Source organism: Silene latifolia, chromosome 7 (assembly GCF_048544455.1).
Source record: "Silene latifolia isolate original U9 population chromosome 7, ASM4854445v1, whole genome shotgun sequence".
NCBI classification, from domain to species: Eukaryota; Viridiplantae; Streptophyta; class Magnoliopsida; order Caryophyllales; family Caryophyllaceae; genus Silene; species Silene latifolia.
Genome location: NC_133532.1, coordinates 8,085,504 through 8,151,462, shown reverse-complemented (window position 1 = coordinate 8,151,462; position 65,959 = coordinate 8,085,504). Strand labels below are relative to the sequence as shown.

Below are 65,959 nucleotides of genomic sequence, written 5' to 3'. Positions count from 1 at the left end.
AAAAAAAAAGAGCAATTATAAGCTTGATGAAAAACCCATTTATTTAAAATCGCATTATAATAATAAGGTTTCTTACAAAAGCATATATGCTAATTAATTAATTATTAATTATTCATTGATAATTAATCTTCATTCTATTCTATCCCACAGAAAATCATAAAATCTCCAGGAATACAACTCGAGCTGAGGGCCCTTCTCGAAAATACGCCATAGACAAAAATCTTTACAATTAAAAATACCACCCCAAGTATCTCTATCTTGATCGTAAATATCGAACCAATGTAATTTATTATTAAATGTAAAACCGCAAAAATATAAAGTTCTATCAAACGGCCAAGTTTTTTCAGCTTGAAATTCGTAAGATTGGCCATGAGGTATTACATGTGTACCAAGATCATTATTTTTATCTTTGCAATGAACAATTATTTTCTGAGGTCTTTCTAATGCGTTTATCATTTTAACCGTCACCTTCGAATGACCTAGCTCCGCGACTAGTGCCATGACGAAGATGAAAATAATAATAGTATATTTCGACATTTTTTGAGTTATTTTTGTGAAATATATAGATAGTTTTGAATTATATAAAAGAAATTGTTAGCTTTATATATAGTTCGAGTTATGTTCGTCGTCTTTAATGTAGTATGATGAAACTCCTTAATTAATTTATGGCGGAGTAATGCAACTTAAGATGAAATTAAATATTATAGTAACTTGCATGCAATTGATGCGTGCAACTCATATATATCAAGACTAACGCATTTTCTAATTACTTTTTCATGCATTGTATATAATACTCTACATATATACTCCCTTCGTCCTAGTTAATAGTTTATATTTATTTTATTTTTTCTTCACAAAATAAAGCAAATATAAATTATTATTCACTTGGATTAACTCGAATACTCCTCTCTTTTATGTTCTACTTCTGTCTCCTCTCTCTTTCGTTGATGACAAACTGTCGTATACTTAAAGTATATAGTACTCACTCTGTTCCGGTTATTTGTTGTCCCTTTTCATTTTGGGTGTCTCAGTCATTTGTTGCCCTTTCTATTTTAAGAATGAATTTGATGAGTAATTTGATCATTCACACTCAATTTATTCCACTTGTCATTTAGTAATTGGTCACCTCCCATTTCCTTGTTCTTTGTACCAAAACCAAAGGATAACAAATAATCGGGCGGACGGAGTAGTATTATTCCGGTATTAACATGTTAAAAATTTAAAATAACTTTGATACTTTTATTTTCACGTTGGTATAAGATTTCAATAGTAAGAATACATTAGTAAAACTACCCATTAGGAGTATGTCTTAGTCATTTGTTTACCTATTTTATTTTTCAGTTCGGTTATTTATCTTTTTATATTAGGATTGCTTCTAATGAGTAATTTAATTGTCCACGTTCATTATTATCCAATTATCATCTATAAAATATTATTAAAAGGCTAGCTTAAAAATGTCACGTAGACAATGCCACATAGGATGAAAAAAAGTCACGTACACAATAACAATGTGACTTGGTAGAACTAATATGACATGGGATTATCCAATTTATTATTATATTGCAATAATTTAATTCACTTATTTCCTTTAAAAATCCATCCATATTCCATAGCTTTAAATTTAATTAACTAAAAAAAAACTATAGTAAAAAAATAAGCATTAACTATAAGTTAATAATTTCAAGATATTTCATATGGAGTAGTATTATATGTATTGAAAAAAAAAAAACTGAATACATAAGAAATTAAGAACGAAGAAGAATAAATGAAATTGAAAACAAAAAAAAAATTGTATTGTCACTAATTCACTACTCTTTTTTTTTTTAAAGCATTAATTCACTATTGTTGTTACTATAATTTTTTTGTATATAGAAGATGTTTTACAGAACTAATTAATTGACAAATGAGTATTAAAGATCATTAAAAATATTTTCTTAGGAAAATATAAAATATATGGAAAAGAAAATATTTATTTAATTTAAGTAATTTAGAAACAAATTTTGTAAATACTTAAGTGAAATTAAACACTAATAATATAATTTTAAAAGTGTAGTAATACCGTGTATTTAGTTCACGAAATTATTTCACGTAAAGTATAAGGTTTTGAAAAATATAAAATATATGGAAAAGAAAATACTTATTTAATTTAAGTAATTTAAAAATTATTATTAGATTATTGGTTATTTGATATAATTCTTAAAAAAAATGAATGATTACTAAAAGTCCTTACAAAAAACGTCCTTACATGTTGTGTAACATACAAATAAAGAAAATCAAAAAATATCATTAATATTATTAAATTAATATATTAAAGATTTGATGAGCTTAAAAAAACCAAAAAAAGATGTAACTTACCAAAATTCACATAAAAGTTTCATAATTTACAATTATATTTCACATTTTAATTGAAGTTTTTGGAAGAGAACATAGATGTTAGTAAATCGGTTAAATTTTTTCATATTAACACGGCTCATAAAATTAAAGTATACATTTATTTATTTCTTTAAAATCTGTATAATAAATAGTATAAAAAGGCTAATATTGAGTACCTTTTTAAATGACATGTGATATAACCACATGATTTCAAGAAGCCATATTACAAGTCTCATCATATCATAATTATTTTTTTTTATGTCCCCTAATATTTATTCTTACAATTACAATATTAGAAATAATTAATGAAGACAATAAACTTTTTATCTTCTTCCACTTCGATACTTTATTCAATTCACCACAAGCATTTAACCATACTTTTCATCTTCTTTCTCCATAACTCATTTCTCAAGTTTCTTTATAATGATTCATATTTTTATTTTACCTTAAAACTTTTGATGATGTTATGACTTCTTAATTACTACTTTTTTTTTTCTTGAGATAATGTTTATTCCATGAGCACAACAATAAACATGCATTTTTATTATAATTTTTTATCACCTACAGCTCATTCGTTTTTCTCATGTTCTCTTTTCCATTATAAGAGTTTACTATATTGGTCAAACTCATTTGATAATATTTTAAATATACTCGGTATATCTTATGCAATTTTTTTTTTATTTCGTGTACAATTGATTTTGGCATAATACTAATTTGTACAATTGATTGAATTTTCAGGAGCATGCCATACTTGGAGATCAAATACGTGCAAATGACAATCGACAAGTACGTGGATTTTTTAAGAGGTAGCATGATGTTTCTCATTTTTTTTCTTGGAATTTCTTTTTTTGGGGAGATTTTTCTATTTTAATTATTAATACAAAACTCATTTGATAATATTTTACATATGTATATCTTATGCAATTTTGTATTTCGTGTACAATTGATTTTGGCATAAGACTATTTTGTACAATTGATTGAATTTTCAGGAGCATGACATACTTGGAGATCAATACGTGCAAATGCCAATCGAGAAGTATGTGAATTTTTTAAGAGGTAGAATGATATTTCTCATTTTTTTCTTGGAATTTCTTTTTTTTTGGGAGATTTTCCTATTTTAATTATTAATACATGACAACCGGTGAGTACAGAACACATTTTAAGAATTATCAATTTTTTTTTTTTTTTCAGATATTAGTTCAATATCAGTTAACACGATATTTGATATTGGAGGATGTGTTCATATGGATGATCAAATATGAAGCTCTTGAATGGAGTAATCACCATATTGAGGATGTAGTTTTATGTCGTTGATCATTTTAATTGATATTAGCATATCTATTTTTGTTCCAATAATTATGCTAAAGTTTTTAGTCTATTAGTTATTCTTGGCTTTTCAGTTATAGTAATAGTACCGACACAACATTGACGGATAATTCTTACAAGAGAAAAAAAATCATTAAATGATAATTAAATTTGAAATGGAGTGACACGTATTCAATGTATTCAATTACTATATTAGTCTTACTTCATTCAATTTGTTAGGCTATTTTTCTTTTACCTATTGAAGGGTAAAAACTTGACCGCCTTTGGTAAATTGGCGGTTAAGATACTCCTCAATCTCCGGAGCACCAATATCTTGAAGTTACATAATACATGACCCATGTATAAGTATTAATCATTGATTTCTATATAAACAACTTATATCTATATACATGTAATTAGACTATTTAATTTGAGTATGATGATTTGAGAATATAAATCATTACTGAATTTACGAGTTAGCATAAATTATGAATCATCAGAGCAATGAGCAACGTCATTCGTTCAACATATACATTCAAAAAAACTCTTTATTAAATACCTAAATCCCATTAATTGACTAGGTTGTTAATAGAGGAGAAGAAGAGTTACTCATGATTAATTTTTTTTTTTTTTTATCTTAACCCACATTTTAACGACAAATAAAATGTCTCTATTTCCCACTAATCTCATAATATTATTATTATTATTATTATTATTATTATTATTATTATTATTATTATTATTATTATTATTATTATTATTGTTTGTTATTATTATTATTATTATTACTACTATTAATATTAATATTATTATTATTACTATTATTATTATTATTATTATTATCATTATTATCATTATCATTATTATTATTATTATTATTTATATTATTTATATTACCGTGTTATTATGTTCAATCTCATAATTTCCATCCTATTTTATCGTTTGCATTGTTTCCAAATCAAAATATGTTTTATACAAGTAGTATTAATAAAAAAAGGAAATTTGTATAGGACCCGTGATTTTTCACGGGTTTCAAGACTAGTTTAATAATAATAACCACAAATGATTCCCTCCTTTCTACTTAGCCTTTGTGCCAAAAAGAAAGATAAACAAATGATTATAACGGAGGGACTAAAACACTCTCTCCCTATACAGATCACTCATAAACCGCCTATGAGCACTACTTAGATTAACTGGTAAGGAGTTGTTGCTTAATTAGATATTTTAAGTACAACCCTAGGAATGCAGCTGTGTTAAAACTTAAAACTCATGATTGATAGTTTTATTGTCCTAGTGGTTCTACTCGACTCGAATTCGCACTAAACCAGATAATATACAAAAAAAATCGCTTCTAAATTAGCACATTTAGCGGCTTTTTGTTCAATTTCTCGTGAAGTCAAATTTTTAAAGGAATGTCCCCCAGCTTCTTATTTCCAAATGAAGGACACGACGAATTTAGATATCTTCTTTAAATTCTATTTTAATAGACTGGATATCTTTTATGAGAAATCGAAGACAGGTACGACTATTTTTTCAAACATGAGCATGCACTTAGTGGCTAGTGGAAGATTAAAAATTGAAAATTAAGTGACAATTCACGGGTGTGGGCATAAAGCCATAAAGCAATGTGTCGATTTAACCTTTTTTACAAGACAATCTAAAGTCAAGATTGGCTTATGATTTACTAAGAAACTACCATAAATGTGTGTTAATGGTGCAAATGGAGGTAGAAAGAGACTTGTGGGGGTCCAATTTTGAGAAACAAACAAAGATGGTAGACTTCAAAATCAAGAGTATTTTAGAGGAGACTACTAGTATCAATTATCAAAGGTAGATATTGCCAAACCAATATCATACCTTCACGTCAATTAGGACACAACAACAAACCCGCATTCGACTAGAGCAAACCGATATAAAAAACACAAATTCTCATTTTTTACTGACATTTTTCTTTACAAGCTTGTAACCTCTTACAAGATACAAGTGAGAGCGCCAGGTGGAAAAACAAGTGGGAGAGGGAATCAACCAAAGTAATCTATTAAGTATTAACCATATCTATTTTGGTACAACCCAACCAAAAATTCAATAGCCTACAAACCCGCATACAATTTGAGCAAACTAATAATATTTTTTTTTTTTACAAGCCTAAACCATCCAGAATCCAACCACACGCCGACTAATGGGATTATCAAAAGGAATCTACTATCCTTATCGATTTCGGTACTACCTAGTCGAAAATCCGATAGCCTACAAACCCGCATACGATTTGGGCAAACTAATATCAAAAGGAATCAACCAAGGTAATCAATCTACTATCCATATCTATTTCGGTATTACCTAACTGAAAATCCGGTAGACTACAAACCCGCATACGATTTGAGCAAACTAATATAAAAACGAATCAACCAAGGTAATCTACTATTCATATCTATTTCGGTATTACCTAACTGAAAACCCAGTAGTCTACAAACACGCATAAGGTTGGAACAAACTAATATCAATAGGGGAATCAATTAGAGTAATTTCCTATCCATATCTATTTCGGTACAACCAAACTAATAACAAAAGGAATCAATTAAAGCAATCTACTATCCATATTGATATCAACTTTATAAATTTAATACAAAAGAGGAGTATATCATTAAAGAGAAAAAGACCTTCAATCTCATGATCTCTTATACTATAACCTTTTTCTTTCCGACATTTACTTTCCACACCAATGCACCAACCAACCCCTGTCTATAAACAAAGTCTACTAAGTTTACTAAATTTCTTCCTTTTATAAATTAATGATATTGGTCAAGAATGGTCTGCTTACAAACACTAGAAGTGGAAGTCCATATGATTGAGCTCAGCTATATCTTGTTCATGACTTCTTCCTCTATTTTCTTCACTCCCTGCAAAAATATCAGCTAAAAACAATATAATTTGATTAATATAAAAATTAGCATAATTATTGAAGCTATGTTTGTAAAGTTTCAACCTTCGTGTTTCGATACTAGCCATCATCTTCTTTTCATGTTACTGTTATATTCTGTTTCCTGCTCATACCAGCAAGCTTGCAACCCACAGGATGCGCAAGCTCTGATAAAATTTGCTGAGTCTCTGTCGTCGACTTTGAGTCCTTTGAATTGGAATTCTACCTTGGATTGTTGCACTTCTTGGGAAGGGATTGTTTGTGATAAGGGTAAGGTGAAGAGTTTGCTTCTTCCGTCCCGGAGATTGAAGGGAAGTATACCATATTCACTTGGGAACATAACAAGTCTTGTTCAGCTCAATCTTTCGAATAATTCCATTCATGGGTCACTCCCAAATGGGATTTTCAGTTCACTGAGTAGCCTTGAGATCATTGACTTAAGTTCCAACAAATTGTCTGGTAATCTCTCAGCATGCTTTGTTTCAAAGGGTAGTTTCATTCTTGGGTCGAAACTGACGAGTTTGAATGTCAGCAATAATGGCTTCACTGGTCAAATTCCTTCATTCATATGTAAAACTAATCCTTTTGTCAAAACCCTTGATTTCTCCACAAATAGTTTTGATGATCAAATACCTGTTGGCCTCGGAAAATGCTCCGAACTTGAAAGATTCAGAGCAGGTTTCAACAATCTGTCAGGAATGTTTCCTACTGATGTTTACAGCTTGAAGTCTCTGGTTGAGTTATCAGTTCCTGTAAATAACATATCAGGAACTTTTGCAGAAGAAATGCTCGGTCTCACCAATCTCGAAATCCTGGAATTATACTCAAATAATTTCTCGGGTGTGATCCCTCAGGACATTGGGACGCTTTCCAAGTTAAAGCATTTGGAACTCCACATAAATCGGCTTACTGGGTTTATACCAACATCCTTGCTGATCAACTGTACAAATCTGGTAAAGCTTATTTTAAGGTTGAATTCCTTACAAGGTAACATTTCCAATCTTGATTTCTCGAGACTTTTCCAGTTGCAAACGCTTGACCTTGGCAATAATAACTTCACTGGAAACTTACCTGAAAGCATATTGCAATGCAAGTCATTAACCGCAATTAGAGTAGCTTCAAACAGACTAACAGGAAGTTTATCACTCAATATGGTAGAATTAACATCATTGACCTTTTTTTCTATCTCGGGCAATAACTTCACCAATATATCAAAGACCCTCAAAATCTTGGCTGGTTGTAAGAGCCTCAATAACCTCATAATGTCAAAGAATTTCTACCAAGAATCTTTACCGAGTGAAAATAATTTCATACAAAACGGGCAATTCCTGAACTTGCAAATTCTTGCTCTAGGAGGATGTCGACTCACGGGGCAAGTACCGGCATGGCTAGTCAATATCAAAACTCTTGAAGCCTTAGATTTGTCATATAATAAAATCACAGGTGAAATTCCTGATTGGTTGGGAAATATGCCTAGCTTCTTTTACTTGGACTTGTCGATGAATAGTCTATCAGGGGAATTACCATTGCAACTCAGTAAACTGCCAGCATTGATTTCCGATAGAGTGATTGATAAACTGAACCGAACTTATCTTGATCTCCCTCTTTTTGTGACGCCCAACAATGCAACTAAGCAGCAATATAGTCAGCTTGCTAACCTGCCTCCAGCTATCTACATCAAGGGAAACCGAATCACTGGTAAAATCCCAGTCGAGATATGTCAATTACAGAATCTTTATGTACTAGATCTTAGTGACAATCATTTCTCAGGGAGTATCCCGCCAGAGCTTTCGAATCTCACAAGCTTAGAAACACTAGACCTTTCCCAGAACAACTTGACCAATGAAATTCCCACATCGCTAAAAACCCTCTCCTTCTTATCGAAATTCAACGTTTCCTATAACAATCTCCAGGGGCCAATTCTGACGGGAGGTCAATTTGACACTTTCACAGAATCGAGCTATGTAGGAAATCCTGGTTTATGTGGTCAAATCCTACAGCATCATTGTTCATCTGAATCAGTCAACTCAACATCTCCCCGCGTCAAAATTCGAAACAAGAGATTATTTTTAGGTATTACCCTTGGTGTCTTCTTAGGCATTTCCCTCATTCTTCTCGTATTAACCCGACTGATGATACGCAGCAGAAAGGTCCTCAAAAGGGGCATCACTAACAAGTTTGAATCAGAAACAAACTCATATGGCTCTAACTCCCACCTCCCAGGCGATAATACCAGCCTTGTTGTAGTCTTTCCTGGGTCTTTCAGTGAAATCAAGGATCTGTCATTCAACGACATACTGAAAAGTACCAATAACTTCAACCGAGAGAACATTGTTGGTTGTGGAGGGTTTGGTTTGGTTTACAGAGCAAACTTAGACAACGGAATCAAACTTGCTATAAAAAAGCTTTCAGGAGATATGTGCGTCATAGACCGAGAATTTGAAGCAGAGCTGGAAGCCCTATCAGTGGCTCAACATGAAAATGTGGTTTCTTTGCTGGGCTACTGTGTTCATGATGAATTTAGGCTTCTAATCTACTCCTTCATGGAAAATGGAAGCCTTGACTACTGGTTGCATGAAAACCCAGACGGGCCATCTTTACTTGACTGGCCGTCGACTGAAAATTGCTCTTGGAGCAAGTCATGGGATAGCGTACATGCACCACGTTTGTGAGCCACATATTGTGCACCGTGATATAAAGTCTAGCAACATTCTGCTTGACGAGAATTTCAAAGCTTATGTGGCAGATTTCGGATTATCTAGACTCATTCTCCCACATCGCACTCATGTCACTACTGACCTGGTCGGAACGCTAGGGTACATTCCACCGGAATATGGGCAGTCTTGGGGAGCAACCTTAAGGGGTGACGTGTACAGTTTCGGGATTGTTTTGCTGGAGCTACTGACAGGAAAGAGGCCAGTGGAATTATGCAATCCGAAAACAACAGAGGAGTTAGTTGTGTGGGTACAACGGCTTAAAAGTGAAGGAAAACATGAAGAAATCTTTGATCCTGAACTGGTAGTCAAAGGACATGAACAGGAAATGCTGGAGGTGCTTGAAGTCGCTTGCAAGTGTATAAAGCATAATCCTCTTGAAAGGCCAGCTATTAAAGATGTCGTAGATCAGCTCAAGATTATGCAGTGCCACTCAGAGACAGCCAGCGCCAAGCAAGATTCACCTGTGGAAGATACATAACTGTTTATATTAGGCCATTAAAAACATTGTAGAAAAATAGAGATACACATAGAGAAGTAGAAACAAGTTTGTTTGGGGAGAGTCATTAAAGGTATACAAAATATGATCATAGAGACCTTACTTTTGACACTTTACTATGGCCAATTGGCCACATGTACAGGTCCGACACTCCTTACATTTTGACATTTCATTTTATACCAACAATATGAAAATGTTTTTTTAATAAAATAGTCGTTTCTGACTCTCCAAAACGCACTTGCATCCAGTGGTGGAGCTAGGGGGGGCTAGCAGGGGCGGTCGCCCCCCCTGGCGGATGAAATTTTCGAAGTTTTTAGTTAAATTTTTCGAAATTTTTTTGGGGTGCCTTATGAAATTAGTCGTTCGCCCCCCTAAAATTTTCCGCCCCCCCTAAGTTCAAATCCTGGCTCCGCCACTGCTTGCATCTGACAATTGCAGCAGAGTCCGATTAACATTACCTACAGATCAACAGATGCCCGGTACTTCCACAGTGATAAGACTCCACAATAACAAAAATGTGCAATATCACCACGTCGATCATAATTAAACATAGCTCTATCATGTCCAAACTCCAGAGAGTAGCTTGAAGCTAAGAAATTATTTTAGGGAACTTCTAATGACTTGAAAGTTGATACTAATTTATGGTGAGTTGTGACTTAAGTTTGCAGGGACAGATATGCAAACCTGCAGAGCTTTTTTTCCACATGAATTGGACATGTTAAATGCTCTTGTTATAACCGAAGCTTTAACACCATTAACGGCTCCATTTACTATGAAGCTCCCATGTAGCATATACAAGTTAAAATAAGCAGAACCGAAAATATATAGGCACACAATATCAACATAATGTTAGATAAGCTACTATATGAACCTCAGAAAAAAAAAACACAAAGAAAGGAACTAGCACCTAAATTTCATATTCACAGAAATGTGATATACTGTGCGGTTCTAAAATCTAAAATTTACTTGAAATGTAGGATCTCGAATACTAAGACAATCTTAAATGTGTACACTCACACGCACTGACAAAAGGCTTGACCAATACCTTGATACCTCTAGTAACCCTTGCCTAAAAGAGAGAGGAGGAATCAAATGTACGCACTTGTACCCTCATATCCTATGATTTCAAAAAATAGCTTTGCATCTAGAACTGATGAAAAATGCAATCACTATCAGGCGCTGATTATTGTTTTCATACAAAATTAACAGTAAATTCAGTATCATTCACTAGGAAGTACAAGTTAATGAATTAAGTAATATTTGTCTGATCATTGTTGGTTGCCATATCGGTTCTCTTTTTAATTTTTTTGAAGGGTCGTGTCGTCCAATCAGGCACTGACACGTGGCAACGAGAAAGGGAAAGTTAACTCACCACCCCAAAGTTGCAGAGTGATACTTATGTGTAACGTTTCTCCCCGCGTTCCGTTTCTTATTAGTTTTCAACCTAACTGTTTTTGCCTTTGGAGTTTAGAATCCATGTCATTGATTTGAGCAGTCCAAAATTGAATGACTTGATTATATTAAGAATACAAAAGCTAAATTATGAAGGTTATATTTATCATTTGACCAGTGATTTGGCTTGTCTTAAGCAAAGTTGGCTTTTGAAATTATATAAATGATAATGACTTTGTCTCAAAGTTTAAAGCATATATGATATGATACCATGTAATAATAAATAAAGGAAAAAAACCCAACTTAAATCAAAGGCCAGCCCTGACGCCTGAACCAATTTATTCTACAGATTCCCTATGATTTCATCTACATTTACTAAACCTTTCATTGTCTACCCAAACCATATACACAAGTCATCATAGATTCACAGGAGACTCTCATGATAATATTAGCATGAGAATGATCCATGTGAGAATTAAACTGGGAAGTTAATTTTTAGTTAGTGACTAATGAGTATATGAATAATGTTTATAGACGGTGAGTTTGTCTCATATTATATTAACGTGAGAGTTGAGACCATCTACATTTAGTGCAACGACTAGAGCATAACTCATTCGACAAATATAGGGACTGGAACGAATAATATATTAAACTAATTACCTTTATTTTAATCTCTAAATTATAATTTGTATTTAATACATAATATATAAGGCGACTCTCCAAAAGATACAAGCCAAACTATATAGAATAGCATATTTTCATTTCTTTTCGTTGTAGGCTTGACTACTTTCTAGTACTCTTTTCGGTACCTTAGCCTTTTGCCTTAATGCCTTAGCCTTTTGCCTTAATAAATAATTATTGAAATTAAAACGCAAATATCAGATATTGTTAGCGTGAAGGTTTTTGGGGTAAGCTATTATACTTTCAGACTTTCAGTCGAAAGCAACCTTAGGTAACCAGTAACCACTCATTAAGATCCAACAACTGGTATTAGCAAAATCATGATTCTGCTAACCCACGCCCCCTTAAACATCATTATTCCAGTAATAAAACTTCTAAATTCATAGTTGCATTTTGCATACCATCAATGATCACCCCACTTGAATTAGTCAACTAAACATATTCATGTAAATAATAATTATATATGTATCCATTAGCATTACACAGGACAAAACAAGCAATAAACTACCCAACAACTGAATTTGCAAAATCATCACCAATTTATTAAATATCCACCTATGGAGTATTACCATCCTTTGTGGTTTTTTATTTCCTTGTTGCATTATTTGAAGATTTCTGCCAATTGACATCCCCAAACCCAATAATTTACTCAACAACAATAGTCAAGTTTCATCATTTTTTGTATATCTGAATTTCAGAAATCTACTTGTAAAAAATAAAGAAATAGAAATAGACAAATAATGGAAATTTACTACATCATATGCTATTAAACAATTGTTTTAGTCATCATCTTATATCGCCTATCGCGGCTAGGAATGACAATGGGTCGGTCTTGAATTGGGTGAAACTTCATGCGCATACATCCATCATTTCAGAAACACCACCTTATCTATTCGTCATGCATGAATTAACCACAGTGCGTGGATCCTACCATCACAGGGAGATGACATGGGTGGCTGGGTGATAAGTTATGACAAATATGTTTGTAATTGACTAATTACTAAGTTTCAGAAAAAATGTTGAAATTTTATTTCACCAAAAAAATAAAGTTAGGTAAATGTAAACTAAGATTAGTGAGTGTTCAGTTAAATGCTTGCTTGGGGAGTATACTGAAATACAATAGTTGAGTAGTGGGAATTGATATTCAAACTGAGGAGTATTATAATTCTTGGCATAATATATTATGTTAATAACGATAATAAACGCCAAATAATCAAATACTCCATATTATTTACCATGCTTTTTTTAAAAAAAATATTTTCAAGTCTGCCTTATAATATACTATGTTTCATTGTCATCCATGGAGAGCAAGAATATAATAGAACAGTATAGCCTATGTTCATATGATTATTATACATTTATACCTTAATGAAAATAAGACTATTGAAGAATTTTTTATATAAAACCGTTTTACATAAGCATTACCGTAAAACCAAGTGATTTACCTAAAGACCCCAACTAACATAACTTCCACCAATCATCACTTTCCATAATAAGGGCATATTACGGTCTTTTGTTATATGATTTTACAATGTGATATTGTTAAACCGTTTTACATACTCCTATTCAACTATTTAAGTAGATGCTACAGGAGGATGAGTAAATATTAATCAACCACTATGAGAGGACAGAAAGAATCCTACTCAATTTAGTGGCTTTAAATAGACAACCCAAAGAGTCAATATTTGCTATAATTCACATAGTAGTGTATGATGCAAATATGCAATTGCTTGTGACTTTGTGAGTGGAGAGAGGGGTCCAAATAAGAAACAAACAAAGATGGTGGACTTCATAAAGAATATATTAAGAGGAGCACTTCTTTGAAAGTAATATGCATTTTGCTAATCACTCCTTTATTGACTAATATTATTATTATTTTTCAGTGACATTTGTTAATTGTTATGATAAGAATCATTACAATAATTAATTTGCAAGTTGATGCCCACCATCCACAATCTAATCTTTGGATTATTTTTCCCACTAATTTAATTTGATGATTACACTTGAGAGGAACCTACAGTCTTCGGTCTTTCTCTCTCCAGAGCCATCCAAAAGTAAACGCTTTTCGGGGAGTTCATTAGTTAATTAATTAATTCCTCGACGGTCTAATATTAATTTATTTATCCTCAAAACAACTAATACGTAGTGCTTGTTGAAATGATTTAAGTATGGTAATGCGTAATTGAGTTGTTTACGATAAGTTGATAAGAGATTATAATTTAGTGGTCTTAAAACTAAACCTATTAAAACATAAAAGTTCCTTTCACAAGAATTAAAAAAAAAAAAAAAAAAAAAAAACAATGAGACATGGGTCACGTACCTTTTTGAGATTGTTGGTCGAAAGTTTATTCAGGAGCACCCCAAAAATATACTCCGCAATACATCAAGTCATCAACTACTTTTCCTATTAAAAAGGAAAAAAAGAAAGCAATCGGTAAGTAACAAGATAACGCGGCCTTTAAAAAACCCGAAATAAGAATTAGATAAAATGTAGGAGTATCAAGTTATCAACAGCATCATTATACAAAATATATTATTATACTTTTTAGTTTAATAAATTTCTAACCTCCTCTCTCCTACGAGCCATGGGTTAAGAAGAGCAGTGGAGACAAACATGTTAAGTGGGAAGCCCACATGATTGGACTTAGCACACATCTACATGCCTTCTTCATCTGTTCCTGATCAAAATCCCAACAAAAATAACAGATTTTTACCTTATTTTAGACAACAACAAAAACCCAACATTAATCACAAATAACCCACAAAAATTATAAATTCTTTTAAACCATGCTTATAGAGTTAATACCTTCATTATCTCATAGCAGTAGCTATCATCTACATCTTCTCTTCATTCTTCTGCTATATTCCGTCTCGTTTTCTTGCCAACAACAAATTTGCAACCCAGAAGATCAGCAATCACTTCTTGACTTTTCTGGGTTTTTATCCTCTTCTTTGAGACCTCTGAATTGGTCTACTAGTTCTGATTGCTGCTCATCTTGGGAAGGGATTGGTTGCGACGATACGGGTCGAGTTGTCCGTTTGTTGCTACCATCAAGAAGATTGAAAGGGAACTTATCCTCTTCACTTGCCAATCTTACCAGTCTTACTCAGCTCAATCTTTCTCAGAATTCACTTTCTGGGTTACTCCCAGATAGTCTTTTTACTTCATTGACTAACCTTGAGATCATTGACTTGAGCTCCAACTTTTTGTATGGCACTTTATCAGCATCATTGACTTCAAATGGAAGTTTCTCTGGTACCATCCAGATTATAGATATCTCAACCAATCAATTCCATGGTACAATTGAGCCTACATGGTTCGCTCTAGGATCAAATTTGTCGAGTTTCAATGCCAGTAACACGAACTTCAACGGTCAAATTCCTTCATCAATTTGTATCAGTTCTCCTAAGCTTAAGATACTTGATTTCACGAACGCGGCTTTTAATGGGCACGTTCCTGTTGGTCTAGGGAGATGTTTGGAACTCAAAGTATTTCGAGCAGGTTTCAATAATCTATCTGGATTACTTCCGGATGATATTTACAGTTTGAAGTCGCTGGTCGAATTATCAGTTCCTGCAAATAACATAAATGGAACCATTGGAGAGGAAATGCTAGGCTTAACTGACCTCAAGATCCTTGAATTATACTCCAACAGTTTTTCTGGCACAATCCCTCAGGATATAGGGAAGCTCACTAAATTGGAGCAATTGCAACTTCACATAAATGAGTTGAGTGGTACCATACCACCATCCTTGATGAACTGCACAAATCTAGTGAAGCTCATATTACGAGTCAATGCCTTGGAAGGTAATATCTCGACACTTGATTTTTCAAGGCTTGTCCGGCTTCAAACTCTTGACCTTGGAAATAATTACTTAACTGGAAACTTACCTGAAAGCATTTTCTCATGTAAGTCCTTAACTGCTATTAGAGTCGCCATCAACAAGTTATCAGGGCAAATTTCTCCCAGTGTAGTAACATTACCATCTTTGACTTTCCTCTCCCTCTCCAACAACAGCTTCACCAATGTATCAGGGGCACTAACAATTTTGGCGACATGCAAAAACCTCGCCACACTAACGTTGTCAATGAATTTTTACAATGAAATTTTACCCGGTGAGAAGAGTTTCATAGGGCCAGAAGGGTTCAGAAACCTGCAGGTCCTTGCTTTGGGAGGATGTAATTTCCAGGGTCAAGTCCCTGAGTGGCTGGCTAATATAAAAACTCTCGAGGTTTTAGACTTGTCGTTTAATGAAATAAGGGGCACAATTCCAGAGTGGTTTGGATCTTTGCCAAACTTCTTCTACATGGACTTGTCGAAGAACAGTCTTACAGGTGAATTTCCAGTGCAATTGAATAGGTTGCCCGCGTTATTATCAGAGAAGGCTGCCAATAAGTTGAACCGAAGTTATCTTGACCTTCCTGTCTTTGTCGCCCCTAATAATGCTAGTAACCAGCAATACACTCTGCTTGCAATACTGCCGCCAGCTATATACCTCAAGGGTAATCATCTTACTGGTAAACTCCCAGTTGAGATAAGCCAGCTGCAAAATCTTCATGTGCTGGATCTTAGTGTGAATGACTTCTCAGGTAGCATTCCACCAGAATTTTCCAACCTCACAGGCCTTGAAGTGTTAGACCTATCTCAGAATAATTTGTCCGGACAAATTCCGACATCGCTGCAAACTCTTAACTTCTTAGCACAGTTCAATGTCTCCCACAACAATCTTGAAGGGCAAATTCCGACAGGGGGTCAGTTTGGCACTTTTGGAGAATCGAGTTATGTTGGGAATACAGGGTTATGTGGTCAAGTTCTGCAGAATCAACCTTGTTCAACTCAAACAGCACCCTTAATAACACAGGGTCATGGCAAAAGTGTAGGCCTAATTTTGGGACTTACACTAGGTATCTGCTTAGGCATCACCTGCGTTATTATGGTTCTAGTGTACTGGATAATGTCTAAGAGAAGAATACGTCCTGGAGGCGACATCGATAATATTGAAGCAGAAATGAATTCCCACTGCTCTAGCTCCGGCGAAATGTCAAAAGATACCAGTCTCATCATACTCTTTCCCAGCACGGCCACAGAAATCCAGGATCTGTCAATATTAGACATACTAAAAGCCACCAATAATTTCAACCAGGAAAACATCATTGGGTGTGGAGGTTTTGGTTTGGTCTACAAAGCAACCTTGGATAATGGGCTTAAGGTTGCTATCAAAAAGCTTTCCGGAGATATGTGTCTGATTGAACGAGAATTCAAAGCAGAGGTGGAAGTTCTATCACTGGCTCAGCATGAAAATCTGGTATCACTTATGGGCTATTGTGTGCATGATGGTCTCCGGCTACTGATGTACTCCTACATGGAAAATGGAAGCCTCGACTACTGGTTGCATGAGAATCCTGATGGTCCATCCCAACTTGATTGGCCAATACGACTAAAAATAGCTTTTGGAGCTGGCAAGGGTCTAGTTTACATGCATCAAATCTGTGAGCCACATATTGTGCACCGTGATATAAAATCAAGCAACATTCTCCTTGACGAAAACTTTGAAGCACATTTAGCTGATTTTGGACTTTCCAGACTCATTCTACCATATCGAACTCATGTAACCACTGAGCTTGTAGGAACACTGGGTTACATTCCCCCCGAGTATGGGCAGGCTTGGGTAGCCACATTTAGGGGTGATGTATACAGTTTTGGGGTTGTACTGCTTGAACTACTCACAGGGAAGAGGCCTATGGAGGTACGTAAAACAAAAACATCAAGGGAATTAGTTGTGTGGGTACAGCAACTGAAGAACGAAGGAAAACACGATGAAATATTTGATCCTGTCCTAAAAGGCAAGGGATATGAACAAGACATGTTGCAGGTGCTTGATGTGGCCTGCAAGTGTGTCAACCAGAATCCTCTCAAACGGCCAACTATCAACGAAGTTGTTGATCAGCTTAAGATTCTAGGGTCCCTCCCAAATCCACTAACAAGTGAAGAAGTCTATCCTACAGAAAAGCAGTAAAGTTGTTCAGTACAATAGCTGCAGACCAGGGCACATCAAACAAAAAAGGAACCATAGTTTCAGTGTCCTATTACTGTGATGTTTGTGCAAAATTTTTGCCACAGAAATACAGTGTATACCGACTAGTTGGTGCCGGAAACCTCGTGTACATAGCCCCCTTTTTTTGTAATTATGAATTATATACAGTTAAAATTATCAAACAAGTTATTCAAACATAAAGAAACAAACCAGGAAGCCATAGAGAAAAATACGAGCAAGATTTTTTGTGCAAGTATTCTCTAGATAAAAAAGTTTGTAGTAACTATTTCAATGCCACTACAAGGTGACTGGCTATATCCCACACAAACTAATCTCTATCGTGACACTGTGTTGTGCGCCCGCCATCATAATAGAGCACTGAGAGAGAATTCCTACTCATTCTACAAATTTGTATCCTATTTCTGTTCTCCATGTACTAGAGAAATGATGTTCCAAATACAGTTGTAGCCAAAACTGCATCAAAGAGGTATTCTATCTGTATGCAAGGAATGCAAAGCACCAGAACATAAACAGTACAAGTTCAGAGCATAGCTATAGTCTATGACTTCCTAGTTCCTAAATCCTAATCATTCAGCAAAGATCCATTTTCCATCCCTGCTCTCCATTAACTACAGAAACTATACCTTTGATTTAATTTAGGGTATCAAAACATTTTATACATTAAAAAAAAAATATGTTAAATATTTTGATTTGGTTCCAGCAGGTTTAAGGTAATTCCAATTTACTGGCTTGAGGTTTCACTAATTCCATTTTCGTGGCCTGAGATTTAGGATAACTCTCACTTAGGTGACCTAAAGTGTAACATCATTAAAACTGCATTCAAAACATGCTTTTTTTTCAGCAAAGTAGCTTTTTGCAAATTTATGTCAAAATTGACCGCATTATTAACTTGATGCTCATTTCAGCACTTCATTATAGATTGAAACGTCCTTGATCTAAAAGAAAATTGGCAACATTACACATTAAGCAAGCAAAGTAAGAAATCTTTGATACCTTACATCACCAAAGAGAAATATAGGTCACACCGCAAGTCACCAAAGCGGCACCAAAGTGAAATACATATCACAGTCACACCTCATGTCACCAAAGAGGAATTACTCAAATCCCAAGTCACTAAACCAAAATTATTCAAATCTTAAGTTACCAAAGTCAAATTAGTCAAACCTAAGGATACCAACGTAAAATTAACTGGAACCGAGTCACCGACCCAAAGGTCCCAAAAGTGAAAATTATGGTAAAAAATCAAACCAGAACCAGATCAAAGAGAAAATTGGAAGGCCCTTTGCAAAGACAACTTCTAGATATGATACATCATCTGACACAATCGGTCAATCTTTCAGTGATTGTAACTCCGTAACCAATCAACCATTATCCCATAACATTATACTATCACTCTTATAAACAACACCTCAATTTCAACTACACTGGATTCACAATAAGGTCAAATGTGAAACGCCGGAACTTCGTAACAGTGCAACACCAAATTCGCTAGCTTAAACGACTTAATTCTAGCAATGTACCATATTATATGCATAAAAATTCCCAACCTAATTCGAACAATAAATAAAAAATGCAGCCACATCAATTAGGGTTCTAAATTGTATTGCATTGTCCAAACAATCAAGCATAACTGATCAACAACAATCAATTGCATAAAAGTTTTCAAATATCTCACAATGACAGTAAAATTGTAAGCAATTCGTGAAGCGCGCAATTCACGGAGTAAGCGAAAGCGAAGGCGAAAACTAAGGATAATTTAACAGCGAAACTATGAATCAACAGCTTATAAACCCTAAGGTGAGGTAACAACATACGAGTATGAAAAAAATCGACGAAATTGCAATGATTAACAAACTTAGGGCTTAATTAAGGTAACAATGTGTGAGTTTCTATGATGCGAAACTGCGAATGTAGAGTAAAACGAAAGAGAAGTGAAGATACCGCCATTGTTGCAGTTGAGAGCGACTTTCGGAAATTGACGTCTTCCATAATACGAGTAGTTTCAGACTTTCAGAGTTCCACACTAATGGGAAAGAGTCAACGAGGTGAAATCGGAACCGTAAAAACCGAACTGAATTTTCCAGAAACCGTCAAGTTAAAGGTTCGATTACCAAACCAAACCCGAGTATTTTTTGGCCGTTAAAAAAGTCACAAAGGTAAATTTGATGTTGACTAGATTTTAACTCGGACATGAATAATACGGAGTACCTCTTATCTGTCCTAAAACCGAGCAACAAGAGAGTCATTAGAAATTAATGTTAGAAAGTATAAAACCGATCTTACGACTTCGACCATCAGCTTAAGCTTTTGTTTAAAATAGTTTCTTGACATAGTATCATAACCGGTGTGACTAAGAGGACACGGTTCAATTCTCACCATCCCTCAAACCTAAACCCATAGATAGATGTGAGATGGGTCATGTCGGGTCGTGCCTGGTGCCAGCCCACTGTGCTAGGTGGGCTGCGTGTTGTGTCGTGCCGTGCAAAAGAAAATGGCGGCCAGGCATGACCCACGCCCATGTATATTGTACCGTGTCGGACCGTGCCTAGGCATTCGTGTGAGGGGGGTGTGTTAGAGAGAGTATAACACCGATCAAGGGATTCCAACCATGAGGTTTCTTGACAATTACAACTATACATGGTAACCTAGGTGACGACCAAACTACCAAATTTGTGAAAAAAAGTAGATGATGTATGCCGGATTGGTAAAATAAAATTTTAAGATATGACAAATTAGTAAAAAAAAAAAAGTGAAGAATTGTGACAAAATGCCCAAAAAAGTTACATTTTACTTAATTTTCCATTATTTTAAATAGATTTGACCAAATTATCCTTTCCCAAGTAGTCTGATTCAAAAAACGTGTAATATGAGAGTCGTCCTTAACAATCAACTATGATTCCAAATTCAATAATCCAGCCTTCTCTAAACTCGATCTGAACCGGATGCTTCACCAATTGCATTAATTTGACCTAAAAATGATGAAATCTAAAATAAATGGCCCCTATCATAGCCAAACAATTGATCTCGATAAAAATGACCCGTACTCCCTAACTTATAATAACTCATCTGAAATACGTCTAAAACATGAATTGAACTGCCCATCTTTAAGAGCATATTAAATTTGTATTAAGTCGTCTCGAACCGCCAAAGAACATCACTTCACCGCATAAAACTACAAGCATTCACTAGATTACATAACCTTACTAAAAATACATTTTTCAACTACACAAAACAAATTACACTTCCAACTAAAAACTGAAATTACACAAATCCAACTCTTTTCATAATGAAAAAAAACAAATCTGATTGATGATGGGAGACATAGTGTTGTGTGCTTGTTGTTTGAGAGCTGCAAAAAGGAGAAACCAAAACATGGGAAGATGAACAAAGTTGCAGCAAAGTTCAATGTCACATAAATATATATATATATATATATATATATATATTCAGTATATGGACAACAGCCAAATAATAGAGGCAAGAGTTTGTGCCTATAGGAGTAAAATACGAGGAAAGAATGGGAAAGAAAGGATACCATGTCCAATAGAGACCATAATGGCACTTGATGTGTCAAAGAACAAAATTGAAGAGGTTGGACAAGGCAATAACAAGATATGCACCATCTACCCGCCATAGATGGGTGAAACCAGGTCTAATTAGTCCCATACAAATTCAATACATCCAACTCTGAGTCAAGACGATAAGTACATGAGGTCACATTTTGTCATGGGCAAGTTAGATTTGATAGGCTGTTGAGGTGTGTCATGTTCAAGGACATGAGTCATATTATTCACATAGATGAAAAGTAGTTTTATATGACAAATTCAAAATGCAGATACTACATTGGCAGCAATGAAGCACTTACATGTAGAAGTTGTAAGAGCAAGAGATATATTACAAAAGTAATGTTCATGACTGCTGTTTCAAGGCCAACATGCAAAGACAATGGTGAAGTTCTATTTGATGGAAAGATTGGTATATGGCCATTTACTTACTGATACGCGGAATTGTCGTCGTTTCCGGATAAAAAACAAGCCCAATTAAGTAGTATAAAAGAGGTCGAAATCCACGAGGATGGTGTGAGCTTACATAAGGTTTGTTCGAGTCTAAGTTTAGTCTAATAAAAAGAGAGAGATTGATTGAATGACTAGCAACTAAAGTAAACTATAGCAAGCAAGTAAGATTATAAGTAAACGATTGATTAAAGACTAAGGTTTTCGGGTTCCCCTAAGTAGGATAAACTAACAATGGGTATTAGTGGGGTCTTCGGGTAGTTATTGGCTTAGGAGAGATAATGTCTAGTCTCTACTCAAGAAGGACACCACATCATCATAAAGCATCCATACTTATCATAAACATACTATCTAGCATTCACATAGACTTTCGTCCTATGAAAAATACTAAGCATATAATGAAGAAAAATAGGAACTTTCACTCACACATTTAGGCCATGTTCTTTCTGGCTTATTTTAATTCACTTTAGTTCAAATTTCATTTTATTCGATTGATTACTCGGCTTCTATTCGATTATTTCAAGACAACTTAGCTCCATTCATTTCAGCTCCACTAAATTCAGCCCATTTCAATTTTGCAAATCTAAAACTTAATAGTTTTTATTAATACTATTATTATTATTATTATTATTATTATTATTATTATTATTATTATTATTATTATTATTATTATTATTATTATTATTATTATTATTATTATTATTATTATTATTATTACAGTTAGTCTTGCTGAATACGGGTCGGAGCAAGTGGCGGGTAATGTCACTCACAAAACGGATAGGGGGGACAAGGTGGGGGCACTCCCATGTGCTTCCCTCTCTCCTCTATTTGGATCATTTGTGAGAGGAAATGGTATCCGTCACTCCAAAGTGACGGATACGTGCCGTCTTCAATGAGATTATTATTATTATTATTATTATTATTATTATTATTATTATTATTATTATTATTATTATTACTATTTGGATCATTTGTGAGAGCAAATGGTATCCGTCACTCCAAAGTGACGGATACGTGTCGTCTTCAATGAGATAATAATAATAATAATAATAATAATAATAATAATAATATTAATAATAATAATAATAATTATTATTATTATTATTATTATTTATAAAAGGATGCGCGCAACTTTCATTAAAAAGAAAAAGAAAAGTTTACATGAAATTGGTGGGGAGCCGAGAGACAATCTGGGTTAAATGCCACATTGGCAAAATAAATGTGACATGGCAACAATTAATTGTGACGTGGCGAAATATAGTCCACGTGGAAATACTAGCATAGTAGTATACATGAAAAAAAATTATCAATTCCACATTTAAAAGTTACTCTCATAATTTATAGTAAAAAAATAAATGTAGATAATTATGAAAAACCATTAAAGTTTCTCAAATTATTAAAATGTATAACTATCTTAGTTTGCAGTGCGCCGTGAATTGATATATAGTGTTGTCAGATTGCACTTTAAATATACTTCACTCAAATTATGATAGTAATAAGGCTACTCAATTTTTCTCATCCTACTCAAACAAATAAGCACGGTTTAGTTTTCAGTAATTAAGTTGTATTTGATTTTTCTCAAAAAAATGTATCAATTTGAGAAAAGTGTGTATTTATTGATTAACGAAAAATGAAGCTATTTTACGTTGCACTCCGGTGAGCTTCTAAAGATGTTTCAGGTAAAAAGGAGTGGCTAAAATGACGTGTAGTAAAATATGAAGCATGAAGTTTAATAATTTACCAACCATTAATTAAAATACCGAATTTCACCTTAATATTTAAAGCGACCCGTGCTTTTTGCACGGGTACAAAAACTAGTTATTGTTATTATTGTGAATATTATGGTTATTAAAATCAATAATATTCATATTAATATAATTAATACTATTACTAATATTATTATTAATATGAATATGAATATTAATTAATAACAATATTATTAATAACATTGTTAATTTTAGTATTACTATTATTAATACCTAATTGTTTTTTCATATACGAACTTTACTCTTTCACATACACTTTTTCATAAATGTTCTATTTTGTACCCTTTTCACCTAAATCTGAACCAAATGAACTCTTAAATCAATTTTTTTCCCTTAAACTTAATTTAGTTGCTCAAATGACTTACAACTTACAAGATGGATTCTAATTTACCAAATAATAAATTAATTTACTTGTTTATCAATTATTAATATTATCTGTTGAGTTTTAATTAATCGATCAAATTCTATTTATTTGTTAAAGATGCAATTTGGGTCTGTCGATTTTTATTTATCTAATTAATTAAATTAGGATTGTTGTTGCTTCATGTGACTACCTAATCAGTCAAATTAGGATGATCCATGGCTAGACTTTGAACAACAATCTCGCAAATTGGCGCTCCGTTATTTCACCTAAGTTGATTGATGGTAAACCGTGGTTTATGGCGGCTACCTAGTTAATCACTCAAATTAGTATAATTACTAGTATTAATATTATTATTAGTACTGTTCTTCTTATTCTTCTTCTTCTTCTTCTTCTTCTTCTTCTTCTTCTTCTTCTTCTTATAATAATAATAATAATAATAATAATAATAATAATAATAATAATAATAATAATGATAATAATAATGATGATAATAATAATGATGATAATAATAATAATAATAATGATAATAATAATAATAATAATAATAATAATAATAATAATAATAATAATTAGGATGTCGGAGCGCGCGCTGCTGCTTTTATTTTTACTCGAGTTAGCTTTGCTATTGCTAAGGGATGAGAGCCCAGATTGTATCTAGGTTGTCCACCAATTTCTTGTAAAAATTGTTTTGATCTCAATAAAAGTTTCGGTTTAATAATACTCCCTCCATTTTTTTTATTTGTCGTTCTAGTAAATTTTGCTTTTTTCTTTATATTTGACGTCCTAGCTTGCGTCTGGGACTTGTTTAATTTTCCAAGGAATATTAGTGCGACTTCTATTCTCTCACCCAATAACAAGACTGCAAAAAAAGGTAAGTGACATGCATCTCACTCTTCTCTATGACAAAAGTAATTATATCACACACAAAAACTAACACATGTGGCAAAAAGTAGACGAGCAAAGAGAAAAAGGGAGTAATAAATGCATTTCTTAATCTTTGTGTTTTTACTTAGAACGACTTATAATAAAAAGTGGAGGGAGTAATAATAATAACTATAACTATAACTATAACTATAACTATAACTATAACTATAATAATAATAATAATAACGTTTTTTCTAACCTATGCCCAGTGGGCATAGGATAAGAAAACAAAAATGGAAAGAATTAATTGATATTTTTATGGGAAATTGGAATATCGTATTACTTTTACTTTTCTTTACAATAAATACATTTATTTCTTTCCGTTTTTATATTCTTATCCTATGCCTAGTGGGCATAGGTTAGAAAAACCCTAATAATAATAATAATAATAATAATAATAATAATAATAATAATAATAATAATAATAATAATAATAATAATAATAATAATAATAATAATAATAATAATAATAATAATAATAATAATAATAATAATAATAATAATAATAATAATAATAATAATAATAATAATAATAATAATAATAATAATAATAATAATAATAATAATAATAATAATAATTTTTGCAGATGATTTGCTTGTCTTTACTCGTGGTGATTTGCCCTCTGTTAAGGCGATTCTTGCCTTGATACTTTCGATCATTTTTCAGTCTCCATGCTAACTTGACCAAGACCGACTGTATTTTGGTGGGGTAAGCGAGGATGTTAGGGAGCTCATTTCGAATGCTTTTGGATTTAGTATGGGAGCTTTTCCTTTCAGATATCTTGGTCTTCCCCTTTTTAATGCTAGAATTACTCAAGACATGTATCAACCTTTGTTGGATAAAATCAAAGCCAGGATTATGAATTGGGCTAATCATTGTCTGAGCTATGCAGGGAAGGCTCTTCTTGTGAACTCAGTCATCTTTGGTCTTCATACTTTTTGGGGGCTAGTGTGTTGCTCCCAAAAGGCATTGCTAAAAGAATTATCAAGCTTTGCAAGGACTTTCTTTGGGGGTTTTTGAAGGGACTAGAAGACATGTCTTCCTCAAGTGGCGATTGCTATGCTCCCCAAAAAATTAGGGGGGGGATAGGCATTAAAGAGGTTCTTAGTGGAATTGTGCTCAAATGATGAAATGGGTTTGGAAACTTTTTCACAGGCCCCATTGTATCTGGGCTAAATGGATTTCTACTTATGTTCTGAAAGGAGCTTGTGTTTGGGATGCTCACAGATTGTTTCTAATTCCTGGTACTGGAATAATGTCCTTAAAATGAAAGATCTTCTTCTGGAACTTGCAGGCTCTCCATCTCAGGCTCTCCTTTTGCTTGATGCCTGTACTGTTCAGATGAGGTATTGCACTGATACCATGTATGGCTATATTAGGACAAGGAGGCAAAATGTTCCTTGGGCTCCTCTGATTCATGGGAAAGGATGCAACCCCAAGCATTCATTCACTGGAATGATGGTTATGCATGATGGGCTGCCTACTGTGGACAAATTGATTTCACGGGGAATGTGCTTTGTCAATAGATGTGCTCTCTGTGAAAGGAGTTGTGAGGATATCCCTCACTTGTTTTTCAACTGTGAATTTTCCAAGCAAGTTCTGACTGCTGTTGCTTCATGGGTTCTGATGCCTTTGGACTCTTTTTCTCTGGACTCTATTATGCAGGCTATCCTCCCTACTCGCAGAAATGTTATGGTTTATACTAGTCTGCTGGCTACTATCTACTACTTATGGAAGGAACGGAATGACAGGATTTTTAAGGGGTCTAAGTCTACTGTGGAAACTTTAACTATTGTCATTAGGAAAGTTGTAACTTTACATTTGTACGGTTCTACTTTCTCTTAGGCTTTATTTAGGTTTTTCTGTTCTTTTTTATCTTTCTTAGGGGACTTCTTTGGTCTCCTTTGTAGGAAAGAGTGGCATGGATCTTGTACTCATATTTTATCATGAAATAAAAAAGATCCAAAACTTTTCTGCAAAAAAAAATAAAAAATAAAAATAATAATAATAATAATAATAATAATAATAATAATAATAATAATAATAATAATAATAATAATAATAATAATAATAATAATAATGACAATGCGCCATTAGTTCAAATGCGTATTGTTGACTAACAATATTCTGCTTACTGAGATGCTTATTGAACGACTTCTTGCCGTACTTTACACACGCAGGATGAGTCAATGGGTTATCCAGATTAGGATAGATATTATCCAGCAGGGAATCCAGATATTCAGTTTGAAACAAAACAACATAAATTCTAAAATAGGACCTCTTTCAAATAAACTGTATCATTTTAGGTCAGAGATAAAATTAAAAACCTTAGTAGCTTCGAATTCTGATGCCCCACCATGGACATTTGGGTCTGGGGACTTACTGTTGCCTTTCTCCAATTGCATGTAATGCAGTTTAGGGCTCAGTATTTCAGCTTTTGGTAGATGTTTGTCAACATGGGTGTCGTTCCGTATATTGTGGATATTGGGTATGACCCATTTGACGCTAAATATCACCCTTCTTTTGGCTCTATTTGATTGACTAGATCTGGGAATTTTTTGCCTAATACCTTGTCTCTTTTAAATTTCGAGTTGTAGATAACGAACATCTCCATAATCTGGTTGCAATATCTGCACCTCCTCACTAACATGGTAACAAAAATTTCCCAAATTAATCGTTCTCTTCAATTACAAAACACTAGGTTGATTTCAGAATGTATACACTTGGAAGAAATCCATCAATAATAGCATAACGTTGTAATTTTGGGAATGAGGGAGAACAAATGATCTAGGGTTTAGGATTAAATTGATTTGGGGATTTTGGGAATGAGGGAGAACAAATGATCTAGGGTTTACGATTAAATTGATTTGAGATTTTGGGAACGAGGGAGAACAAATGATCTAGGGTTTACGATTAAATTGATTTGGGGATTTTGGGAATGAAGAAGAACAAATGATCTAGGGTTTATGATTTAAATTAATTTGGGGGTTTAGGTGGGTTATGATATGATGAATCAAAACAATAATTAAGTAAAGGGTAGTTTAGGGATTTTATTAAATTTTAATTCGGAATGTCGATTATTTACGAGCTTGAGTTTAACAGAAATCGTTTGCGTAATTTTAATTTTAGTGTAAAAATTAGTACATGGTAATTTCACTTAAATTAACAACAACCAATCCAAAATATTCAAATTTTAACATCAACAAAAATTAAATAATTCAACAAGACGCGCAAAATCTTAAACACCGAAATCTCCAACATCTAAACGAGAACAAAATAATAATACCGAATTATCAACGACATTTAGAAACCAAGAAACAAATCTATAAAATACTATTAAAAGGCATCCTAAAAATGCCAATTAGATAAAGCCACGTAGGATATGAAAAAGCCACATAGACATTCACATTGCCACCATTTAATTTTTATTCCACATGTCATTTTTAGATTGATTAATATTAATTAATTTTAATTTATATTGCTTACTTGATTAATGACAATTGACAACATAACATTAATTTATAAAATTAACATTTTAATTGAATGTTTTGTAATAAAACATGTTAATGAATTGATTAAAGTTTTTCATAGTTTTTTTTATTTATTTTCATATGATGAAATATTGGTTGAAAATGTTGTATATTTTTTTTTTTGGGTAAAAAGTTAAACTTAACTTTCCTGACATTGTACCACTTAAAATTTACACCTACATCTATTTATTTAAGATCATTATACAAACCCTTTTAATTAAAAATAAAATAATTGTGAAGTTTAATAATATTCTTAAAAGTAAAGGTATAACATTTTATTTCAACCACTATTTAAGATCAATAATAATAATAATAATAATAATAATAATAATAATAATAATAATAATAATAATAATAATAATAATAATAATAATAATAATAATAATAATAATTTTCATTAACATTTTTTCCTATTTGTTTTATCCCTTGATGTGACACCTCCATACTCCAAGTGCCTTACCAGAACCACTTAAGGTATGGAAACGTCACCATCTCGGTTACCCGAGGCAATGATAATCATAAGACAATAATGAAACATACTTAAAAGCAAAATACGGTTTAAAGTGATTACATGACAACTCCAAAATTGTTTAACTGAAATACAAAGTACTCAAAAGGTCTACTGGCAAATCTATCAAAACTAGAAAACATCGCCTGACACAGCGGAAGACTCTTCTAACTGCCACGTGATGACTCATCCCAGCTATCCCATATGCGTCACATCATACCTGCTCAATAACTGCTCACCATCCCCGAATGGATCACCACAGTTTTTAAAACAAACAACAGGGTCAGTACTAATTACACAATACAAAGCCACAATGAAACAAATGCCAAAACAGCTCAATCAACACAACAATTCCCCAGTCTCCATAACCAATCTACACACAACTGACTACACACTAAAGTGTGTAGTCCTGCCAGAGTACCCATCGCAGCAAGTACTCCACACTGTAGTGGGGGACCGCAGCCGTACCCACCAAATCCCCGCTCATCAACCACTGAGCGATAAACCCAAGTTTCCTTAATGTGCACATCCCCTCCTGTCGCGGGTTCCACAGAGGGCGAACCAAGGGCGTGAAGCCACTCCGGCAAGTGACTCCACTCAGTCAGGGACGCGCCCCGAAGATCACAGACAGATACAAGCCAAACAACAATATGAAACCAACAACCGTCAAGATCAACCAACAATATAATTAAACAATAACCACAACAACCATCACCACACATCATGTAACTTGGAAAGCAATACGAAATCAGACGATCAAGCAGCTAACTCAGAATCTCTCCTCAACGAACCCTCCTCCTATACATACATACATATAATTACTACCATAATCACATAACCACCAAAAACCCCCCAAATCACCCAATTAGGGTTTAACCAACATTAACCAAACGGTATAAAAATGATATGTAAGACTTACCCCCGACGCAAGGATCACGAATATGTAAAGAACGACGAAAACCGACACTCCTAGCTCCGGGATTTGCTAATAATGCGATGAGGATGAAGTAACGTAACTTTAATCTTCTCTTTGTGTGATTTAGGTTATGAAAAGTGTTTTAAGGAAAAACTGACGAAACAATATATATCAATCCGCATTATTAACAAACCTGTCGCAAATCACCCGTTAACCGACTTACTCGATCGAGTAAGTCACTTACTCGATCGAGTGACCCTTACTCGATCGAGTATCACACTTACTCGATCGAGTACCCATAAGGTAGACTATTGTTTTACGTAAAACCAAACTTACTCGACAAAGTAAACCCCACTCGATAGAGTACCCTATGACTCATAAAACCGGAGTATTACACTTGAGCTCCTCACTAATGAATTATCTTATTTAATAATATTCATAACTCAAAAATAAATGAAAAGGCAAATTAAAATACGGGAATCAATAGTTTATAATGGCTATTAAACCTACAATAATTTCCATTCACTAATCCTCCATTTAATAACTATTACTCATGAACTTTCAAATTACAAACTATATTTCATGGTTGAATTAAATAATTCTAAAAAAAAGAGATGTAACTTACCAAAATTCACATCAAAATTTCTTAATTTACAACTAAAATTCCCATTTTACAATAAAAAAAAAGGTTAGTGATGAATCGATTAATATTTTTCATAGTAATATAGCTCATAAAAGTTATACATTTATTTATTTATTTAAAATTACACAAACTTGAAAAGAAAAACAAATGAGTAGCTTAATAATATTCTTAAACGTAAAATTATGGCATTTTATATTCAACCATTATTTAAGTTCAACCCACGATAATTTTCGCATAAGTCCAATGATTTTCTTAAAGGCATCGTCGAATTTTCTCATAAGTCTCTTATAATTCCCTACCCTAGCCTAACCGTTACTCCATTTAACCCTCATACTAATTTTGCAATAATTCCTACCACCATAAAGATTATATAAAGCAACCCATTATATACAACCCTTTGAATGCTTTTGTTTTTTTCCTAATTAATATTTATGTCATTTAAACACTAATTTTAGTGTACATTATTTAACTTCCAAATTAGCATTATTTAGCCTCTCCTATTTAAGACCGTCTCATTTGTTTTCCTCCAAAACAATCATTTGGGGTGGTAAAAATTTGCATATTTTCTTTAACTTGAATTTGGAATGACGAATTACTAATTTGTGTATTGTTTTTTGTTGTACTTTTGTTTTGTAGGCGGTACGAAAGGAAAACCTTGTGGTGAAGTCGTATGGTTAGCGGCTAACTCTTGATGCCATGCATACCCCACACTCCCACAGGTAAATTCACTTTTTATATAACTAACAACTTCAATATTTCAATTTGGTTTTAAAATTTTCTAATTCGTACATAATCAAATTCTAAAATTAAAGAATTTTTATTAGATGATGATCAAAATTAAAGAATATGAATATGTATCAATGATGAAATAAATTCCGATTTCATTTGATATTCACAAAAAAATCAACTATCTAAATTTTTAATTTTCCTAGAGATAACCCGTGATTTTCACGGGTAACAAAACTAGTTATGCTTGATACAGAGTATTAAATTAACAGACCAAGATAAATTAAAATTATACCGAATATTATACCGAGAATCAACACATTCAACTTCAGCTTCAACCGTCGGCTCAGGACTTTTACCTTTACGGCATTGTTCCATAATGGAGAAAATGGGTATGTTGAGTTTATTTTTTTGAGTTTCTAAGCAAGACAAAAATTGGGTAATTTTTGGATTTGATCGAAAAATTCAGTGAATTTGATAAGAACTTTTTTGTGTTATTTCTTCTTACTTTTGTTACTTTGACACAATAATACTACTGTTACAGCTGGTATATGTGGTATTTCTGGGCAGTAGTTGTACCCGGGTCGGGTCAAAGCTATGTAATTAATTCAACCTAAAAGAAATTTTTCAAAATAGAAATTTATTAAACGTTTGCCATGGATTATTAATATTTTGCCACGAATATTGTTACGTTTATTAGTGTTTTGTCACGATAATTGTTATTATTATTATTATTGTCTTCAATTTTGTTTAGCTATGTAACTAATTCAACCTAAAAGAAATTTTTCAAAATAGAAATTTTTATATTTTTGTTTGTGAACAATAATTCAAGGTAGATTGCATGACTTGTATTATTTTGAAAGATTATGGTGAGAATTATAATTTGTGTTTAATATTAGATATACTAGCTTTAGTTTTAAGTTTAATTTTTGTTTAATTTTCTTAACAAATAAAAAGCAAATATTAATATTTATTGTGCTTTAATTAGTGTTTAATGTTATGATTTTTTCAATTTTTTTTAAATAATAATGATGATGTGACATGTTCTAATAGTCTTAAAAGGTGAATGTTAAAATCTAATGTTTAGGCTTCCTTTATATTATATATAGATTATGGTTAATTAAGTCCTAAATCTAGCTATTAGTCAGCAACTTAGGAAAAGTTGTAGCTTTGTAGGTAGTAATTTGAAAAAATAAATATAATATGTAGTATTTCGAAAAATATTGAAATTAATAGGTAGTATTTTGCAATTGAGCCTATCAAAGTCAAAATTTTATTAGAAGCTATCAATTTCACCTATTAATCTTTCTCTTTAATATTTTTTTAAATAACTTGTGAGACATAATAATATATTTTTATTTTTTAGATACACACTTTTTTTTTTTGGTGTTGTTAGATACACACTTTTTAAATAACTAATCTTGACATGTGACGCCAATAAAATTACTCAAGTTATAGCCTTTAAATTATATTGTATATATAGATGTATATAATATATAATGAAATTGAGGAAGTTTATAACAAAAAGAAAGAGTTGCATTTATGAACGATGGAAAATTAGAGTCATGTGATTTTTATTTGTCGTTCAACATATTCTAACAATAAACGTCGTAATTTTAATTTAGTATGTATTTTCATTGGTTAATTGTTGTTTAATTATTAACAAATTAAAAAATTAGTAATTATTATTATACTGTTTAAAAACTTAGTACGCATTTAATGTTTGCAAATTAATTAATTTTTTGTTTTTCTTTTCTAAACAATAGTGATGAGGTGGCTTGCTAGAATTGTCTCAAAAGAGTATTTGTGTAGTGTGGTAGTTTTGGATTGCATTTTTATATTATTTATAGATATATCGTATTTCGTCAATTTTAACATTTTTTAGATGTATGGCTTTTTAGTTAATGAATTTGATCTATCTCCTTAAAAAAGTTGTTTATCAAATTCCATTTGCAATGCCACTATTCCGTCACGAGCTTGTGACCTCTTAAAAAGAACAACCTGGGAGCAAAGCGATTGACTGACTCGTGATATTAAGCCAAATAACGAGTGTCTCCATCACAATCATAACTTTGATTCAAATACCTTCATAAAAATAATAAAAAGTAAACAAATAAATGGGCCGGAGGCAGTATATATTTTAGTAAAGGTAGTTCTAAAATAACTCAAAACCCAAGTTGACTTGTTCCAACCTATAAACAACGCGAGTTTTGTTATACCCAAAAGTTTCTTACTCTAAAAAGACCGTCTCAAAATACTCAAAATTGACCCTTAATGACTCGTGTTGCTATACTGATTGGGTTAATACGAGTCGGAATATAGGTCGCATTAACACGACTTTAGGATGAGTGAGTGTTAAAAATTTTCCAGCCCGGCCAGCCCTTGGCCGGTCATTTTCTAAAATAAAAAAATAAAAATTGCTAAGGCCGATAGCTCGGCCCGCCTAAAACAGAACACAGACCTGGCCCGGGTAATATCTCTCACGACCCGGGTAATATCTCTTCACTCACGAACCTGGTCAGGAATTGACCATAAGAGACTGGCTCTCCCCCTGGCCAGCTCGGCCCCAGTACAGTACTATTTGAAAGTCTTGATTTGTGAGCCACCTAACCTCGAGACGACCTTGTAACACCCTATTTTTACTCGACCAAGGTAATGGGGAGACGTCACCATCTCGGTTTTCCGAGGCAGAGAATTGGAATTACAATTAAGTAACTCTTTATATAATTAACATGTTTAATTAATTACAAATGAGTAAATGAATAATACAGGTGATTACTATCCTTGACCACTTCTACATTTATACTAACTACCAAGCAACTAAGCGACTCGACTCCAACTTCGTGTCTCGGCCCGTGATCCCGCGCGCTAAAATGCAACTTGTACTCACATTGATTCCCATATGATCGAAAATATCATATGAATCAATACATGCTACCCCGGAAATAGGCGACAATTACACACAACCAACACACGTCCGTTTCAATAATACAAATACTTAAGACACGACAACAAAGATGTAAAGATGCAACATGTTAAAGGAATGCACAAGGCTCGACTCTACATCTAACATAACACCGCAACCACCACACCGGTACCAGGGACACACCCACGGTACTAACCGTCCGGTGATGGCATCGCAGCACCGCCCATCAAACAGTTGTACCACAGTCTGTAAAACAGGTACTCGGGACACACCTAAGGTACCGAGCCCAAGAGCTAACCGGAACTATGTCAGGCGTCATGGCACCACACCAGCCCCTCCATACTCAAGTCATTAACGTATGCACGTCCCTCTTGGAGTGGAAAGCTCTAAGAGGCGACCCAAGCGTAAGACGACCTCTCAACCGCCTTACGTCTCCTTAACAACCAAGTATCACAATCAGGACTCCATCATATCCTCCAACATCCACAATGATCACATATATCACAATATGTAATATAATATGCCAACATTATATTTTCACATGTACAATGATTATCAAACATGCATGCTTTTTTATCATATAAAATGGATGTCAACTAAGCCATGTACTCATGTACACTAACAACCATAACACTACCTCAAGATGAAATCCACATTTAACATGTTATAATGCACTCTAATGATATCATGAATCCAATATTAACAATCCATTATGTTGAGTTTATGGGTTCAAGTACCTAAGAGGGGGAGGGGGTGAATTAGGTACTATTTAAAAAATTTAACTAAACTTAATTGATTTAAGTTAGTCAAATGAAATGATATCTCAAGTATCTAACAAACACCCCTTTTAAATGAAAGTTAAAAGGCGTATGGTTGAACTGACTAGAGCAACAGTGAGACAGACTGTTACTGATGGCTTTGCAAATGTTATATTTAAAATGATGAATGAGTTTAACTTAAGATTTCAACTTAAATCTCTATTGTTTAAAGATAAGTTGATGAACAATGTTAGGAGCAAATGAATACATCAATTAAATGAAATGATTAAGTGTGTATCACGGAAGCTCGGAGAAAATGAGTATTGAAATGTGAGTACTTGCTGAAGTCTGAAGATAACAATGGTTCTGACTGTTGCTATTCGTCTTAGCATATGAAGTACAAGCTACAGAACGAATGTGACAGTATATAGAACTGTTACTCAAGAGTAAAGCAAATAACAAAACTTAACAAAATAATTAAATAAGTTGCAGCGGAATAAAAAGCGAAGAGATAAACAACACAACGATTTTGAATTGGTTCGGCCGACACTCTAAAGGCCTACGTCCAATATTCTTTTATTGATAAGTGATGTAATCTACTCCGACTACTTTGAAACACTAACAACAAAAGGACCAACAACCTACTCCGGTTGCGACACAAGTTCTAAGACTACTACGTCTATGAATTACCAACAACCTACTCCGGTTGCCACACGAGTTAGAGGACTACTCCGTCCTAGAACTCAACAACTCGCAACCTACTCCGGTTGCCACAAGAGTTAAAGGACTACTCCGTCCTAGAACTCAACACTCTAACTTAGAACGTTTACAAGGATCAAGTTTCCACTGACTGATTCTTTAACAAGAATTGATATGGACAACTTACAAGATCAAACGGTTCATAAGTGAGAGAGTTTAATACTTAAAGCAACAGTCACTGTGATTTTAACACTTGAAGACTTTGAAAGCTTTGCAAAATATCAAAAGGATTTGAAAACTTGAAAACAATTTTGCAAACTCTACACTCTAACTAGAATGTTTTCAAACCAAGTTTCCTTAGACTGATTCTTAAAAAGAATTGAGAAGGACAACTTATTGGTACAAACGATTTCTAGATGAGAGGGTAGAACACTGTGAAGTAATGATGATTTTGATCATCACTGATTGAAGACTTAGAAGTTTTTTTGCAAAGAAAATTTCGAGTTTTTTAAAAACTAATTTTGCAAAAATACTTTGATTTCTCTGAAAAGTCTTGCTTTCAAAGTGAGGGGAAGGGTTCCTTTTATAGAGGAGGCACACAAGAGGAGGCAAGCTAGGGTTTGTGAGTCAAAGGTCTTCACATGTGATGAAGACCAACACTTCCCCAAACTTGCACAAAAGAAGGTACTTTTATTGAGAGGCAAAAGAAGAAAATAAAGTTTGTAATTATCCAAAAGAAGCCTTTGATTTTTCAGAAAACAAAGAGTGGAAAACAAGTCACAAGATGACAAGCTTTCACAAAAATGGCAAAAAAGCATTCCTTCTTTTACAAAAGACCAAGGAGTCAAATTGGCACAAAGAGGAAACAATTTGAATTGATAATTAGCTAGACCTTTTCCTTTTTCTAGAAACCCAAATCTTTAGAGAAGAAATATGAAAGTTGTTAATTAAATCCAAGCCATTTAAAAAGGATAAAAAGGATTTTCGAAAAGTGAAACCGAGTTTCAAGTGTTACGGACCAAGGTAACAGTCTAGGCTATTGTTACTTGCAAGAGTAACAGTAGTCTTGACTGTTGTTGCGTTTAAATACTCTACTCCCTAACTTGTACATTAGATGACACAATTGACTCTAAATCTTGGGTAGTAAATTATCAACCATTCTTGACTTTGACATTGATTAATTCTTGCTTGAGGAGGGTGCATTATTCCTGAAATGGTACACTTAGAAACACGTTAAATTGGGCATGTCATCATCAACAAATATGTCCTAACACATTATCATGCCACCATGAAATCTCAACGCTAATATGAGACTAACAACAATTACCCATAATAAACATGTTAAAATGCAACAACACCACAATAATGACACATGTAAACACTCATACTTATTGAAACGAAGTAGGAAAACTCTAACTTTTAGCAATAATCTTTCAATTACCATAAGAAAACACACTAATTAATCATTCTCTAAGAAGCCACTTCCTGTAATTAATTGAGTAATACTTATCAAAAAATGTCCTACAACAATATAATACTCATAAACCCTTAATTAAAACATCTAATTACCCAATACTCTAATTAAATATCCATAAGACAAAACCCCTAATATTTAGGGTTATTAATAATAATTAAAGGAGGAAAATAGTAAATAAGAACTTACAAATTAAAATAAATGAAAAGGCTGAAACTTGAATACCAAATCTTCAAGATAAAGTAAGATTTCCAAAGGATAAGGTTGTTGTTTTGAGAGAATTTGGAAGGTAGAGAGAAAGTGTGGAGATGTTTAGGGTTGAGACGGTATCTCCCGACCAAAACATTTAATTGTTCAAAGCAAAACGGCCGCTTAGATGAGGAAATCGGTTTGACTTTTTGTGATGCATCTTATATGTTGATTCGTGCTTAAATGTTGGATGTGTCAAATTTTTCCGCAAGCCCCCACTTGCCTTGCACCGGAATACATACCTCATTGTATTTCAATGTGAGTTGAAGGGACGGAGAAGGCCCGTTAATTGCCTCTCATAGGATATTATTTGTTTAGCTAGTCTTTTATATTACGGGTCTTAAGTTTATTTAATGAGCTTACTCGAGGACGAGTAAGATTTAAGTGTGGGGAGATTTGATGAGTAGTATTTTGGTAACTTTTACCCCACATTTATACCTTATTCCGACTCGATTTTGTGTACCTTAATTGTTAAATAGCTCATTTGTTAGCTTTATTAGTTAAATTAGTATTTAGTAGTTTGAATCTATTTAACGCGAATAAATATATTTATAATTCGTTTTATTTATTAATTAGTGATTATTAATTTTAATTATAAATAATATGAATAATGTCATATTTTGAGAATTAGTTACTGCTTTTATTTATTAAATATTTGTAGGTACCGAGCAAGTGAAGCGATTCAAGGTGGAGTCAAATGGTAAAGAAATGAAGACGGGTCAAGGAAAGTCAAAGAAAATAAGGCGTTATAAAACAAGAAGGGAAGTCAACCATTTGACTTGCATCTCCTTCATGAATCGCCAACAATGCCAGTATACCATCCCTGTTTCCTCAATTGTAGGGAACCCGAGTTGAACTCGGAACAGAATCCCGACTCTTGAGCTCACCACACTTGCTCCTTTCGCAATCAGCCATCACTGTCACCCCAATTCTAACCTCCATAACCACCGTGACCAACATCAGACAACCATTTCTTTTGTTCGTCGAAAACCCATCATCAACCTCGCATCACCATTAACAACCTCCATCTTCACCATCAAACCCGAAAACCCGACATAAATCTCCACCACCAATCAATCACCACGACCTCACCATACAATTCGCCACCATAATTATCATTCACCATCATCTTCACACCGTAACACCTTCCCTTGCTTCTGTGACACCCCCATACTCCAAGTGCCTTACCAGGACCACTCAGGTATAGAAATGTCACCATCTCGGTTTCCCGAGGCAATGATAATCAAATGACAATAACGAAACATAATTTAAATAGTAATAAGTTTAAGGTGGTTACAAACCAAAACCAAACTGATGAAATACGATACACGTTCTCCAAAAACCAAATGTCTAATAACTAAACAACAATGTCTGACAATAGCGGAAGACTCTTCTAACTGCCAGTGATAACTCATCCCAGCTAGCCCATAAGCACCGTATCAAACCTGCTCAACAACTGCTCACCATCCCCGAATGGATCACCACAGTTTTACAAAATAAAGACGGGGCCAGTACTAATCACACAATAAAACAATCACAACCAGACAAGAATCAAAACAGCTCAATTGTCACATCAACCCGAACTCCATCACCAACTCCTCAATACTGACTACATACACACTAAAGTGTGTAGCCCTGCCAAAGTACCCATCGCAACAGGTTACTCCTCGCCGTCAGTGGGGGACCGTAGCCGTTCCCACCTAAGCCCCGCTCATCTCTATCGAGCGATAAACCCAAATCCATTAATGTGCACATCCCTTCTGTGGCGGGTTCCACAGAAGGCGAATAATGGGCGTGAAGCCACTCCCGCAAGTGACTCCACTCAGCCAGGGACGCACCCCGAAGAACACATACAGATATAATCAACAACAATCAACAACAACCAAATCCAACAACCGTCAGAATACGAACATGATACTTTATCAATAATCACAATCAAACAGCCAACCATATTATGTGACTAATGCTGAGTAAGGAAAACCCTACCTGGAATGCAAACACAAGCAGTCGATCTCAACAGCTGTCTCAAAACCTTTCCTCTACGAATCCTCCTCCTAACACATAATCATACTATTACTAACAACACAACCAGTCACAAAAACCCCCAATCCCATAAATTAGGGTTTAAACAAAGTTAATCAAATGCTATAAAATTGGTATGTAGATCTTACCCTTGACGCAAGGATCACTAATATGCAAAGAATAATGAAATCCGACCTCTCAAGCTCCGGGATTTGTCAATAACGCGGATGAAGCGAACAACGTAGTTTCAATCTCCTTTACGATTATATTAGGTTTGTAAAAGTGTTTAGGGAAGAAAACAATATAAAATATATACTAATCCGCGTCATTAACAAAACCCGTCAAAATATTACCCGTTAACCGACCTACTCGATCGAGTAACTAACGTACTCGATCGAGTGCCACTTACTCGATCGAGTACCAAGGCTACACTACAAGAATTTCTGTTTCGGGCGACTCGAAAAGGCGACTGTGTAGAATAGTCGCCAAATTGGCGACTGTCGTATTCCGTACATTAATTAAAACGAGCGACTATTTTGACAGCATTAGCGACTATAAATAGTCGTCAAATTGGTAACTGAATAAAATTAGTAGCCAAATCAGTCGCCATTTTGTGTTACATAGTACAACACTAGTTTAAAACCCGTGCAAAATTGCACGGGCATATACAGATAATATATAGATTGGTGTATAAATTTACCTTATAAATTATGTAGCTATAATATAAATTTAATTTGAATGAACAAATGCAAAAGATCAACTATAATATTGGTTGGAAATTTGATTTTGTTTTTTAAAGTTTATCCACTCTTGCCTAGGGCTGAGAATCGGTCTAAGACCAGCCTGAATCAGACCAAACCGGACCAAAAATTAAAATTTTGTGGACCGAAGACTGGACCTAAAACTTTTGGTCTTGGACCGGACCAAACCCGAAATATTTGGTCCGGTCCGGTCTTGGACCTAAAATTAGTTTTTTTCACTATTTCGTATACGATAATTACATTTTAATTCCGCTAAATAAAATGCATTTAAATAATTAGACGACTCTTTTTATGAAAATTATTGACAATACTAATTTATAAAGTCTTTTGAAGATAAAATATCAATTTGATTCATAATATTTTAATGTTGCGTATTTAAAACACATGAAATTTGGTCCATTTAGTCCAGGCCTAAATTAACCGGTCTTGGACCGGACCAAAGACCAAACCTTGAAAAGATGAGGACCGAGGACCCGACCAAAATAATTTGGTTCGGGTTTGGTGCAGACCAAATGGTCCGGTCCGGTCCATTTTTCCTGTTCCGGACCTAAATTTGCTCACCCCTACTCTTACATGTTGTATTGTTCTGGACTGAACCGTTTGAACTAAACTGAATTTAGTGGAAGTTGAAGTGAACTAAACTTAATGTAGCTGAATTGAATTGAAATAAGAGTTAATTTGTGAAAAATGAACCGAATGAAGCTCAACTTAATAAAAATTAAACTGAAAATAAGTTGAAATTAAGTAAAAAAAGATCAAATCATCATATTTAAGCCCATATCTTATCTGTGATATAATATTTCAACTATCTACCATGATTATAGATTTATAGTCGTGTCTCATATGATTTCACACCGTGTCTAATATTATGTTAATAATTCCATACAAGCGCTAATTATTCAATTATCTAAGTTTTAGAATTGTTTTGACAAAGTAAGAGTTGACTATAGAGGTTAAAAAAGAGTTTTATCCACTTTTTTTATAAGGGGGGTGTTTGGTAAACGGCGGATTGAGAAATTTTCAGCATATTCAAGGCTTTTAGCATGTTTGACTCACCAATCTACTATTTTGAGTGTTTGGTAAATGGCATATTGAAAGAGTAGATTGGAGCTCAATCTACTGTTTTCCAATATGCTGCTCTACCTAGCATATTCACATTAGTAGATTGTGAAATATGAATCCGTCAACAATCTACACATAGATACAACAATCTATTAACCAAAATCTGCTAATTACCAAACACTTCTACTCAGGGGGTGTTTGGTAAACGGCGGATTGAGAAATTTTCAGCATATTCAAGGCTTTTAGCATGTTTGACTCACCAATCTACTATTTTGAGTGTTTGGTAAATGGCATATTGAAAGAGTAGATTGGAGCTCAATCTACTGTTTTCCAATATCTTTGCTCTACCAAAGATATTCACATTAGTAGATTATGAAATATGAATCCGTCAACAATCTATACATAGATACAACAATCTATTAACCAAAATCTGCTAATTACCAAACACTTCTACTAAATCTGCTAATTGAAATATACTAGTCAAACTTGTTAATCCAATCTGTCATTTATAATCTGTTTGACCAATCTGCTTCTGCTAATATCAATCTGCTGATTACCAAACAGGGCCTCAATCTGCTAATTGAAATATATTAGTCAAACCTGTTAATCCAATCTGTCATTTATAATCTGCTTGACCAATCTGCTTCTGCTAATATCAATCTGCTAATTACCAAACAGGGCCAAGGTCATATTCTTTTTGACTTAATTTCAACTCATTTCAGTTCAGATTATTTTTATTCAATCTTGTTCAATCCAGTTTAGCTAATCTCTTTACAAACTTAACTCTTATTTTAGCTACATTCACTTCAACCGAGCTCCATTTAATTTAATTTAGTTCAACTTATTTTAACCGAAAAAAACAGGGCCAACTTTCATGAATAATCAAGCCTGCTATGTGCTTTACCTTCATTTTTACATTCACATCAAAATGTCATATTGGTACTGAAGATGTCTTAGTCTAGTGGTTAATACGGAGGTATCCTGGTCCCTGGATAATAGGTCTCAGGTTTGATTCTCCTCCCCCTATTGTAATGCGACTAAGTGCGTGCTTTGTTAAAAAAAAAAAAATCAAAATGTCATGTTGGTTAAGACTTCAAGAACATGTACTAAGAAAAAGAAAAGACAATATGACTGACTACTCATAAAAGGTCGCGTAAATGGTAAATAACTCAATTCAATTTAGTCAATGTTTGACAACCGTAGTTAAAATAGTTACTATATACGGAGTAATGAAAATCAACTAATATCACACATTGTTGTTTGGTTGCCCATTAAAATCATGAGATTTAAACTTTCTAGGAAGTGTAAAACCATGATGTTGTTTGGTTGCCAAAATCATGGGAAGTAGAACTTCTCACATGAATCTACTTCCTCCATTATGTGGGAAGTCACTCACCAAGCCTCCCCTTGGTCATTGGAACTTCCCACATGAATTAACTTCCCACATGCAAACCAAACGCTTTTTGGGAATTCACATGAATTGGAAATTCATGTGAATTTGAAGTTCCCGGGAACTTTAATTCCCTTATGTCAACCAAACAAGTAGGTCCAAACAACAATATAATCCTTTAATTGAACACAATATTTCATACTACCCTCGTTTTAAAATAGGCGTTTATCTTTTCAATGTTAGGGGCAAGTCTATAAATTGTACAAAAATGGAGTACTACATTTTGAAAATATATGAAAATTATATTTTTAAAACTGGGATGGTAAATGTTTATTTAAAATAATACTCCCTTTGTCCAAGTCATTATCATTTATTTACCTATTTTATTTGTAGTGTCTTAGTTAATTGTTTTTTTTTTTGGGAATGTCTTTAATAGGAAATTTGATCTTTTATACTTAATATTAATATGGTCCACTTGTCATCTACTTCATAATTACCCCTCCCTCTCTTTTATTGATTTTGTTTCAAAAATACGGGTAAACAAATGATCGGGACGGAGGGAATACTTTACTACACCCTCTATGAAACACGCATAATGAAAATTAAGCTTTTACAATATGTACACGCTCAAAGTTATAATCTGCAAAGTTAGATTCCGACAATGTAGATACCTTTACTAAATTCATACTCCCTTTGTCCTAGTCAATATTTACATTTAATTTATTTCCGTTTCACAAAATAAGCCAATTATGAATTATTCGTTGAAATATAGAGGGAGTAACAAATACGTATTACGGAGTAATATGTAAAATTGATAAACCACCACAAAAATTATTTTTAACATCACCAATTTTCTAACTTGACCTCAGAAAAGTCAATAATACACCAACCCAAAACAAAAATGGCCCGTTTAGATTAAACAATAAAGTATAAGAAAAAAAATATGTGTAGATTATAACTTACTACTCTTTCCAGATTAAAATCACAAATTCTCTCTCTTTTGTAGACTCTTTAACAAAGACATTGACTTAAACTAACAGATGCTTTGTACAATTGCTATGCTAACAGTCATGGCCTCATCAATGTATTAACATATATATTGCCAAATCACCAAATGCTCAAAGGAATCCATGAGGCCATGACAGTATGACACCATATTTAGAATATCATAAAAAAAAAAAAAATTAGTAAGAATTCCACATGCAAAAACAAATTGAATTCATCGTCAATTATATACTCAGCTAAACACGTCAAATATAAGCCAAATTACAATCCAGGACACTAACATAGCTTCGACTATAAATTTGCAGGCTTTCTTTATCCAGAACAAAACTTACCAATAAAATGTACGATGAACCATTGAAGGCTCATCAAAAACAAAAACCATTGCGTAAGTAAATAAATCCATAACTAGTTTTGGAACCCGTGCACTGCACGGGTGGTAACGAAAAGTATTATTAAAAATAAAAACTTACGTATTTTTTGGAATTAGTAAATGACTAAATTTTAGAAAATTTCATTTTGTCTAACCCTTACACCTTTGATAAGTTTATGTTGCTTAAATTTATTCAAATTACTTTAACTTTTTTTTTCTCGACTTTCTTATGTGAAGTGAAATCTGAAATATGTGGATATAAAATTATCGTAGATTCATAACTTAATCATATTACCCCTCTTGTGTTAGTTGTTCTCCTCTAAATTCTCTACCTTCTCTCTCATTCCTTCTCCCACCCACCGTCGCATGGACGTTTGGAAGCAGCAGTGTTTCCATCATTGACCGACTACCTCGAGACCCACCAGCAAACCCACCACCCCAATGGTGAGCGTACCCGACACCTCGGACCACGACTTCCATCTCAACCCATATCTTAGCAGCCTCTCACAACTAACCACCACCCTACAATCCATATCCTACGTCTCCCCAACTACCTTCCCCCCTCTGCATAATTACCATCCCGACCCTAATCCATGATCCATAACCCTTCTTGTAATCTTATGTGATTCCTCACCCTATCATCACCCACCCATCGTGATCCCTCCCTTGCCCATTCATTCGCCTTTCAAGTTACCTGATGGGGCATATTCTGCACCGCTGACCAAGTCAACACACTGAGCAAGGTCAAGGATATCCACAGCAAGTCAACGACTTAGACTGCCTAGCCGATGCAGCCCATCGGCCTGCTAGCCAGGGTATCGGCATGGCAACCCGCCAGCCGGGGCACATATCCGCGTACTCACATCCAAGACCCTCGGCCGGCCTGCCGTAGGTCCATCGGCCGAGGGTAGAACGGTCTTTCCACCTGATAAGCCACTTGGCCACTTGGCCACTACGTGACAAAAGGTGAAAGCCTATAAATACTCCTCAACCTTCATTGAGGAAGGGATCCCACAACTTAACCTAAAATACACTATTCATCTGGTAATATCTCCCTTATCTCTCTACAATACATTCCTAGCCAATTAGTATACAACTTATACCTCTAAGTTCACTGACTTGGGCGTCGGAGTGGGTACGCTTGGCACAAAGCCAAGCCCTCAGTTCGTTCATTGTTGCAGGAAAGGCCGAGAGAGGCGATAGGAGCGAGAAGGGTTCAACCAAAGACATTATTCTACAAGCCACGGGTGGTAACGATACTTGCTCTGGAATTACACCCGGAACATTACCAAATACTAATGTTTTTTTATTTCTTTTCTTTTATTTATTGAGTCATGTTAAAAACTTGCATCTTAAAAAATCGTTTTGTCATACAACATAGTTAATTTGAGGTAATTTAAAATGGAAAATTGAACAATAAAATTTAAATGGATAGATTATTTTTTTTTTGCTAACACCTTATTTACTCATTACCTTTTCAAAGCCATAATGTTATGCATTAGTTATTAGATAATTTTTTTAAAATCACTCTAACTTATATATAATTAGAAAATAATACGAAGTATCTAAATTGTTTTTTTTATTGACGGCTGTCAAAGGACCAAACAACGGTATCAAAGTTATGACATAACCAAAGAATCTCGTCCAAAGCTAAGAAAAACGCCGAACGACCAGATTTGTCTTCTTGAAGAGCCTCTTATCATCGCCTTGCATTGCTTTCAATGATGATATCTCGATGCCTATGTCGAATAGCTTCCATTAGGCCCTCGATCACCACTTCTGCTTCCGTTATATGCATTTCTGTCTCCCCCTCTTTCTCATGGGTATTCCCCGTTGCACCCTCCCTCTCGAGTCACGGTAGCAGACCCCCAATTCTATAACTCATCCAGTCTTCACCCTCACATCAAGTACATTAACTTTGACGTACCTCTCATGCAGTTTCCTCCACCTTCTCCTCGATACATCTCTCCCCGTAACTCTTCCCACTCTGTTGGTTCTGCATCAATGTTATTTGGAAAGCACTGCACAACATGTAATCAATGTATTCACATTTAAACGATTGATTTACCAATGAATATAATTTATTCGAAGTAGTTAGTGACTCTTACAAATTCAAAGTAAATTTCTTACATTAAAAGGAAAAACCAAAGGAGTGCACAAATTGTCTCTAATCTCTACTTCACTTTTTCGCATACATGACAATCAATGCAAATTATATAGCCATATGCCATATATATGACACTATCAAACAATAAAATTCATCATTCATCCATAATCAACATTTACTTAAATTAAGAAATCAAGAGTAAAAACTTTTACCCAGATTAATAGCACGGTTTATTATTGCTTAAGGTCCATACTGATCAATGAGTGATGAAGTAGAAGTAGTGTATTACATGTGGATGTACAAAGATTTTATCGAGCAACCAAGAGTAATAAATTTTTGGTAATCATATATTTAGAATCATAACTTAGAAAAGATGAAATAATAAACCGAGAGTAATAAGTTCAAGTGCACTGGCCGGATGATAACGGAGGCAAAGTTCGAGCCACTTGACCTTGGTTTGAATACCAATTCCGGTTTACGACCATATTAACTTCAAACGAATCCAACACCGATTAAAATAAAGATGAAAATAGAAAACGCGTTCTGAAATATCTTAAATCTTAAGTACGACAAACGACAATTCGGAATGCGTCGATTTTAAATTGTCATAGGTGGTTCCCCTTCATAGCATATACAAAGAGATGGAAGATTTTTGAACTACACTTCAGACTAATGAACTTTTAACTTTGTAAGAAAATTTTCTATGAAGTCCATCAGCCATGCTTGTAGCAAAACACTTGTGTTGACCCTAAAAATAACAAAAAAAAAAAAATGATGAAAGAAAATTGTGGTCACGAAATTACTTGGAATTTTTGGTTGAAAACTAACCCAATTATAAAAGTAAAGTCACCACTGCAAGCCAATAACACACTTGTGTCTATTGAGTATGCACAATGATAGGCAAAAGAATTAGCACCCGAATAATGATGGCCTAACATTCTCCAAATTTAAATAATGAAAGTTTACTCATCTCATAATAATTCAAAATAACACAATTATTTTGCAAATAATATATAACAACAGTTGCAGATATTTAATAAAACAAATTAATAGAAAAATTTTCATAATCAGAAACAGATACCAGTTGTGGCGATTCTCCCTAATCGGACTGGGCATTTGCTAAGCACACGGGATTCGGGAAAACGATGAAGGCGAAGGGGACTTATCCTCCATTATGTTACCATTGTATATTTGTATCTCTACAAAAATAAAAATAAAAAAGTTATAAATTTTAATAACGTTCAGCGAAATTGCGATCAATCAAATATGGATGAGTGAAGGAAAATTGACGAAAAATCAGGCAAATATAATATAATTATTGAGGATCTTCGTTTTTATGCTGATAACTGATTTCATGGGGATTGTTTCCGTTTTTATGCTTATCTTTATAATGATTCATTAACTTGTAGTGGAAGATTGCTGATTTATTACCTAAAAAAAAAAGATCACTGGTTTAAAAAAAAAGAAAGAATCTAATTATAATTACTATTAGGACTAAAGAATTTTTTTAACGTATGGCAGTTTCATAGGGATGACACGTGGCAAATATATAAGGCACCGGTTGCAGTTTTAATATAATATATGATTCACAAAAATTAGAATAAAAAGGCGATCAACATTTGAACAATTGCACAAATGAATCCAAGAATTTAAAAAAAAAAAAAAGCAAATATAAATCAATAAAATGAATTTTGTACCAAGTTCTTGATATAAATATACAGAGATAAATATTGGAAATAGTTGGGTTTTCGCATGGCTTGGAGTATTGGATATTTGGATGTATAGAAGATTAGAAGGCACATATATAGAGAGAACACAAAGAGAGAAGGTTTGGCAATAACTCAGTTGGGAAAGAGGCGGCTCTATTATAAGAGTGAAGGTTCGTAATTAGATTTGGAGTTTTTAAGTTTTTACTATTTAGTAGGAGTTAGGCGAGAAAATAAGCCATCATTGATTGACACGTGTACAATTAGATATTTAGTGGTTCTTATATTATATTTATATATAGATTAGTTGTTACCTCCCCCAGCCCTCACCTTGTTACTTAAAACAAACCTTGGATCTCACCTCTCTCTTTTCCTACGCAACAAATAAACTACTCACTTTCCCTCATCAAATCACTTCAACAAATCCTTTCCCTTATCAAATCACCTCTTTTATGTATTCAATCTCTCTTTTTCTTCCACCTTTGTCAAAAAAAAATCTCAATTTTTCTTCAACAAATTTCTGGATTTTTCTCATCTTAATCATCAAAGTTAAGGTATTTCACCATTTCCCACCAAAATAACCCAAATTTCTTGTGTTTTTTTTTTCTGATAAAAAAACCCACCTAGATTTCCCTAAATAATTAGTGGGTCTTCAATTAATTGATTAAATTCCAATGATTTCAGATTCGAATCATGCTTCTATCATACACTCAAACCAACAATAATTTCAAGGGATTCCAAGTTCCCAACATTATCTTGTTGAAAGCAGGACGGCGAAGATGGAAACTGAGGAAAGGGTGGCGCGGTGTCCGACGGGTGATAGCTGGCGGTCGACGGAAAGTTCCACGTTGTAAACGATGGTGAGTAGAGTGCATTTAACGGTGTCGATGTTATGATCGATGGATGGTAATTTGGTTTTTGTAATGTAAATTATAGTGTAATGTATTTAATGTATTTTAAAATTGGTAGATTTGATGGACGAAGTGTATTAAATGTTGTAAATTGTATTGTAGTGTAATGTAAAGTTGGTTTTTTCATGTTATCCGAGCTTTGATTGTTTCAGATTTGTGGCTTTTTTTTATTTTTTTTTATGCGAAATTGGCGACCGAAAAGGGAATCGTCGCCAAAATGGCTACTGAAAAAAGTATTTAGAGACTGTTTCCAGTCGCCAAATATGGCGACTACTTTCAGTCGCCATAGAGCCTATTTGGTGACTGAATTCAGTCGCCCGAATCGAAATAGGCGACTAGAGCTTGCGACTAGAGCTTGCGACTAGGCTCGGGCGGCCATCGCCAATTCGGTTTTAGCGACTTTTTTCAGTCGCCTTATGTAGTTGCCCGAGTCTTGTTTTCTTGTAGTGCTACTCGATCTAGTACCCTACAGGCAGAATACTGTTTCTAAAATCAAAACACCCTTACTCGACAGAGTAAGACCCACTCGATAGAGTACCCAGAGACTCATAAAACCATAGTATTACAGCTTCAATTCACACATCACCATCCTTCATCACCATCATCATTCATCGTCGCCCTGAACTTCGACATCAACAACAACAACTGGAGCACCATCGACAACCTTCATCCTCAACCGACATCACCATTCATCATCATCCCCATTTCCGTACCTCCATTATCAAGCTGCTCCATCTTCAATCGACTAACCCAGCCGCATCATCAACCCAGTTAACCTCAACCTTCATCAGTCACCGCCAATCCAGCCACTGCCACTATTGGCGCCATCATTGAACTCGAAATCAAGCCTGAACAAGCAACAACAATGACCCATGTTTCTCTATGCCGGTACCCCGGCAGTCGACTACCCACACCGGCAGGCACCAACATCAATTCCTCTTTTTTTTTTGAACTCGCTACCGGTCATGACCCCGGCAGCCGTGCAATACTACGGTTTTATGTGTCTTGGGGTACTCTATCGAGTGGGGATTATTCTGTCGAGTAAGTTTGATTTTATGCAAAATAGTAGTCTGCCGGTAGGGTACTCGATCGAGTAAGTTTGGCACTCGATCGAGTAAGTCGGGTTACGGGTGTTTTGCGACGGGTTTGTTAATAATGCGGATTAATATATATATACTTTCGTCATCTTTTCATAAAACACTTTTTACAAACCTAAATCACAATCAAGAGAAGTTTACAAGTTACGTTGAATCATCCCTTCACATTATTAGCAAATCCGCTAGAGGTGTCGGTTTTCATTGTTTTTTATACCGTTGTGATCCTTGCATCGTGGGTAAGTTCTAAATATGATTTTCTTATCGTTTTGTTAAGTTTGGTTAAACCCTAATTTGGGAATTTGGGGGTTTTTGCGATTATGTGGTTACGGTAGAGCCATGACTCGTTGATTTAGCCTCCAGGATGACTTCACGCATCCCAAGGCAGCAGCATTTCCGCTCCAAGTCCACTCATCTTCTAAATGCAAGCTAATAGGACAGTAAAAGGCTCAATTCCGCTACTTTCAGCTCCATTCCCGCAATTAAAACCAAATAGACAAAAGTAGGATATTCGGGGCATTTCGTAGCATAAAATTATAAGGATCGCATAGAAATACGTGCATAAAGAGGTTTAAAAGATTATATAAAATGCACGTATCACCTCCCAAACGTCAAGGTATAAGGTCCAGCCCACGGTTCGAAACCCTGATCCCATAACAACTCCCAACTCAATTGGTTCTAAGTATACGCATTGATCTTGGAGTGTAACTCGATTATTACTACACGCATTTATATCACGTCTAATCTCATACATGCACGTGTAAGCAAATCAATCATAAACATGCGGACTCTATGAAACAACCAAATAATGTAACGTCACTCGTCATGTGACTCAACTATGCTCAGCATTCCCATTTTCCGGACACCATGCCATGCATATACCTCGTCAAATACACCACATGATCACACATGTGTTTTCAACATCCATTCCCATCTATCACCAACACTTCCGCTCATACGGAAGACCATATACACAATCATGCAAATGACCAATATGTCACACACACATTGTAACCCAATTACACACGTCACGCTAATAACTTTTATCCAAGTCTCACTTTTACATAGCAAAGCCACAAAATGTGGCCAAACACTACATACGTGGGCGGTTAGGAGTATGGGAACCGTTATATGGATCGTAATATGAATGCATATGTGTTATAGATTTTTAAGACGGGGTATTAGAATTAAGAGCGTAAACATTGATATGCCAATGGGGTAGGAAAACCATTTTATACATCTTTACTTAAATGCTTATGACAACGTAAATATTGATACGTCAACGGGGTAGGAAAATAACATGTGTCACATTTGTGATTCGGTTTGTGTAAAAACAATTGGGTAAATAAAGTATGAAGTTTCATACTCTCTTGAGTCCTTTCGTCCCGATCATTCGTTTGCCTTTGGTTTAGACAAAAATGCCAAGAAAAGAGGAGAGGGTCAATTATTAAATAACAAGTTAATCAAATTGAGTGTGAAGTATCAAATTGCTTATCAAAGGCATTCCTAAAATATAAAGGCACACGATTGATCGAGACAACCCAAAATGGAATAAGCAAACAAATGAGTGGGACAAATGGAGTTTCATATAAGGAGTTACTTAGGTCTTACACTATTGTTTTACACAATTCGGAGTTGAGATCAAGATTTGGTCTGAATTTGGGTGTCAGTAAGGTTATTCGGATCAACTCAATTTTGACAAGTCTACGTTACCTCAGCCGCCTCCTTTGACTACTTGCCAATAACTTATCAAAAGTCGAGAAAAAAAATCATAGTATTTCGAATTAAAAAATCATAGTATCAAAAATGTATGGGCAGTAGACAAATAATTTACTAAATTCAAAAAATATGTAAGTTGTTACTTATAATAATACTTTCCGTTTTCACCCGTGCAGTGCACGGGTTCAAAAACTAGTATACTAGTATTGGTGCCCGGCTTCGCCCGGGCTATCTCTACTTACCATTAATTTTTTTCATTGAATAAAATTACTTAAAGTTGCATAAACCATAAATATTTTGCCCGAACTACCTCTATTTACCATTAATTTTTTTTCATTAAATAAAATTACTTAAAGTTGCATAACCCATAAGTTTATCATTAATATATTTTTCTATGACATATCCTAAAATTACGATGAAATAAGTTTTGAGACAAATTCACTACTCTCGCTATTAATATTTTACTCTTATTAATGAAACAATGGTGGTAGCATTTCACTACTTGTCCGTAATTATTGTTACTTTCACTACTCACGCAGTAATTATTGTTACTGTCACTGCTGCCGCATTAATATTGATAATTTCACTACTCCCGCCGTAATTATTGTTACTTTCACTATTACCGCATTAATATTGATTATTTCACTACTTCTGTTGTTGTTTATACCACTTTCACTAATCTCGCTGATAATATTGTTACTTTTACTATTCAAATGAGTGTTTACTATCATATAACTATATCCAATGTAATTACAATTCTTTTCTTTACTGACGCAATTACTTTTACCACTTAGGCATGCAATTTTAAGAAGATTATATATTTATATAAATATATTACATATATGCATTAAATCAAATTGAAAGAATTATGTAATCAATCAATACTATATATTAAATTTAGAAATCAAGGGATTTCAATATAATTAAAGAAAGTTATATAATTCTCTTAAAATTGCATGCCTAAGTAGTAAAAGTAATTAAAGAAAGTTATATAAAATTGCATGTCTAAATAGTTCAATTGATAAGCTTGGTGACATCTGTCCTAAAACTGAGCAATGAGAGAGCCATTAGAAATACATGGGTTGATATGTTTTTTATTTTTGGGTGTAAAAGGAGTCATACGGATGAATGAGATGTTGACGTAGTTTGTAGTTCTATATGTAGCAAACAGATCAAGTTGTGTCATGTTCGTATCAACTTTAAACGGGCTATCACTACTCCAACGGCCCAACCTTAACTCGACCCAATTACATAAACAGGTCACTATCTCAACCCTAACCCAACCCAATTATTTTTTCTATGACCTAACTCGAACTGTTTAACTCGTTTATCTTTAGGCAGATCATTTTTAACTTACTTAACCCGTTTAACCCAATAAGAATAAGAAGTAAAATAAACTAAGCTTATAGCCCAATTATCCCAAAAATGTTGAATGTGCTTATTTCTAAGTTGTTTGGTTGAATTATTGACTCGACCCAAAAATATTACTAGTGTCCGACACTTTTAAATAAATGGGTTGTTCGTGTCGGATTTGTGTCAAAAGATCCCAACCATAACTCAACCCATTTAAGTTTCGTGTCATGTTCTTGTCAACCTAGTTACTTAAACGGTAACAACATCTTAACCCTAATTTGCTAATTTCGCGTTGGGTTCATGTCGTGCTTTCGGGTCATATCAATGATTGTCACATCTAGATTGAACCCATATCATAGGTACTATTAACTTTTACGAAGTTACCAGTTAAGCTAATTGATATGTGCACTTAGATTGATGTTGTTAAAATCGAAAACCTAAATTAAATCGACGTCATAACTAAGGTCATATAAGGTCACAACTCACAAGAGTCACAACTACACCTGGCAAATTGGCCAGTAGAGTCGAGTTAGGATTGGTCTTCTCAGATTTGGGTCGTTTTCGAGCTGATTGTTATCAAGTTATTCGAAGATAATAACGATTCGTATAGAGGAAAAATATTCGGTCCGGGTTAGTCAAGGTTGAATCAAATTTGAATCCACAATTTGATTTTCAATCGAATTTCAAGTCGGGTCAATTTTATCAAATCAAACCATACAATCAAAACGACAAATAGATTAGGAGTACTTGCCAAGTTACCATAAACCTTAAAAAAAAAAGTAAATAAAAAACAAAAAGGAACATCCAAAAACCCTCCTAAACCCCTATTTCTACAATCTATCTAACCCTTCTTCTTCCCCCAAAATTTCATCTTTAACTTTTTTAATTCACATATAATTTCTGGGTTTTATTCATACAACAAAACTTCAATTAGTAATTATTCAAAGTTGAAATCTTTTTGTGACAGCAATGGCAGCAATACCACCAACAACAATACCTTCCGATACTTCCAAAGTTGATCAACATGTTGATTACAGAAATCTCCCTCTTCCTATTCCTTTTGAAGAACTCCATCGTGAAGCTTTAAGTTAGTACTGTATCTTTTTAATCAATTTTATTGTAATTTAATTGCATAATTTTTTTTTTTCTTTTTTTTTTTGACAATTTAGTAAAAAAGACAAGTTTTTTTAGGGGATTATGTTCATGTCAGGGGCGTGTTGGAATTTTGAGTCACTAAGCACTCAAAAATACTCAAGTTGTGGCCCATTTACTTTAGCTTAATGGAGTCAAAAGATGGACTCAAACTGCCCTACTTTGTCTCCCCACTTCTTCAGCCAACCACCCACTCACCCTATATTCTAACTGATCTTTGATGGCAAGATTAGTATAAATGGAGCACCAATTCTGATTCATAAGGTCACCAAAATCTACTCTCTCTTAAGCATTCTATACACCATCTAAATTAGTGAGAAAGGAGGGTTTGGAACCGGTAATCAGTCAGAAAAACATACGGTGTTTTTGGGCGACGGGTTTACATCGGAGACGGGTTATATAATCGGGTTTTTAAAGCTGTTCAGGAATCCATAAGCAATGGCTGGAGGTTCTAATTCTCGATCCTTATTTATCGCTTCCGCTTTCAGTTTATTGTATGTTTATTTCAGTATATTAAACATGCATATTAAGTATAAAGAACTTACATTTGGTATCAGAGCCGTTTATCGCCTCTGTCTTGCTTGTTGATTTCCGACTTCAGTTTTCCGTCCGTGATATAATGAATCTGCTAATCTCGTTTTTGCCATTAAAATCTGAAATTTTTTTGTTGAGTTTTTCTGGGATTAATGGAGGAAGACGGGAGGTAGGGGATGAAGTTTTGCCCAATTTTTGTTTGTGTGTACAGTATATATTACCAAAGCAGGGATACCTCACACTTTTCATTGCTATTGTCACCTTTATTCTATTTGTTTATTGGAGTAAATAGAATTGTGGAGTTGGTTGCTTTGTTACGCATGCGGCATGCCTCACACTTTGTCCACTTTTGGAGTCCTTTGCTCAATTAAATATGTGAGGTAATGACCCACCTTTTCCATATAGTACGAAAAAAAAAAAAAAAAATATATATATATATATATATTTTAAAATGTATCATATGGATTTATTTTGTGTGATACCGTCCCTTTGTGTCAGTGTGCTTTTACAGTATGATTAAGTACATATTTATTTATTTTTTTGAGGACAAGCTTACCGTTACTATTATAGGCCTGTATGAGCATTTGGACTTTGATTAGTACGTCACTTGTTTGACAGAAGACTTTATATACATTAGGTTAGTATATAAAATAAAGTAAATGTCAAGTGATTTTAAATTTATTAGTTAGGGAGTAGCCACAGCATCTCTAACTGATTAAATTTTATACGAAATCACATGTGGAAACTAGACATTTTATTGTAATTAATTGTACGTAATGTGATGAGACTTACCCACAGGAATCTTATTATATTTGTATAATTAATTAGGATGTTATATTGAATTATGTTTCTTAATATACCCACAGGAGTTGAGAAATGAATATAATTTGATAGTTTCATCATAAAGTTTATTTATGCATCTAATTTGAGTAGACTTTAGCCCACAGGCAAGTTTATGTCACTAGATTCATATGAGCATAATTTACATTGGTAAGTTGTGATAAAGTTAAGTCTCAAATTTTTGTTACTAAGCATGTATATTTAAAATTTGCAGCAATTTTACCTGGAAGTTCCTTTGATATCAAAATAGACGTTCCTGAATTAACTGGTGATAATTTTAAGGTGTGGAAGGAAAGAGTTCTATTGCATTTAGGATTCACGCGTTTCGATTATGCTATACAACATGATGAACCGGCTAAGATAAAGGATACTAGCACACCAGATGAAGTAGATCATCGTGAAAAGTGGGAGAAATCAAACTATATTTGCACGATGTTCATAAAGACAAAATTGTGTGCTAGTATCCGAGGTTCAGTCGAGCAGCATACTAAAGTTCGAAACCTTCTTAAAGCAATAGATGAACAATTTAAAACTTCCGATAAGGCTTTGGCAAACACCTTAATTATGAAATTTGCTTCTTTGAAGATTAATGCCACTAAAGGAGTGCGTGATTTCATCATGCGCATGAGGGATATTGCAGCCCAACTTAAGGTATTGGAAGTTACTATGTCTGACTCTTTCCTGGTACATTTCATTTTGTATTCTCTCCCAGCACAATATGCTCCCTTTAAGATCTCTTACAACACACATAAGGATAAATGGTCTCTTAATGAATTAATGACCATGTGTGTTCAAGAGGAGAGGAGGTTGTTGTTGGAGGAGGGCGAAAAGGTGAACCTAACTACTAGTACTAATAAAGAATCATCTAGTACTAGGAAGGGTCACCATAAGGATAAGGGAAAGGGTAAGATGTCTGTTGAGCCGAACATTAAGAAGAAGTCTTCATGTTTCTTCTGTAAAAGGAAGGGGCATATGAAGAAAGACTGCATAAAGTTCAAGGCTTGGCTTAAAAAGAAAGGTAATTTTCATGCGTTTGTTTGTTATGAATCTAATATGGTTAATATTAATCATAATACTTGGTGGATTGACTCTGGTACTACAATCCATGTTTCGAATACCTTGAATGGTATGACAAACCTGCGGAAACCAGTGGCAAGTGAAAGCTCTATCTATTCAGGAAATCAGATAGGCTCGAACGTGGAGGCCGTAGGGACATGCAGTTTAATTTTGAGTAGTGGTTTTGTTTTGGTTTTGGAAAAGACATTTTATGTTCCGAATTTTGCTCGGAATTTAATTTCAGTTTCAAGGCTTGTACCGTTTGGATTTACCTTTAATTTTACGAATTCTGGTTTCAGTATTTGCAGAAATTCTAAAGTTATTGGTTATGGTATTTTGTCTGATAATTTATATCGTCTTTATTTACAAAATGATACCACTCAAAACACCATGCATGTTAATACTGGTTTAAAAAGAAGTATTATGAATGAGGAGTCCTCTATGTTATGGCACCGGAGATTGGGACACATCTCCATTCAGAGGGTTAAGAGATTGGTAAAGGAAGGGGTACTTAGTACTTTAGACTTTACCGATTTTGATACTTGTGTTAGTTGCATTAAGGGAAAGCAAACTAACAAATCTAAGAAGGGTGCTAAGAGGAGTTCTGACCTATTAGAAATCATACACACGGATATTTGTTGTCCGGACATGAACGCTAATGATCCGAAATACTTTATTACCTTTATTGATGATTATTCACGATATATGTACATCTACTTACTTCGTTCTAAAGACGAGGCTTTTGATGCCTTTAAATTGTTTAAGGCTGAAGTAGAGAAGCAATGTGGTAAGCACATTAAAATCGTGAGATCAGATAGAGGTGGTGAGTACTATGGTAGATATACTGAGGATGGACAAGCACCTGGTCCTTTTGCTAAATTCCTTCAAGAGCATGGGATTGTTGCCCAATACACTATGCCCGGTTCTCCGGATCAGAATGGTGTAGCAGAAAGAAGGAATCGGACATTAATTGAAATGGTGCGTAGTATGAGAAGTAATATTAAACTTCCTTCATTTTTATGGGTTGATGCACTAAAGACGGCTGCGTATATATTAAATCGAGTTCCTTCCAAGGCCGTCTCAAAGACGCCTTTTGAGTTATTCAAAGGTTGGAAACCGAGTTTGCAACATATACGCGTTTGGGGATGTCGTCGAGGTGAGAATTTACAACCCACAAGAAAAGAAACTAGACCCAAGGACTATTAGTGGGCATTTCATTGGATATGCCGAAAAGTCCAAAGGCTATAGGTTCTATTGTCCTTCTCATAGTACCAGAATTGTGGAATCTAGAAATGCGAAATTTCTAGAGAATGACTTAATCAGTGGGAGTACTATAGAAGTTGAACCTGAAAAGGATCAACATGAAGCTTCACCCTCTGTTTTAAGTGATAGGTTGGTTATTGTTCACGGTCCTGAAGATCGACCGCAAGTTCAACAACCAAATACAGAAATTCCACAAAATGTCGATCAAAATAGGGTGGATCATAATGAGGAAGAAGTTCACCGTGAGGTTGAACAAATTCCATTAAGAAGATCTATTCGAGAAAGGAGATCGGCTATTCCTGAAGACTATGAAGTATATCTACAAGAATTGGATTGCAATGTTGGAGCTGATAATGATCCTATGTCATTTTCACAAGCCATAAGTTCTACAGATTCTAACTTATGGATGGATGCTATGAAAGATGAGATGAATTCTATGGCGGCTAATCGAGTTTGGGATCTCGTCGAGTTGCCTGATGGTGTAAAAACCATCGGATGTAAGTGGGTCTTTAAGACTAAAATAGACTCACTTGGCAACATCGAGAGACATAAGGCAAGACTCGTTGCTAAAGGGTTCACTCAAAGAGAAGGGATCGACTACAAGGAGACATTTTCTCCTGTATCAAAGAAAGATTCTCTTCGAGTTGTCATGGCATTAGTAGCTCATTTTGATTTCGAGCTACATCAAATGGATGTGAAAACGGCATTTCTCAATGGCAATTTAGAGGAAGAGGTTTACATGAAACAACCTGAAGGATTCTCCTCTAAAGATGGTGAGCATTTGGTTTGCAAGCTAAATAAATCCATATACGGTTTGAAACAAGCCTCCCGTCAATGGTATAAGAAGTTCCATGAAGTTATTTCTTCGTTCGGTTTTGAAGAAAATATCATGGACCAATGCATATACCTTAAGGTAAGTGGGAGTAAGATTTGTTTCCTTGTGTTATACGTGGATGACATTTTGCTAGCAACCAATGATAAGGGGTTACTATATGAGGTGAAACAATTTCTTTCAAATAACTTTGATATGAAAGATATGGGCGAGGCATCTTATGTCATTGGCATTAAGATCCATAGAGATAGATCCCGAGGCATTTTAGGCTTGTCTCAGGAGGCCTATATCAACAAAGTGCTTGAAAGGTTCAGAATGAAAGATTGTTCACCAAGTGTAGCACCTATTGTGAAAGGTGACCGATTGATTTAGACCGGTGTCCCGGGAATGATTTAGAAAGGGAACAAATGAAAAATGTTCCATATGCTTCAGTTGTTGGTAGCATTATGTATGCTCAAGTCTGTATGCACACGACATTGCATATCTTTGTTGGAGTATTAGGCGAGATATCGAGTAACCAGGCATCGATCACCTGGAAGGCCGCAAAGAAAGTGTTGAGGTACCTTGTGGTACCAAAGATTACATGCTTATGTATAGACGGATGATAGTCTTGAAGTGGTGGGGTACTCAGGCTCGGACTTTCTTTGTTGCATTGATTCACGAAAATCCACATCAGGATATGTGTTTATGCTAGCTAACGGAGCTGTATCCTGGAGGAGTACTAAGCAGACATTGACAGCCACTTCTACTATGGAGGCCGAGTTCGTTTCTTGTTTTGAGGCTACCTCACATGGTGTATGGCTGAAAGGTTTCATATCTGGGCTAAGAGTCGTTGACTCTATTAATCGGCCAATTCGAATGTATTGTGATAATTCAGCTGCGGTATTTATGGCTAAGAATAATAAAAGTGGAAGTCGAAGTAAACACATCGACATTAAGTATTTGGCCATAAAAGAACGTGTTCAGGAAAAGAAAGTGATCATAGAACACATTAGCACTGAATTAATGATTGCTGATCCATTGACTAAAGAACGTGTTCAGGAAAAGAAAGTGATCATAGAACACATTAGCACTGAATTAATGATTGCTGATCCATTGACTAAAGGCATGCCACCTAAAGGTTTCAATGGTCATGTAGTAAATATGGGACTTGGTCCCATAATGTGATACATTCATTTATTGTATTGAAACTTTTCATTTAGTTGGATATTTTCTCATTTCAGATTATGTACGTACATACTTTGGTTATTTATTTTATTGAGAAATATCATTATGTTTTGACCTAGAGTAAACATATGGTTTATTCATTAAGTTAAGTGTGAGTGGTGAGAGACTAAGTGTATCGTAATACATGGAAGATTAATTCTCGCTCTAGAGAATTCGTCGCTATGATTCGTATATGAAGTTTCTCTTGCGTAAATGGACCAAGTGGGAGAATGTTGGAATTTTGAGTCACTAAGCACTCAAAAATACTCAAGTTGTGGCCCATTTACTTTAGCTTAATGGAGTCAAAAGATGGACTCAAAGCGCCCTACTTTGTCTCCCACTTCTTCAGCCAACCACCCACTCACCCTATATTCTAACTGATCTTTGATGGCAAGATTAGTATAAATGGAGCACCAATTCTGATTCATAAGGTCACCAAAATCTACTCTCTCTTAAGCATTCTATACACCATCTAAATTAGTGAGAAAGGAGGGTTTGGAACCGGTAATCAGTCAGAAAAACATACGGTGTTTTTCGGCGACGGGTTTACATCGGAGACGGGTTATATAATCGGGTTTTTAAAGTCATTCAGAATCCATAAGCAATGGCTGGAGGTTCTAATTCTCGATCCTTATTTATCGCTTCCGCTTTCAGTTTATTGTATGTTTATTTCAGTATATTAAACATGCATATTAAGTATAAAGAACTTACAGGGCGGACCCACCTTAAGCTTAGGTGTAGCAAGTGCTACACCATAGGATAAAAATTGCTGAAGAAAGGAAAGAATTGCTACACCATATATCAATAAATTTACCTTAACGTAAGATGAGTCTCTCTCTATAAAAGGGAATGAGTGAATTTTGGAAAGGCAAAAAATTTACATATTAATTAATCTAAACTTTTTGTTTCCAAATTTGAGTCATTAATATCTTTAGTCATTAATATTTGCAAATTCCAATAAGGCAATGATAATTGACAGCTTCAAACTTTATTAAGAAACAATGGATTAAAAAAAATAATCCGTATGTGTTATTTGATACAAAACATTTGGTATTTATGGACTATTGTAGTTAAACCTAAAAGGTTACCCAAATTCTAGAATAAGACAGTGTTACACCGGAAGACGGTTCATTTTTCTAAAAAAAATGTCCATTTATTATTAACAAATACTCCGTAGTTGTCTTTTGGTATAATGGGACCGTTCATATTATGAGATCGTCTCACACAAGAATTATTGAATGATAGAGTATATATGTGTTCCACTTATCAATTCATTTCGGAGGATGTAATTTAATTCTATAGTGTTGATAGATGAGGAGTTCGCTAACCTTGTTAACAAATATCGAATAGGTATAGACATTGATTTGTAAGATGGTGTTCTAGCTTGTATACGTAAATTTTCATCGGAAAAAATTGACCAAGGGTTTGTAAGATGGTGTTCTAGCCTGTATACGTAAATTTTCATCGGAAAAAATTGACCAAGGGTGTATAGTGAGATACTGACATACAAACGTGATATATTGAGATAAAAAATACAAGTAAAATTTTGCTACACCATATGGAAAATTCTGGGTCCGCCCCTGGTTCATGTTATTTTATTTGAGTTAATTATGATTTTGGGTTGTTAAAGTTTGTAACTTTAGGTTAATAGAATTGTAGCTGTTGTTGGGTTATTTGATTTTATTAGTTACTCCCTTTCGTGGCGATTATTTGTTTACCTTTTTTGTTCTTTATGAGGGGTATTTTAATCGAAGGTAAACAATGATTGAGACGGAGGGTATAAATTATAATTGTTTTGTTCATCTGGTTAATTGAGAATTTAGCTTTTGATGTGTTGGATTATCGGTTTCGTAAATTTAGCTTCTGGGGTTGTTGATGGTTGATGTTAATTAGGTGTTTGAATGCTGATGGAGTGATTTTGCTTGATTTTGGCTTCTGGGTTGTTTGAATTTAGCTTTGTGCTGTTTCAATGGCCGTGCCTGTGTATCGTTGTTAATTGGTTTGGCATTGTGTGCTTCGAGTTTTCATTTGATGCAACTTGAAATTCTGAACTGAATGTAGTTTAGCAGTGGAAGAATAGATGTTCATACGAATTGTCGCGTGTGCGGTGTGCCCATGAATCAGCAACTGTTAGAGGCTTTGAGGTCAATTTATAACAATCAGGGTACTTCTGAAAGTAGTTTGGCTACATGTTTTTAATTCAAAGATATATGTTTGGCTCTTGCATTCTATAAGACGGTCTCATGCTCTCTTGTGTGCAAAAGTTTGATTAGTTCTAGGAACAAAAAATTAAACCATGCTGCTTATATGCAAAAGTTTGAATTTGCCATTGTTGGTGACAGTGTCGAAGCCGGAAGTTTTTGAAGGGGCGCGATTTGATTTCAATAAAGTACTTACCCCAAATTTCTTCCTTAGCCATAGGTAATGTCTACTAATCTATAGTGATGTTGATTTTTAATTCTTACTGCTGTTACTTTATATGATTTTAATAGCTTCTTGAATAATTATCAGTGCGACCATGGGGCCTATGGAAGTTCAGTCTCGGTCTTCAGATATTATCAAAATCTCTACCGCCAATTACGAGTTTGGTGCTAATTATATAGACCCAAAGGTAAGAATGGCCTGATAGGCACTGATGTTGACGGTTGACATTATGACCCTGTTAAACTAGCCTATCTCATGTATTGCAATAATATTTTGTTGAATCCCCGTGCGTTTTACAGCTGATGCTTATTGGAAGGATAACACAAGAGGGTAGATTAACCGGAAGATTTAAGTATGACTTGCTTGATAATATTACCTTGAAGGCTAACGGTCAGGTAAGTTGTTTTTTTTTTTAAATCCAATGGTGTTGCATTTCTCTCAGATAATTTGGTTTTAACATAAATTCTCGTGTATTTCTAGCTTACAAGCGAACCTCACATGTCTCAAGTGATGGGTACTGTTGACTATAAGGTAAGACCTTATGTCTCGCTGTTAACTTCTCTTTTTCTCTCTATCGGCATGAAATTAGATCAGGAAGGCCTAATAGCTGCTTGCAAAATTTCGTCTCGTTTTTATTAGTATAATGGACTAAAACATTATTGGCATGTCTTTAAGAGACTATGCTTGGGTCATATTAGAGAATCTAATGTATGAGAATACGAAGGTTGTTGCTTTAACATGTATGCTATGGAATTATAATCTTCTGGTTGTCTCTTCTTCAGGGTAGTGATTACAGGGCGCAAGTTCAATTTGGGAGTGGTGCGCTTTTCGGGGCCAACTACATACAGGTAATTTAGTCAAATTGTTTTTATTGTTTCTATACTGAATAATAAAAATTGAAGTTAATGTCTTGTTCTGTAAAGAAACCAACATTTTTTTAATGGTTCGATTTCTAATTCTTTTATTTCCTTTTAGGAATTTTTTTCACTTTTATTGTGAAGATGAACTTGATTATATTTTTTACCCTTATGTTTACTTTTCTCATGTTCCGTTGAACTTGCTTAACAGAGTGTGACTCCAAATCTTTCTTTGGGTGGTGAGATTTTCTATACTGGTCAACATAGAAAGTCCGGTGTGGGCTACGCTGCTCGATATAGCAATAACAAGATGGTATTTTTCCTTTCTCTCCCATATACTCCCTCCATTCCAATCAATTGTATACATTTGATTAAAGCACAACTCACTTGTATTCCACAAATCACAAATGTATAGAAATGATTGGAACGGGGGAGTCGTATACTATTTCGATCTGGTTTTAATCATTTTGTCTGTTATAGTCCTTTCTAAACTAGTGAGTGAAAATGTCGTCCAGTTACCATACTGAGATTTAGAATGGGTTGTCGACTTGGTTTCTTTAAGTCAAGCAATACAACATTTTACATATGCCTTATCATTTTTCCGAGTTTCTGGAGCAACACTCTTAACCAGGGTTTGGTTGCGGGAACTCGGAAAGTACACACTTGTCCTCTTTCTATAGTCCAGATTTTACAAGTAGCTTACAGCCTTACACATGTGACTGTTTTCATCATATCTGTTCTCAGTATAAGTTCTGTCTACTCCCATACCCTCTTTTCATCACTTGTATTTGTTTTCTGCACATCTACTATTGTATCGATCTCTGGATGATATAGAAGAGAATATCCTAGGTAAGGTAACAAGATAAATATATAATCTAAGGTCTATGTCTTTTGGGATCTTGTGAGAACTGTAAAGACAATGGAACCCTGCACAATCGGTGATTCCAAGGGCGGATGCATGCTGTAGCAATTTGTATGCTAAAAATAGTAAAAGTTGTTGCGTAATAATATACTTCAAATATCACCATCCTACTCCTACCTAAGAATCTGTGTAGATAGCTAAGAATATGTGTCACGTCGATAAAGAGTACGAGCACTTCAGTTTGCCTTTTGTCATGTTTTCTGCCACACGTGTAGGTTGCGACTGGACAAGTGGCTAACACAGGTATGGTTGCCCTTAGCTATGTTCACAGGGCATCCGAGAAGGTGAGTTGGTTATTTATCACTTGGATAACCTCTACTGCGGTTCAAAAACTTTGCCTTGAAGCTTGATGGCTTGTGTTTGGTGTAGGTTTCTCTAGCTACAGAACTCATGTACAACTATATGTCTAGAGATGTCACCGCCAGTGTTGGTTATGACGCAATGCTTCGCCAGGTATTTTCTACCATAATTGCCCTTTTTATTGTATGTAGCAAATATGCGTGCTACAATTGTTATGTGACGCTACTGTCCAGTCGCCTTGCCTAATCTCATTGAATATAGCACATTTTATAGTTTGCTGAGTAAATATTGCTCTGCAGTCTGCACTGGGTACTTTTGCATGTAATGGCGTTGTTAAGAGATACTTCTTTGATTCACGAGTACCTTCAAATTTGTTTGCGGGTGTAAAATTTTTAGTTTACTTTATACTCCATAATTGTCTCATATGTACTTTTAACACCCTTTTTGTAAATTAATTTTTTTTTTAAATATATTGTGCTGTTGTTGAAAATAGAAGGTAATTGTGAATCGGCAGGCGTTAACATTTTTCTTGGCTTGAGTTCTATTCTACCTAACGGATTGATCCACTTCTTCTAAAACACACTGCATTCATTTGCCTATTCTAAGTCAATTTTCAGGCTTTGGTCGATGTTTGTAATTTTTAATGTTCTTGTAGTCTGTAATCTGTACACATAGCCATCCCTCTTCTCACACCTAGACTTAGCGGATGGGGTCATTGAGGGTTTGGTTATGTCGCGCGCACTATTATCTGGTCTTCTCTGGTCCGGTGGTTACTGTCCTTACCGAGATGGTGACACCTTCAAGGGTCTGTTTTTCTTTTCTTTTTCAAATCAGTCATTTGTGAGGTCATTTCATACTATATGATATCTTTCGGGTGGGTTATTTCGGACAGGTCATTTTTGAATTGGGTGTTCTCGGGTTTGGATTACCTGAGTTTTGCCAGGTCTACGTATACATTATCTCGCCCAAGTCCTAATCATGTCGGTTCATTCCCTTTGCAGGCACGCGTGAGAGGAAAGGTAGATTCGAATGGGTGTGTCTCAGCTTTTGTTGAAGAGAGGATTAACCCTGGACTTGGCTTCTTACTTTCTGCAGAGGTGAGACTTTCTCTGCAGTCGACATTTTTACATAGCGTCTTCTTTTTTCGCGCTCATCACTCTTTCTTTCAGGCAATAGCTAATCTTCACTCTCTTATTGAAATTTGTATTCTTGCAGGTTGATCACGGTAGGAAAGATTACAAATTTGGGTTTGGTGTGAATGTCGGGGAGTAAACAATCAAATCGCCTGTTCTTTAGCCCGTTCTGGAAACACGAGTTCGTTCTTGTTTACGCAGTAGTCGTCTGTGGAACTCTATTTTAAGATACTGATCAATAGTGCAAATGTAGGATTCCAATTCATTAACATATTCCAAAATCCATATCAACCTCATCTAGGTCATATCGAGTACAGGTCAAACTAATTTCAGCTCGACTTGTTGTTTTTGTTGTTATTAACGCAATAAATAATGCCCTATGTTAATAATTCGAATTATTATCATTTATTACCAACTTTCCGAGTTTCACCAACTCCAGAGAGACCCAGTCTCAGAGGAATCGAAAGAATAACACGGTTGTTCATCGGTATGAATACGTTCACAC

At 34.5% G+C, this 65,959-nt stretch overlaps 3 protein-coding genes and 1 pseudogene across 3 annotated transcripts; all 4 read left to right on the top strand.

The window, feature by feature from the left end:
• Positions 1-6,642: 6,642 nt before the first annotated feature.
• On the top strand, positions 6,643-9,895 carry LOC141591595 (tyrosine-sulfated glycopeptide receptor 1-like; annotated as a pseudogene).
• A 4,676-nt stretch (positions 9,896-14,571) lies between these two features.
• LOC141591594 (tyrosine-sulfated glycopeptide receptor 1-like) lies at positions 14,572-18,097 on the top strand. The gene has a single exon (XM_074411978.1). It carries the CDS (start codon positions 14,669-14,671, stop codon positions 17,897-17,899), a length of 3,231 nt encoding a protein of 1,076 aa, XP_074268079.1. The 5' UTR covers positions 14,572-14,668; the 3' UTR covers positions 17,900-18,097.
• Positions 18,098-26,182: 8,085 nt separating this feature from the next.
• LOC141589671 (uncharacterized) lies at positions 26,183-26,851 on the top strand. The gene has a single exon (XM_074410303.1). The coding sequence runs from the start codon at positions 26,183-26,185 to the stop codon at positions 26,849-26,851; it is 669 nt and encodes a 222-aa protein (XP_074266404.1).
• Positions 26,852-53,735: 26,884 nt separating this feature from the next.
• LOC141591593 (mitochondrial import receptor subunit TOM40-1-like) lies at positions 53,736-65,765 on the top strand. Its single transcript, XM_074411977.1, has 11 exons — positions 53,736-54,022; positions 62,161-62,239; positions 62,330-62,429; positions 62,542-62,637; positions 62,723-62,773; positions 63,025-63,090; positions 63,311-63,412; positions 64,237-64,305; positions 64,391-64,474; positions 65,323-65,418; positions 65,537-65,765. Exons 1-11 carry the CDS (start codon positions 53,905-53,907, stop codon positions 65,591-65,593), a joined length of 918 nt encoding a protein of 305 aa, XP_074268078.1. The 5' UTR covers positions 53,736-53,904; the 3' UTR covers positions 65,594-65,765.
• Positions 65,766-65,959: the final 194 nt, after the last annotated feature.

Bases quoted from the DNA above. Each gene is read 5' to 3' on its own strand.
- LOC141589671 (XM_074410303.1), top strand. From the start codon at position 26,183: ATGGATTTCTACTTATGTTCTGAAAGGAGCTTGTGTTTGGGATGCTCA.
- LOC141591593 (XM_074411977.1), top strand. From the start codon at position 53,905: ATGGCAGCAATACCACCAACAACAATACCTTCCGATACTTCCAAAGTT. The intron at 63,091-63,310 runs GTAATTTAGTCA...CTTGCTTAACAG, and splicing joins TCGGGGCCAACTACATACAG to AGTGTGACTCCAAATCTTTC. The intron at 65,419-65,536 runs GTGAGACTTTCT...GTATTCTTGCAG, and splicing joins GCTTCTTACTTTCTGCAGAG to GTTGATCACGGTAGGAAAGA.
- LOC141591594 (XM_074411978.1), top strand. From the start codon at position 14,669: ATGCTTATAGAGTTAATACCTTCATTATCTCATAGCAGTAGCTATCAT.